Source organism: Coregonus lavaretus (assembly GCF_964263955.1).
Source record: "Coregonus lavaretus genome assembly, contig: SUPER_35_unloc_5, whole genome shotgun sequence".
Lineage (NCBI taxonomy): Eukaryota > Metazoa > Chordata > Actinopteri > Salmoniformes > Salmonidae > Coregonus > Coregonus lavaretus.
Window position 1 is genome coordinate 1130722 of NW_028167177.1, and position 72089 is coordinate 1202810.

The following is a 72089-nucleotide window of genomic DNA, read 5'->3' on the forward strand; positions in this document are numbered from 1 at the left end:
AGTGTGAGAAGAGGTTCTCCTGCCACCACCATCTGAAGATGCACCTGAAGGTCCACATGGGAGAAAGGCCATTCGCCTGTACGCACTGCGGGAAGAGGTTCTCAGAGAGGAGATACCTTAGGATACACCGGCAGAAAAAGCACACGGTCCATGCACACTGTGTACAAAACATTAGAAACACCTGCTCTTTTCATGACAGACTGACCAGCTGAAAGCTATGATCCCTTATTGATGTCACTTCTTAAATCCACTTCAATCAGTGTAGATGAAAGGAAGGAGACAGGTTAAATAAGGATTTTTAAGTCTTGGGTCTATAGAGTCCCACAGTGGAGGTGTCATAATACCCATAAAACCTAGCGGTCAAACAGGGAAATGGTTCCAACCGTTTCCCCACCATTATTCCCATAGGGGATTTTAGAAACACTTAAAATAAGGGCTGTGTTTCGTGTAGGCTTATCCTGGCGTGACATTTTGATAACTCTGATTCGAAAATGCTAATTAGCATCAAAGTAGACATCATGCAAAACTACAAATCCCAACAAGCTCCTGCATGTCATCTCTAACTGAGACCTTTGCTAACAGGTATTGTGTCAATTTTTTAAGAAATGTAGACAATTTATTCATTACCACAATTAGCTAACATTAGATAGTTAATCCAGAGATTCTTACCTTTGCAAAAATGCATCATACAGGGTTGATTTCTGTATTTTGAAAGTTACATATCTTGATAACTTGATTGCTGACAAGCCAAAACATTTTGGGACTATATCAACAATGGACTAATGAAACAAATACCAAAAGCTCGTTTTTGGGTGGAGTTTTCCTTTAAGGTTAAAGGGATACTTAGGGATTTTAGCAATGAGGCGCTTTATCTACTTACCCAGCATCAGACGAACTCGTGGATACCATTTGTATGTCTCTGTCCAGTATGAAGGAAGTTAGAGGAAGTTTCGCGAGCCAATGCTAACTAGCATTAGCACAATTCCAGTCATTGCGCTAAAGCTAATCTTTAGTAAATATTTATCTGACTTTGATCAGATCGTCCATTGACTATGGGTGCTTTGTATATGGTTCAGCGGCTATTACATTGTTGTTGCACTTTGATGCAAGCGAGGGCACTCAGGATGTGAGATGGTGCCTTTTTAAACTACACCGGTTTCTTGAGAAATGCCACTATCCCTTAGACGAGTTAAGATAGCCCTTGCATACTGGGCAAGACTGAAGGGTAGTACTGTAGATCATCCTACGCTGGCAGTATTGGAAGACTGCTGGGAATATGAACAATGTCAAAAGAGGGAGCCCCAGAGATTGGGAAACGGGTTGCTGAATATGGACTCTGGGACCTTGTAAAAGGGCCATCTGTGGCAGTAGGAAATGTGCCACCGTGGTTTTCTACAAGACCATATGTTGATCTTAGCCTGATCGAAGAAAAGAAACAGTAATTTATCTGTATATTCAACAGAAATGGTTGTGATAATTGTTTGGATTGCAATGGATAGAGGAGGTGCAACCAAGAAGAGTAGTAATATGGTGGGACTCTGCATCAGTTTTATGTAGTTTAAGATCTGGAAAATCAGAACGAGAGGATTTATGGGTAGAAGTAATGACGCTGTTGTTGGGGATACAAAGAAATTGTATTGAAATTCAGTTTAGTTGGATTTCTACTCATACAGGAGTTAATTAAAATGATATAGTAAATATAATAGCAAAGAAAGCAGTGAAATTATATTGTGGATATAAAGCTGCAGTTGGGTAGAGGAGAAATGTAAATATTGATTAGGGAAAATGGGTTATATTGCTGGCAGAGGCAATGGGATGAAAAGTAGTAAGGTGACATTTTTACAAAGAAATCTGTACAGGAGATAGTGTCATGTAATGGGAACAGAGGGGAGGGAGGTTATGTTGTATAGGCTGAGATTAGGCCATACAGGATTTAATTCCTCTTTGAAATTGATAGGTAAACATGGTACTGGAATGTGTGTATGGTAGAGGAAACGGTTGAACATATTATTTTGTGAAATGTAAGAAAGGGAGAGTTTAGTTGATTAGGGTCAGAGAGGTTGGACGGGGATTGGGTGGTAATTTTGAGTGTGGGGTTTGGTGAAGAGAATTATAGTATGGAGGTTTCACACTCCAGTACAGTAGGTGGCGCTGTAAGCACCTTTCGGTTGCGATCCGTCAATACAAATGTAAAGAAGTAGTAAACAGAAGTGAATAGTGACCAAGAGCAATTTCCATGTTAGCGTTTTTGTTTTGTTATTTTGTCATTTATTAACACTCTGGAACTCAAAATGTGATTCATTTTAACTGTAAAACATCACATACTTAACTCGGGTAGTCTTTAATTCGCGTTGGAGACAGGACTTCGTTGATAGATGTTATCTAGGTAACGCTAACTAGTTGCTAACGTTAGCTAACAATGGCTAACGGTATGGTTTTTCACACTCAAATAGCCTCCATCATGGAGGTGCTAGCGAATGCAGCCGTGGCAGAGATCAGTAAACTCGTAGACGACGACTATGCAGTGTTTCGTTTGGAAATGTCTCAAAGCCTAAAAGAAAACAGGGCATTGCGGAGGAAACTACAGCTACTGGAAATGAAGGTGTCACGGGAGCGCGCAGAGAGGACAATACGAGAGCGCGCACTCGCCAGTCGTCCCAGTAGTGTCAAGATTCTCGACAGATACAGAGGAATGGCAAGAGGTACATTTTGCAGAAGGCCTAGGCAGCGTTACCTTATGCGCATGTGTTCAGAATCAGATGTGTTACCCAGAATTTGGTCTTGGTCCGTTTTTGGATAGTATACAATACTTCCCGTGATTACTTAGTTATCTTGCAATATATTTAATCAAATCAAATTTTATTTGTCACATACACGTGTTTAGCAGATGTTATAGCTGGTGTCGCGAAATGCTTGTGCTTCTAGCTCCGACAGTGCAGTAATATCTAACAATTTCACAACATATACCCAATTTACACAAAACTAGTAAGGAATGGAATTTAAGAATATATCCATATATGGACAAGTAATGACAGAGCGGCATGGACTAAGATACAGTAGAATATTATAGAATACTGTATACACATATGATGAACAGTGCAAGATATGTAAACATCATTAAAGTGACTAGTGTTCCATTTCTTAAAGTGGCCAGTGATTTCAATAGGCAGCAGCAGCCTCTAATGTGATAGTAATGGCTATTTAACAGTCTGATGGCCTTGACATAGAAGCTGTTTTTCATTCTCTCGGTCCCAGCTTTGATGCACCTGTACTGACCTCGCCTTCTGGATGATAGCGGGGTGAACAGGCAGTGGCTCGGGTGGTTGATGTCCTTGATGATCTTTTTGGCCTTCCTGTGACATCGGGAGCTGTAGGTGTTTTGGAGGGTGGGTAGTTTGCCCCCGGTAATGCGTTCGGCAGACCGCACCACCCTCTGGAGAGCCCTGCAGTTACGGGCGGTGCAGTTGCTGTACCAGGCGGTGATACAGCCCGACAGGATGCTCTCAATTGTGCATCTGTAAAAGTTTGTGAGGGTTTTAGGTGCCGAGCCGAATTTCTTCAGCCTCCTGAGGTTGAAGAGGCTCTGTTGCGCCTTCTTCACCACACTGTCTGCATGGGTGGACCATTTCAGTTTGTCGGTGATGTGTACGCCAAGGAACTTGAAGCTTTCCACCTTCTCCACTGTGGTCCCGTCAATGTGGATAGGGGGGTGCACCCTCTGCTGTTTCCTGAAGTCCACGATCATCTCCTTTGTTTTGTTGAGGTTGAGTGAGAGGTTATTTTCCTGGCACCACACTCCCAGAGCCCTCACCTCCTCCCTGTAGGCGGTCTCGTCATTATTTTAACAGGCAGGTCAATTAAGATGAAAATATTATTGCACAAAGACACGATGGCCATTTTTCGAAATACCCATACTTGCGTTCAAAATAGTAGGGTGTTAGGGGTCAAAATGAAACTCTGGTTCTGGTGTTTTACTTTGTATTCGATGTTATAGATAAGCTTCTCGGGGGATAGGACTTATCATTGCTAAAATATCTTATTTTCCAAGTGATCGGAAAAGGTCCAAAAGGTTGCGGACTGGTCAAGGTTAATCCCTAGTCCAGGGGTGTCAAACTCTTTCCATGGAAGGCCTGCTTTTTTTATTAGTATTTTATTTATTTTTGTGGGGGGTTCCTTTCAGTTAAGCCCTAGACAACCAGGTGTGGGGAATTCCTTACTAGTTAGGAACCTTAATTAGTCAATGAATTACAAGGGAGGAACGAAAACCCACAGACACTTGGCACTCCGTGGAATGAGTTTGACACCTGTGCCCTAGTCAATAATGGCACCAAATCACCTGTCTGGATTCTTAATTTCAACACGTTTTGTCCAATATCTTAAGACCGGGTTGTCATATTGTGATGACATTTTCAGGACTGATGTAGAACAGAGTTAATAAAAAAAAATTAGTAAAAAGTATGAAATTAAACAGCAATATTATGCAAATGTTTCACTTAATATGCAAATTAGCCAGTACGGGATACATCATTTACAGTAACATAAGACCAATAAGTTAGGGTGGTTATGAAACAAATCTTCATGCTTTATGCAAAACTGAGAGTTTGTAAGAATTTGAAACAATTATGAAATTCCAATGCAACTTTATATACTACTTTATGCAAATTAGGTAAGTACAGCATGTTAAGCCCGTTTATTTAAAGTAAAGTGGTCATATTGTTAACATACACTGAGTGTACAAAACATTATGAACACCTGCTCTTTCCATGACATATTATTAACAGTAAATGGATTGTGTATGTGTGCCATTCAGAGGGTGAATGGGCAAGATGAAATATTTAGGTGCCTTTGAACAGGGTATGGTAGTAGGTGCAAGGCGCACCGGTTTGTGTCATTTTTAGACATGGTTAACAACTTCCACATTCATGTTTTCAAATGATTTATTATGTATTTTGAAGACCAGATTATTTACATTTACAGTGGGGGAAAAAAGTATTTAGTCAGCCACCAATTGTGCAAGTTCTCCCACTTAAAAAGATGAGAGAGGCCTGTAATTTTCATCATAGGTACACGTCAACTATGACAGACAAATTGAGATTTATTTTCCAGAAAATCACATTTGTAGGATTTTTAATGAATTTATTTGCAAATTATGGTGGAAAATAAGTATTTGGTCACCTACAAACAAGCAAGATTTCTGGCTCTCACAGACCTGTAACTTCTTCTTTAAGAGGCTCCTCTGTCCTCCACTCGTTACCTGTATTAATGGCACCTGTTTGAACTTGTTATCAGTATAAAAGACACCTGTCCACAACCTCAAACAGTCACACTCCAAACTCCACTATGGCCAAGACCAGAGAGCTGTCAAAGGACACCAGAAACAAAATTGTAGACCTGCACCAGGCTGGGAAGACTGAATCTGCAATAGGTAAGCAGCTTGGTTTGAAGAAATCAACTGTGGGAGCAATTATTAGGAAATGGAAGACATACAAGACCACTGATAATCTCCCTCGATCTGGGGCTCCACGCAAGATCTCACCCCGTGGGGTCAAAATGATCACAAGAACGGTGAGCAAAAATCCAAGAACCACACGGGGGGACCTAGTGAATGACCTGCAGAGAGCTGGGACCAAAGTTACAAAGCCTACCATCAGTAACACACTACGCCGCCAGGGACTCAAATCCTGCAGTGCCAGACGTGTCCCCCTGCTTAAGCCAGTACATGTCCAGGCCCGTCTGAAGTTTGCTAGAGTGCATTTGGATGATCCAGAAGAGGATTGGGAGAATGTCATATGGACAGATGAAACCAAAATATAACTTTTTGGTAAAAACTCAACTCGTCGTGTTTGGAGGACGAGAATGCTGAGTTGCATCCAAAGAACACCATACCTACTGTGAAGCATGGGGGTGGAAACATCATGCTTTGGGGCTGTTTTTCTGCAAAGGGACCAGGACGACTGATCTGTGTAAAGGAAAGAATGAATGGGGCCATGTATCGTGAGATTTTGAGTGAAAACCTCCTTCCATCAGCAAGGGCATTGAAGATGAAACGTGGCTGGGTCTTTCAGCATGACAATGATCCCAAACACACCGCCCGGGCAACGAAGGAGTGGCTTCGTAAGAAGCATTTCAAGGTCCTGGAGTGGCCTAGCCAGTCTCTAGATCTCAACCCCATATAAAATCTTTGGAGGGAGTTGAAAATCCGTGTTGCCCAGCGACAGCCCCAAAACATCACTGCTCTAGAGGAGATCTGCATGGAGGAATGGGCCAAAATACCAGCAACAGTGTGTGAAAACCTTGTGAAGACTTACAGAAAACGTTTGACCTGTGTCATTGCCAACAAAGGGTATATAACAAAGTATTGAGAAACTTTTGTTATTGACCAAATACTTATTTTCCACTATAATTTGCAAATACATTCATTAAAAATCCTACAATGTGATTTTCTGGATTTTTTTTCCTCATTTTGTCTGTCATAGTTGACGTGTACCTATGATGAAAATTACAGGCCTCTCTCATCTTTTTAAGTGGGAGAACTTGCACAATTGGTGGCTGACTAAATACTTTTTTCCCCCACTGTACGTAGTAAAGTGTCGGTCCCATGTTTCATGAGCTGAAATAAAAGATCCCCGAAATTTTCCACACAGACAAAACGCTTATTTCTCTCAAATGTTGTGCACAAATTTGTTTACATCCCTATTAGTGAACGTTTCTCCATGGCCAATATAATCCATCCACCTGACAGGTGTGGCATATCAATAAGCTGATTAAACAGCATGATCATTACATAGGTACACCTTGTGCTGGGGACATGTTGCGTTTATATTTTTGTTCAGTATAGAATTCTCGCATAGCGTCCATTGTTTGTCGCATAACCTAACATCCTATAAATAGTAGGCATTTTAGGTAGGCAAAAATAGCTGATAATCAAATATGGGATGTGCTACCAAAATGAACGAATGGCGGAGAACAGCGCAATTGCGCATTAGATGACGCATTCTCAGTATGGATGAGCCTAGTGTATTGGTATTTGTTGCTTAGGGCATTAATTTTTACTAAACAGTACGTTCTAAATAGTATATAGTATGATTAGTACACAGAATGCAGTTTAAGTAAGAAGTAGGCAAGCCAGATTTCGTACACGGCCAGTACCATATTCTAACCATATTCTTGATTTACTGAATTCCTATTGTCATACTCAATTAAAAGAATGTGATGCATAGAACATAATCTATCAATCAATAAATGGTATATCAAGAAGTTATAAGAAGTGTTACCTTGCATCCTTGCCAATTCTAGACAGTGACAATAGTGTACAACATAGCGTTGAGCATTTACAGTACCTAACCTAACCATGTCTTTACCCCCAATCACTCTTTCAGGTGAAGGACATCTCACTGGAGGCCACAGGAGCTTTGAGAAGCCAGTGGAACCCAATGCGTGGAGAGATGACCAACCCATAACGATAGATGAGGGTATTGAAACCTCAACCCAGCATGTTATTGTGATAGAGGTTAGTGTCATAGTGTAACACTAGAAATTACAGTACATAAAATATGTCCCGTTTATTTCAGAAAGGGTCCACTCAGCTATTAAAATCTAATCAAATAACATTTTATTTGTCACATGCGCCTAATACAACGGGTGTAGACTTTACCATGAAAGTAGTAACACGAGGAATACAATATACTAGAATGGAGCTATATACAGGGAGTACCAGATCAGTGTGCAGGTACGAGATATTTGAGGTACAGTATGTACACTATCAGTCAAAAGTTTGGACACACCTGCTTATTCAAGGGTTTTTCTTTATTTGTACTATTCTTTACTTTGTAGAATAATAGTGAAGACATCAAACTGTGAAATAACACATATGGAATCATGTAGTAACCAAAAAAAGTGTTCAACAAATCAAAATATATGTTATATTTGAGATTCTTCAAATAGCCACCCTTTGCCTTGATGACAGCTTTGCACACTCTTGGTATTCTCTCAACCAGCTTCATGAGGTAGTCAAATGGAATGCATTTCATATAACAGGTGTGCCTTGTTAAAAGTTAATTTGTGGAATTTCTTTCCTTCTTAATGCGTTTGAGCCAATCAGTTGTGTTGTGACAAGGTAGGTGGGGTATACAGAAGATAGCCCTATTTGGTAAAAGACCATGTCCAGATTATGGCAAGAACAGCTCAAATAAGCAAAGCGAAATGACAGTCCATTACTTTAAGACATGAAGGTAAGTCAATACGGAACATTTCAAGAACTTTGAATGTTTCTTCAAGTGCAGTCGCAAAAACCATCAAGCGCTATGATGAAACTGGCTCTTATGAGGACCGCCTCATTAGAGTTACCAGCCTCAGAAATTGCAGCCCAAATAAATGCTTCACAGAGTTCAAGTCACAGACACATCTCAACATCAACTGTTCAGAGGGGACTGTGTGAATCAGGCCTTCATGGTCGAATTGCTGCAAAGAAACCACTACTAAAGGACACCAATAAGAAGAAGAGACCTGCTTGGGCCAATAAACACGAGCAATGGACATTAGACCGGTGGAAATGTGTCCTTTGGTCTGGAGTCCAAATTGAAGATTTCTGGTTCCAACCGCCGTGTCTTTGTGAGACGCGGTGTGGGTGAACGGATGATCTCTGCATGTGTAGTTCCCACCGTAAAGCATGGAGGAGGAGGTGTTATGGTGTGGGGGTGCTTTGCTGGTGACACTGTCTGTGATTTATTTAGAATTCAAGGCACACTTAACCAGCATGGCTACCACAGCACTCTGCAGCGATACACCATCCCATCTGGTTTGGCATTAGTGGGACTATCATTTGTTTTTCAACAGGACAATGACCCAACACACCTCCAGGCTGTGTACAGTGAGGGAAAAAAGTATTTGATCCCCTGCTGATTTTGTACATTTGCCCACTGACAAAGAAATGATCAGTCTATAATTTTAATGGTAGATTTATTTGAGCAGTGAGGGACAGAATAAATAAATAAAATCCAGAAAAACGCATGTCAAAAATGTTATAAATTGATTTGCATTTTAATGAGGGAAATAATAATTTGACCCCCTCTCAATCAGAAAGATTTCTGGCTCCCAGGTGTATTTTCTACAGGTAACGAGCTGAGATTACTCTTAAAGGGAGTGCTCCTCTCAGCTTGTTACCTGTATAAAAGACACCTGTCGACAGAAGCAATCAATCAATCAGATTCCAAACTCTCCACCATGGCCAAGACCAAAGAGCTCTCCAATGATCTCAGGGACAAGATTGTAGACCTACACAAGGCTGGAATGGGCTACAAGACCATCGCCAAGCAGCTTGGTGAGAAGGTGACAACAGTTGGTGCGATTATTTGCAAATGGAAGAAACACAAAATAACTGTCAATCTCCCTCGGCCTAGGGCTCCATGCAATATCTCACCACGGGGAGTTGCAATGATCATGAGAACGGTGAGGAATCAGCCCAGAACTACACAGGAGGATCTTGTCAATGATCTCAAAGCAGCTGGGACCATAGTCACCAAGAAAACAATTGGTAACACAGTACGCCTTGAAGGACTGAAATCCTGCAGCACCCGCAAGGTCCCCCTGTTCAAGAAAGCACATATACAGGCCCGTCTGAAGTTTGCCAATGAACATCTGAATGATTCAGAGGAGAACTGGGTGAAAGTGTTGTGGTCAGATGAGACAAAAATCAAGCTCTTTTGCATCAACTCAACTCGCTGTGTTTGGAGGAGGAGGAATGCTGCCTATGACCCCAAGAACACCATCCCCACCGTCAAACATGGAGGTGGAAACATTATGCTTTGGGGGTGTTTTTCTGCTAAGGGGACAGGACAACTTCTGCTAAGGTGACAGGGAGAACCTCCTTCCCTCAGCCATGGCATTGAAAATGGGTCGTGGATGGGTATTCCAGCATGACAATGACTCAAAACACACGACCAAGGCAACAAAGGAGTGGCTCAAGAAGAAGCACATTAAGGTCCTGGAGTGGCCTAGCCAGTCTCCAGACCTTAATCCCATTGAAAATCTGTGGAGGGAGCTGAAGGTTCGAGTTGCCAAACGTCAGCCTCGAAACCTTTGCCACCAAGTACTAAGTAATGTTTTGCAGAGGGGTCAAATACTTATTTCCCTCATTAAAATGCAAAACATTTATAACATTTTTGACATGAGTTTTTCTGTTGTTATTCTGTCTCTCACTGTTCAAATAAATCTACCATTAAAATTATAGACTGATCATGTCTTTGTCAGTGGGCAAACGTACAAAATCAGCAGGGGATCAAATACTTTTTTCCCTCACTGTAAGGGCTATTTAACCAAGAAGGAGAGTGATGGAGTGCTGCATCATATGACCTGGCCTCCACAATCCCCCGACCTCAACCCAATTGAGATGGTTAGGGATGAGTCGGACGGCGGAGTGAAGGAAAAGCAGCCAACAAGTGCTCAGTGTCATGACTCTCCCTGGGTGAGGATCAAAGGCCTCACATCAGCTTGGCAAATGGCCGACAACAACCAGACCCTCTTACCCACAGGGGGGCTGTGCCGGTCTTGACACCTTAATACTGCCATAAATTAGAGATAGGAGAATCTATCTCTGGCATTCTAGTATGGTGAAAGGAATGCCTTCGTTTCAGAGACTTTTTGCCGCCCAAAAACGTCAACATCCAACAATGAACATTGGGACAATATATTTCAACATCCAAATGTTGGGAATGATGAGAAATGGAATATGGAAAATTAATGTCTATTTTGTGATGGTATAAAGGCGTTATAACAAAAACATTGTGACTTGAAGAGCTTTTACACTGTATATCAGGTTGACGTCCTTTACGTTGTGTAGAAAATATCAAGGAGGAAGACAATGTTTTCGTGAAGATAGAAATTTGATTTTAGCTTTCTAACAAGATCATAGTGATGATAATACTTTTGCCTCGTAACTAGCCACACCCGAGGGAGCTCAGCGAGCGTGTCAGAATGACGGAAACGCCCCTCTTTACCAGAGTGCATAAAAGATAGAGTTAAGAATGATCAGATCAGACCAGAAGTACTCAAGCTGCAGCTTTTGTCTATATTGGTCCCGACCCTGAAAATCAACACGAGGTGAAGACGACAAAGTTCCCTCCACTAACAATCAATGTTACGACTGAGTAGCTGTTCTAGGTACTGTATCTAAGAAGTTGAATTTAAGTGGGACCATCCTGTTACTCTCTTCAAACCATTGTCTACTACACTGCTCTCATCACCCCACAGGGGATCATCGACACGGCTGATTAGCCGTCCTCGGAAGACCACTTCCAGAACGAGTGAAAGTAAACAGACAACTAAGAAGGACATTGTGACCTCTTGTGGACAATCTGAGCCTTACATCTAAAAGGGCATCCGAAAGAAAAGGCCCAATCGACCCCTTCCCACGAAGGCCTGGGTCCAACAGAGATACACGACGAAGACCTCCAACACGTGAATACATGTATTGCTTTTCTTCCCAAACGGGTGGCAGTTCGGGGCAAAGTATTAGGATTACTGTGAGTTTAGGTCCATGTGTATCCAAGTGTTTTCTCTCTCTCTCTCTTTTTAACTCGCCATCTTTTGTAACAAGTGTCATATTGTGTGAGTCCGCTAGGGACCCGTTTTCATTGTATTAAGTTTCTAATCCCTACCTATACCGTGTACGTGTTTGTATCTTGTGTTATCATTTTTAATTAGTTAGTAAATCAATAATTAAATAAATGTGTGTAGTAGGAATGATCAGCAAGACCCGGGTTCGTGCAGACTTAGAGCCTACGACTTTCAGAATGAGACTGATATGAGGTAAATGATTAATAAATGACTGTTAAATGATGAGATATCTAGATATCTTTAGAGTTAATTTGGGAAACGGTAACTTGTTAAACAACTTTTCCCGTGGTGCCCCAAATTCCTAATGAGTTAATTGTTACATGATTCATTTAATCTAGTAACAATTAAACATAGTAGTTAATTATTCGATAAATAATAGTAATCACGATAATGAAAGTCACGTCACGACATCAGCATATGTGGGAACTCCTTCAAGACTGTTGGAAAAGCATTCCAGGTGAAGCTGGTTGAGAGAATGCCAAGAGTGTGCAAAGCTGTCATCAAGGCAAAGGGTGGCTATTTGAAGAATCTCAAATATAAAATATATTTTGATTTGTTTAACACTTTTTTGGTTACTACATGATTCCATATGTGTTATTTCAGTTTTGATTTCTTCACTATTATTCTATAATGTAGAAAATAGTACAAATAATGAAAAACCTTGGAATGAGTAGGTGTGTCCAAACTTTTGACTGGGACTGTACATGAAGTTAGGGTAAAGTGACCAGGCATCAGGATAGATGATAATAATAGGAGTAAAATAAAGAACAGAGTAGCAGCAGCATATGATAAGTGTAAAATGTTGTGTGTTTGTGTTGTGTCGGTAACTCGGTATTTGCGTGTGTGTAAAAGTGTGTGTTTTGTGTTGTGTCGCGGTAACTGTGTGTGCGCACGTATGTAGTGAATGTGTGTGTTTTTTTTGTGAGAGTGTCAGTTTAGTTTGAGTGTGTGTATATACTGTGGGGTCTGAAATTATTGACACCCTTGATAAAGATTAGCAATAATGACTGTATTAAAAAAATAAATAATACTGAGCTATAATGAATGCCACGAAAACTAACTGCAAATGCCTCCAACAAGTGTGTAGAGCTTGATGTAGTCATTGTGTGCTAGGAATATGGGACTAAATACTAAACTTTTGACTACTTCATTGATAAGAATCTGTAGGGGTGTCAATTTTGACTCCTACCTTTTTGAGAAAAACAAATATTACTTGTTAAACAATGTCTTTTTCTGAGCAATTGTATTAGTATAAAATAATATAACTTCCCAATTTTTTTAGCATACAATATAGCTCAGTATTTGAAATATTTATTTTAAACTGTCATTATTGCTCAATAATTTCTGACCCCACTGTATACTTTTGAGTGTGCATAGAGTCAGTGCAAGATAGTCTGATTAAGTTAATTAACTATTTAGCACTCTTATGGCTATTTAGCAGTCTTGTGGCTTGGGGGTAGAAGCTACAGTATCTCGGAGCCTGTTGGTCCGAGAGCCGACGCTCTGGTACCGTTTACAGACCGTTTTTTGGGCCTTGTTCTGACACTGCCTGATATAGAGGTCCTGGATGGCAGGGAGCACAGCCCCAGTGATGTACTGGGCTGTCCACACCACCCTCTGTAGCTCTTTGCGGTCAAGGGCAGTGTATTTGCCATACCAAGCGGTGATGCAGCCAGTCAAGATGCTCTCGATGGTGCAGCTGTATCTTTTTGAGGATCCGAGGGCCCATGCCAAATCCTTTTTGCCTCCTGAGGGGGAAGATGCTCTGTCGTGCCCTCTTCACATCTGTGTGGGTGTGTATGGGCCATGTTAAACCTTAGTGACGTGGACGCCAAGGAATTTGAAGCTCTCAACCCGCTCCACTATAGCCCATTGATGTGAGTGGGGGGCGTGCTCTACCCTCTTTCTCCTGTAGCCCACTATCAGCTCCTTGGTTTTACTGACGCAGAGGGAGAGTTTGTTGTCCTAGCACCACACTGCTAGGTCTCTGACCTCCTTGTAGGCTGTCTCATCACCGTCAGTGATCAGGCCTACCACCGTCGTGTCGTCAGCAAACTTGATGATGGTGTTGGAGTCGTGAACAGGGAGTACAGGAGGGGACTAAGCAAACACCCCTGAGTGGCCCCCATGTTGAGGGTCAGCGTGGCAGAGGTGTTGTTGCCTACCCTCACCACCTGGGGCTGGCCCGTCAGGAAGTCCAGGATCCAGATGCAGAGCAAGGTGTTCAGTTCCAGGTAGAGGTCTTCACGGATCCACCTGTACCTGAATACCCAAGCGGGTCCGGATCCAGAATTCTAAATATTGTCACTGGTCTGGGTCGGATCTGAAATGATTGTCACGGGTCTCGGGTATGTGTAATTTTAACGATCCGAACGCGACTGCTGCGGTAGAGAGAGAGAGAGAGAGAGAGAAATGTATGCATCTGCTCTTTGCTTTTCACAAAAGTGGCGCGTTTAACTTGTTGTTGGCCAAACACAAGTAATCAAAGCGCCAATAGGCTACAGTCATAGTCTCTCTGTGTGGGGCAAAAGTTATGAGTTATCTAATCAATAGGATAGGCTACAAGGATAGGCTACAACGATCAAGAGCCAACTTAGGTAGACTGCTAATTTATATTCTGAATGGAGTTGTTTTTGTTTGTAACTGTAGGATGAGAAAGCACATGCAGCCTAGCTAGCTAGCTTAACTAGCTTCTCCCGTTTTGATGCAGTCAAGACAGGTAGCCACTACGTAATCATATTGGATGATAAATGATGACATTGTTATACTATTCAACTCATGTACTGATAATAACCTCCTTTCTTCTTGTGTCAGTCTGCAGATGCAGAGGCTGCAGGTCCTGCAGGATTGTCTCTGGTCAAGCAGGAGAGGACTGAAGGAGAGGAGGACCCACGACACAGCAGAGACATCCAGACTGGAGCAGCGGCTGCAGTGGCACCTCCTGTAGTTACGGAGGACCTCACCACCGCCGCCGTGCCCCATCCCAGGACCCGACACAGCATCACGGAGGTCAGTGGAGCGCCGAATGCCGTCGTCAAGTCAGAGAGCGACACCAAGACTTTAACTGTAACGCACAGGCTATTACCCACAGCATCTGACCACAGATCAGACCCAGAGAGACTGGGGATGGGGCTGGGGCGACTCGGCTCTCCTCCTGCTCCCGGCTCAGAGTATTTACTTTACGGTAACCCGAGGACGGTTCATTCCCATCGGGACTCAGGTGGCACGTTAGAGACTGGCAATGATCTGTCTTGTTCTTACACTACAGAGATGGACCCTGGCAACATTCCCTTGGGTTTAGAGGCACAGACTGATCTGTCTAGGGCGGACTGGAACCAGTACAGTAGTAGTGTATACTCTGAAGGGTGCCTAGATAAGAAAGGGGAGGTTATAGTGGTAGATGAGGTGAAAGTGGAGGGCGATGCTCCTCTGACATGGAATGTAGACGAGACTCACTTAGGAGAAGGACACTCACAAAGCAGAGATTTCTTAGATTACAGGGGAATCTTAGAGACAAATCATATTGTCGCCACCCATTCCCCTTTACATGCTTTCAGGGATCGCGACCCAGTGCCCACATCAATGGCACCTTCCGATTCACATGGCTGTGTCCTTTTCGATCAGGTATTGAACTCAAAGGACCAAAGGGCCAAGGCATGGGGAGGGGGACCAACATCAGGCAATAGTAAAGAGAAGCGGTTCGTCTGCATGTTCTGCAACAAAGGCTTCAGCTGCCCCCAGAAGGTGGAGATCCACCAGAGGGTCCACACAGGGGTGAAACCCTTCGGCTGCCCCCAGTGTGAGAAGAGGTTCTCCCAGTCTGGTGACCTGAAGAGGCACCAGAGGGTCCACACAGGGGAGAAACCCTTCAGCTGCCCCCAGTGTGAGAAGAGGTTCTCCCTGGCTGGCAACCTGAAGATGCACCTGAAGGTCCACAAGGGAGAGAGACCGTTCGCTTGTACACACTGTGGGAAAAGGTTCTCAGAGAGGAGCTACCTCAGAATACACCAGCAGAAAAAACATTCTACTCTATAACATAGAAAACAACCGTTCCACTCGATAGCTTCTGACGTTTAGATCAAACCCTGCATAAAGAAAAATATATTTTTTTATTGTCAGCAAAAAAGATCCACAGATGCATTTGGAATAACGAGAGTCACAGATTTCAGTGTTGAATATTCCTGTGTAGAATATTGCATCCATTCATTGTGTGATATATAAGGCATATACACTGAGTGTACAAAACATTAGGAACAACTTCCTAATATTGAGTTGCACCCCCTTTTGCCCTCAGAACAGCCTCAATTCGTCTTGCCCATTGACCCTCTGAATGGCACACATACACAATCCATGTCTCAATTGTCTCAAGGCTTAAAAATCCTTCTTTAACCTGTCTCCTCCCCTTCATCTACACTGATTGAAGTGGATTTAACAAGTGACATCAATAAAGGATCATAGCTTTCACCTGGAGTCACCTGGTCAGTCTGTCAAGGAAAGAGTGGGTATTCCTAATGTTTTTTACTCAGTGTATAAGCCTAAAAAGACTGTTACATATTGTGTTTGTACAATGCTATATGATGTTCACAAATGTCTGTTTCATTACTACCATTCAACTACTTAAGTTTTTACCCCAATATACTTTTAATGAGAAAATGAATGGAGTTGATCAAGTTCCTATAGAGTTTTAGTTGAGACATTACATTTACATTTTATTCATTTAGCAGATGCTCTTATCCAGAACGACTTAAAATTAGTGCATTCATCTTAAGATGGCTGGGTGAGAACCACATATCAAAGTTGTAGCAATTCAGGGCTTGACATTAAGGGGGAATTGCAGCCGTTGATTTGGCCTCGTTTTTTTGGCTCGCTCCTCAAGAAATGCTGTCGGCCATGACAGAAGCCAATCGCGAGTTGGCTTGGGGGTGTGGTTTGATGTGGTTGTTTCTTTGGTGTGTCCTTGCCACCACCAAGACACACCCATCTGTCAGAACCTTGCCTGCAGCTATTTCCTCCTCTCAATCACAACAAACAAACCTCCTGCTTGTTGAGTTCAATAACTACAGGCAGATGTATGGTGAGATGCCGGAGGAAGCTTTGAATAGGTCAGTAGCCTACAGTGTAAAAACAACAAGAATGCGATTGCTAAATTTATGTAAGTATTCTAAACGAAATATTTTGTATAACTTTCAAATGTAGTAACAGGTCCATGTAGAATAAACAACCCTTTACATAATACCATAGAAGCAGTGTTCTGTTAATATAACAATGTGAACCTTTCATATTTTATTGTCATTCCCAGCCAATACAGATACTCTGCCTATCGGCATTTGTCTGGTGGTATTGGGGCTACCATGGCAAACATGTCAGTGGTCATACCTTCCTGTGTGGTGTCCTGTATACAACAGGAGTTCCCTGATCCTGGTGCAGAATACACAGGGTTCCTCCCTCCCCATATTGACTGATACCATTTAATTCAATAAAAAAAGACAATACAAGTAAAAGTTGTCTAGTAACATCTTTATGCTGAATGCCAGGTCTCTCTCCATTCAGAGACGTCAGTATCAAGCCTGTCTGTTGGACTCCATCACATCATCTTGCAAGTCTCCAAGTGCTGGCTCCATAGCTGCATCTGTGAACACATACACAGTCACTGTTCTATTACCAATGGCAGTTAGGATAGGTGATATCTGACACACAAACATATACTATGTTGAAGTTTGAACAGGTCAGACTAAACCTACCTAATTCTGGTCTACCCATCGACAATCGTTGGTGAGCAAGCAAGAGGTGAGACTGGAGGTAAGGTCTTTGCCAGCGTAGATCAGCTCCTGGGCCCTCAAAGATATTGGTCGGTCACATACAAACACACACAGAGCACTGATTACATTATCAATGGTGGTTATGATTAGCATGGTGGAACCAACCTGATTGCTGATTTCACCTTTCTATTTCACTTCAGATAACATGATATGTGAAATAGAATGGTAAACGCAACGATCAGGCTGGTTCCACCAGGCCAGGTTATGATGGTGAATTGGGGAAAAAAATCTCTAAACTGTTTTGACCTTTGACCAGGTCAAATTTGACCAACCTGATTCAAGCGTCCTCCCTGTTCCATTTATAGGAATTCTCACAGCGAGGACATGTCTGTGTGATGCTGAGGGTCCCCTTGCTGGTCTTCTCTATGTTGCATGTTCGGCTGCAAACTGGACATTTCTCTAACTGCAGCAGGCAATCCTCATTAACAATGGACTTCCTCATGGTGTTGGCTGGGAGGGCCTGTGACAGGGTGATACAATAGACAGCCAAGTGGTGAATTGCATTTTGTTATAAAGAAAGGAGAAAGCTTTTGATAATGCACTTCACAACCAAAATGATCTACTACTTGTATCTGCTTGACTGGGTAATTAACCTACTAGTTTATCAAACCGGGTATTTTTTTTGGACAACTTTTCACATAACACACATTACCATTGTTGATGAAGCCGTCTGTGTCACCAGGGTAGTAACTCGGGTCAAGCTAATCGTCACTAGTTACCACAGCCACAAAGTCAGAAACCCAGCCTATTTCTACAATTTAATGTTTCCGACTCATATCGATACCACATAGGCCGTTTTCAATGGGATTAGTTGCTTTTTAGGGGCAGTTGCTCTTTAACGCTTGTCTTCGTCTGGGACAAGTAAAATAAATAGTCGGACAAGAAGAATATAGATTTAAGTTCTCCAAATGGACAAGTACTGACTGTACGGACTGGAACGAATTGCAAAAATCTCTGAAGCTGGAGACTCTTATCTCCCTCACTAACTTTAAGCATCAGTTGTCAGAGCACCTTACCGATCACTGCACCTGTACACAGCCCATCTGAAATTAGCCCACCCAACTACCTCATCCCTATATTGTTATTTATTTTTGCTCATTTGCACCCCAGTATCTCTATTTGCACATCATCTCTTGCACATCTATCATTCCAGTGTTAAGACTAATTGTAATTATTTTGCACTATAGCCTATTTATTGCCTTACCTCCATAACTTGCTACATTTGCACACACTGTATATATATTTTCTGTTGTATTTTTGACTTTATGTTTTGTTTTACCCCATATGTAACTCTGTTGTTGTTGTTTTTATCGCACTGCTTTGCTTTATCTTGGCCAGGTCGCAGTTGTAAATGAGAACTTGTTCTCAACTGGCTTACCTGGTTAAATAAAGGTGAAATAAATAAAAAATAAAAAAGTTTAAAAAATCACAATATCAAACAACTACTCCGATCAGAATTGGATCAGAGCTGAATGTCTTGAGCCAATAAGTATTTAACTCCAAGCCTAAATAGGAGTAAAAATTTTGCTAAAGTCACATAAGTTGCATGTGCAATAATAGAGTTCAACATGATTTTGAAATGATACCTCATCTCTGTACCCCACACATACAATCATTAGTAAGGTCCCTCAGTTGAGCAGTGAATTTCAAACACTGATTCAACCACAAAGACCAGGGAGGTTTTCCAATGCCTCGCAAAGAAGGGCTCCTATTGGTAGATGGGTAAAAAAATAAAAAATAAAGCAGACATTGAATATCCCTTTGAGCATGGTGAAGTTATTAATTACACTTTGGATGGTGTATCAATACACCCAGTCACTACAAAGATACAGGCGTCCTTCCTAACTCAGTTGCCGGAGTGGAAGGAAACCGCTCAGGGATTTCACCATGAGGCCACTGGTGACTTTAAAACAGTTACAGAGTTTAATGGCTGTGATAGGAGAAAACTGAGGATGGATTAACAACATTGTAGTTACTCCACAATACTAACCTAATTGACAGAGTGAAAAGAAGGAAGCCTGTACAGAATAAAAATATTCCAAATCATGCATCCTGTTTGCAACAAGGCAAAGCAATTAACTTTTTGTCCTGAATACAGTGTTATGTTTGAGGCAAATCCAATACAACACATTACTGAGTACCACTCTCCATATATTTCAAGCATAGTGGTGGCTGCATCATGTTATGTGAATGCTTGTAATCATTAAGGATTAGGGAGTTTTTCAGGATAAAAAATAAACGGAATGGAGCTAAGCACAGACAAAATCCTAGAGGAAAACCTGGTTGTCTGCTTTCCACCAGCCACTGGGAGATGAATTCACCTTTCAGCAGGACAATAACCTAAAACACAAGGCCAAATCTACACTGGAGTTGCTTACCAAGAAGACAGTGAATGTTTCTCTGTGGCCGAGTTACTGTAGTTTTGACTTAACTCTATTTGAAAATCTATGGCAAGACCTGAAAATGGTTGTCTAGCAAAGATTAACAACCGATTTGACAGAGCTTAAAGAACTTTGAAAAGAATAATGGGCAAGTGTTGCAAAATTCCGGTGTGGAAAGCTCTTAGAGACTTACCCAGAAAGACTCGGCTATAGTCGCTGCCAAAGGTGATTCTAACATGTATTGACTCGGGTGTGAATACTTCTGTAAATGAGATATTTCTGTATTTCATTTTCAATACATTTTGCAAAAATGTCTAAGAACATGTTTTCACTTTGTCATAATGGCATATGGTGTGTAGATGTGTGAGACTAAATCTATTGAATCCATTTTGAATTCAGGCTGTAACACAACAAAATGTGGAATAAGTCAAGGGGTATGAATACTTTCTGAAGGCACTGTATCTCTTGATCTGTTTGACATGGTTAGTGATACACCCAGCAGTCATACGAGACAGAACTTACCAAGAAGTCACCAAGCTCTCTCTCTCGCAAGCCTGATTGATCTCTCTCGCAAGACTGATTGACGAGGTCGTGTGGAGGGCTCAGTCCTTTTTCTTTCACTTTCTTTTTTATTTCTATTTTAACGGTGGAGGACTAAAACAATGTGGATCTGGGCCGTGGGATTCATTTAAGATATTCTTTGAAGAGGCGGGGTTTTAGATGTTTTTGAAAGATGAGCATGGACTCTGCTGTCCTAGCTTCAGGGGGAAGCTGGTTCCAACAATGGGGTGCCAGGACAGAGAAGAGTTTTGACTGGGCTGAGTGGGAGCTGACCCCCCGTAGGGGTGGGACGGCCAAGAGACCAGAGGTGGCGGAGTACTCGATTTGGGGTGTAGGGTTTGAGCATAGCCTGAAGGTAGGGAGGGGCAGTTCCCCTTGCTGCTCTGTAGGCAAGTACCATGGTCTTGTAGTGGATGCAAGCTTCGACTGGAAGCCAGTGGAGTGTGCAGAGGAGCGGGGTGACATGGGAGAACTTGGGAAGTTTGAACACCAGGCAGGCTGCGGCGTTCTAGATTAGTTGCAGGGTTTTGATGGCACAAGCAGGGAGCCCAGCCAACAGAGAGTTGCAGTCGTGTAAACGTGAGATTACAACAGCCTGGATTAGGACCTGCGCAGTTTCCTGTGTAAGGACGGGTCATACTCTACAGATGTTGTAGAGCATGAACCTGCAGGAGCGAGTTATTGCTTTGATATTCTTTGCACTCTGAGAGGGGGACACCGTGGAGTTGTCAACCGTGATGGAGAGGTCTTGGAGCGGTCAGGCCTTCCCCGGGAGGATTAGCAGCTCGTCTTGTCGAGGTTGAGCTTGAGGTGGTGGGCCAACATCCAAGCTGAGATGTCTGCCAGGCACGCAGAGATACATATGTACAGTGAGGGAAAAAAGTATTTGATCCCCTGCTGATTTTGTACGTTTGCCCACTGACAAAGAAATTATCAGTCTATAATTTTAATGGTAGGTTTATTTGAACAGTGAGAGACAGAATAACAACAAAAAAATCCAGAAAAACGCATGTTAAAAATGTTATAAATTGATTTGCATTTTAATGAGGGAAATAAGTATTTGACCCCCTCTCAATCAGAAAGATTTCTGGCTCCCAGGTGTCTTTTATACAGGTAACGAGCTGAGATTAGGAGCACACTCTTAAAGGGAGTGCTCCTAATCTCAGTTTGTTACCTGTATAAAAGACACCTGTCCACAGAAGCAATCAATCAATCAGATTCCAAACTCTCCACCATGGCCAAGACCAAAGAGCTCTCCAAGGATGTCAGGGACAAGATTGTAGACCTACACAAGGCTGGAATGGGCTACAAGACCATCGCCAAGCAGCTTGGTGAGAAGGTGACAACAGTTGGTGCGATTATTCGCAAATGGAAGAAACACAAAAGAACTGTCAATCTCCCTCGGCCTGGGGCTCCATGCAAGATCTCACCTCGTGGAGTTGCAACGATCATGAGAACGGTGAGGAATCAGCCCAGAACTACACGGGAGGATCTTGTCAATGATCTCAAGGCAGCTGGGACCATAGTCACCAAGAAAACAATTGGTAACACACTACGCCGTGAAGGACTGAAATCCTGCAGCGCCCGCAAGGTCCCCCTGCTCAAGAAAGCACATATACAGGCCAGTCTGAAGTTTGCCAATGAACATCTGAATGATTCAGAGGAGAACTGGGTGAAAGTGCTGTGGTCAGATGAGACCAAAATCGAGCTCTTTGGCATCAACTCAACTCGCCGTATTTGGAGGAGGAGGAATGCTGCCTATGACCCCAAGAACACCATCCCCACTGTCAAACATGGAGGTGGAAACATTATGCTTTGGGGGTGTTTTTCTGCTAAGGGGACAGGACAACTTCACCGCATCAAAGGGACGATGGACGGGGCCATGTACCGTCAAATCATGGGTGAGAACCTCCTTCCCTCAGCCAGGGCATTGAAAATGAGTCGTGGATGGGTATTCCAGCATGACAGTGACCCAAAACACACGGCCAAGGCAACAAAGGAGTGGCTCAAGAAGAAGCACATTAAGGTCCTGGAGTGGCCTAGCCAGTCTCCAGACCTTAATCCCATAGAAAATCTGTGGAGGGAGTTGCCATACGTCAGCCTCGAAACCTTAATGACTTGGAGAAGATCTGCAAAGAGGAGTGGAACAGAATCCCTCCTGAGATGTGTGCAAACCTGGTGGCCAACTACAAGAAACGTCTGACCTCTGTGATTGCCAACAAGGGTTTTGCCACCAAGTACTAAGATATGTTTTGCAGAGGGGTCAAATACTTATTTCCCTCTTTAAAAAGCAAATCAATTTATAACATTTTTGACATGCGTTTTTCTGGATTTTTTTGTTGTTATTCTGTCTCTCACTGTTCAAATAAACCTACCATTAAAATTATAGACTGATCATGTCTTTGTCAGTGGGAAAACGTACAAAATCAGCAGGGGATCAAATACTTTTTTCCCTCACTGTATGTGTGGTTTTCATATGGTGTATTTAACACTTGTTTATGTGTAATAAACACAAAATGGGACTTTTCATTCTAAGACTTTCATTGACTATTTTGTATACACCACATCTGATCTCACCCTATTCTGCATACACCAGACAGCACTTTATAACCAATATACACACACACTAACAAACACCTACTACTCCTGGCCAAAATAGTTTAGTCAGGTTTGTCTGATGATGACTTTTGACGTATCATAGCTGACTTATTTTTACCCACAACATCATATTTATGTCCACCATGATGGGTTTAACAACAATGACGTCATTCTGTAACTACAGCATAGGACTCAAACATAGTGGGGAAGGGTAAACACTCCATGTTGAAAGTGTGTTTATTATCTGTGTGTACGTACCTGAGGGGGTGTATGTCTGTGTAATCTATATCACCTCTCTCTTCCAGGAGGAGGAGGGTCCAGAGGTGCTGCTGGTGAAGGAGGAGGGGTGTGAGGAGGGTCTGGGGAACCCTGAGGGGACCATGGTCATGGAGAACAACCAGACTACACCTCCTCCTGAACCCACAGAGGAACCAGCTGAGCAACACAGGACCACACACAGTCTCACTGAGGTGAGCCCACTGTGAACTACTGTCTGAATGGTATTAGGTCAGGGTCCGGATCCACAAAGCCTCTCAGAGTAGGAGTGCTGATCTAGGATCAGTTTAGCCTTTTAGATCATAATGAATAAAACTATATAGACAGGTGAGGATCTGATCCTTGACCAGCACTCTTACTATGAGGCGCTTTGTGGATACGGCCCCAGGTCTTGATTCATTTTGTCTTAAGTGTGGGACCATGCCTTTGAATGCTCAAACCTTTAAAAAATGTCAAGTAATCAAATTAATTAGCACGTTTGCGTAGTATCAAATCAACTAACAAGTTTGCATAGTACTCATAGCAATCCCTCATTGCCCAATCAGAAGATGCTCCATAGCAGGGTGCTCATATCAGAACATCCTCTAACTCTGTATCTCTTACAGTCAGTAGACATGGAGGATGGGAAGCTTGATCTGCTGCTAGTCAAAGAGGAGACAATAGAAGACGGACCAGAGAGCATTGACCTGCTGAGTGGACTAAAGATGGGGGAGCAAGGTAAGGGAGAAATACATATAGCCTATATACAGTAATAGATCTTCAATGGGAATAGTGATGCACCTGGCTATTGTTTTTTCTTCATTCATAAAATGAAATCAATACAACTTGTGTTTACATACTAAAACACACATTATAATGTATGAACTTGACCAGGTAATTGACAAAAAAAAACTCAATTTATGTAGAGTTATCTGCCATATTTTTAGTCTATTTTCTAACCTCTTCCTCTAGGTGGTTGGCTGGAGGCTAACAGAGGAGACTGGGCAGCCATCTTGGATCCCCAGACCCAGACTGGTGCAGCCAAGGGCCCAGGGGATATCATCACTGAGCAGGCCAGGACCAGAGGCGACATAGTGGAGGTCAGTGGATGGGACAGCATCGTCAACTCTGGGCTGGGGAACAACACTGTTAACCACAACCAGAAACAGACAGTCGAACACAAAACACCAACCGAATTTAGTCTCCATGACAACAGACTGGCTGAGACCAAAGCGAGGCATAGATTTGGTCTGCGGGGACAGGGCGGTGTCGGTATGTGGCGGGAGAGAACAGACACAGACTCGGCTAGCGATTCTCCGTCCTTCTCCTATAGTTGTGATTTATGGCGCCTCAGGTTAACCCCCGAACAGGTGCTGCCTTCAGCCTGCCTTCTATAGGATCTATCAACTGGAACATGGACCCTGCGACAACACAGACGCTCCCTGGTTAGGCTGCCAACTGTACCAGGCCAGTTTTTCACACTCGCCCAACCTGAAGAGGCACCTGGGAGTCCACACAGGAGAAACCCTTAGGCTGCCCCAGTGTGAGGAAAGGTTTTCCCATCAGCTGAAGATGTACCTGAAGAGAGGCTGTTCGCTTGTGGGCGGGAAGAGGTTCTCAAAGGAGCTACACAATATATACAAAAGTGTGTGGACATCCCATCAAATGAGTGGTTTCTATTTCAGCCACACCCGTTGCTGACAGGTGTATAAAATCGAGCACACAGCCATGCAATCTCCATAGACAAACATTGGCAGTAGAATGGCCTTACTGAAGAGCTCAGTGACTTTCAACGTGGCGCCGTCATAGGATGCCACCTTTCCAACAAGTCAGTTCGTCAAATTTCTGCCCTGCTAGAGCTGTCCTGGTCAACTGTAACTGCTGTTATTGTGATGTGGAAAAGTCTAGGAGCAACAACTGCTCAGCCGCTAAGTGGTAGGCCACACAAGCTCACAGAACAGGGCCGCCGAGTGCTGAAGCGCGTAGCGCGTAAAAATCGTCTGTCCTCAGTTGCAACACTCACTACCGAGTTCCAAAACTGCCTCTGGAAGCAACGTCAGCAAAATAACTGTTCCATCGAGAGCTTCATGAAATGGGTTTCCATGGCCGAGCAGCCGCACACAAGCCTAAGTTAACCATGCGCAATGCCAAGTGTCGGCTGGAGTCGTGTAAAGCTCGCCGCCATTGGACTATGGAGCAGTGGAAACGCGTTCTCTGGAGTGATGAATCACACTTTACCATCTGGCAGTCAAACTGACAAATCTGGGTTTGGCAGATGCCAGGAGAACGCTACTTTCCCCAATGCATAGTGCCAACTGTAAAGTTTGGTGAGGGAAGAAAAATGGTCTGGGGCTGTTTTTCATGGTTCGGGCTAGGCCCCTTAGTTCCAGTGAAGGAAAATCTTAACGCTACAGCATACAATTACATTCTAGACATTGTGGCAACAGTTTGGGGCCCTTTCCTGTTTCAGCATGACATTACCCCCGTGCACAAAGCGAGGTCCATACAGAAATGGTTTGTCGAGATCAGTGTGGAAGAATTTGACTGGCCTGCACAGAGCCCTGATCTCAACCCCATCTAACATCTTTGGGATGAATTGGAACGCCGACTGTGAGCCAGGCCTACTCGCCCAACATTAGTGCCCGACCTCACTAATGCTCGTGGCTGAATAGTCCCGTGTAGCTCAGTTGGTAGAGCATGGCGCTTGCAACGCCAGGGTTGTAGGTTCGTTTCCCACGGGGGACCAGTATGAAAAAATGCATGCACTCACTAACTGTAAGTCGCTCTGGATAAGAGCGTCTGCTAAATGACTAAAATGTAAATGTATGAATGGAAGCAAGTCCCTGCAGCAATGTTCCAACATCTAGTGGAAAGCCTTCCCAGAAGAGTGGAGGCTGTTTTAGCAACAAAGGGGGGACAAACTCCATATTAATGCCCATGATTTTGGAATGAGATGTTCGATGAGCAGGTGTCCACGTACTTTTTGTAATGTAGTGTACCTCAGGATACACCAGCAGAAAATGCACACGGCCCATGTATAGAGGATAGTGACATGTAATGTAGTACTAGTTAGTTTGTAGTTAATTCTGTTGGTTTTGGATGTAGTAGGGAACTGGTTGAGGTGAACTGAGGAAAGAATGAGTATGATGAGGCAGAGTAGATGATATGGTGGTGGTTGGTGGCATGGTGTCTGTAAAAAAATGTCACTGATGGAAAGGTTGGTACAGGTGTTTTATAGTGAGATAAGGATGGTGCCTTAATTCATGTTTACTTGACATGAAGTGGGGAAGCTGTGTGTAATGTAATGTTGAACCTTTTCCAAAGTATTCTAAAATTAATTTTATCAAAATGTGGGTACCAGGTTTACAGAAAAGGTAAAGTGTTACCATAGTGAGAAAAGTTATTCTACTTGTCAAATGTATTGTTTTGTGCAATAAAAACTCTACTTCACTTTATGTGCGTTTATGAACATTTTGTTGAAATTAAATACAAAATTGACTCTGTGCTGACTGACTTGGTTATTTTTGTATCATTGCAGGGACGAACCAAAACATTATACTTAATTCTTGAATCAACGCATATAGACTTTATAATGAACTCCAATGGCTCCATATTGTTAGGTACTTGAATCAGTGTTAGAGACGGACTTGACTGTGGTTAACGTTTGATAATTATCATGTCATGTTTCTGTGTGTACAGCAAATAGTTTATTTTATAAACCTTTATATGCTCTTCTGTACAATTTGTGTTTACAGTCTGCAGTCCATGAGGACCTGCTGATATCTGGTGTTGCTGGCAGGATAGACTGGCCCTCTGAGGTGGCTGGTCACAAGCCCTGGCTCCTGATCAGGACCCTGAATCAGGAGCCGACGCTCTTCCTTCCCGAGTCGGAACCGGGACCGAACCGCGAGGGACCGAGACTCCACCAACACACAGAACACAACCAGTGGACAGGTAGACTGAACAACCTCAGTCCTGGTGGTCATCAGAAAGACAGAGGTTCCAGTCAGGGATCCAGTCTGCAGCCCAGACCCTTCTCTTCACAGTCTCAGTGCAGGGATGAAGCAGGGCCTGGGGCTGATAGAGAGAGACCCTCCTGTTCCTATGATACAAACACCACAGTATCCATAAAGAACGGAGCAGGTCATCCTGGGCTTCAGCTTTCACAGAGAGTGGTGGGAGACCCCCCTGGTGGTAGTCTAGCAGCAAGTATGTCTTCTCCTTCAGGGTCTTGTCTAATGCCTGGTGATTGGGTTCATAGAAGTCCTGGGTCTGGACCTGGGTCTAGCCTTCCTCAGCTACCTCATAGTTACCCCACCAATACAGACAGGGTCAGGATGAGTGTTCACCACAAGAGGTACCTAGCCTATAACACAGCACACAATCCCAACAACACCCAAACAATGGCTAGAGGTCAAGGAGGGAGCTCAGAGACTAACCACCTGAGGGTGGTGGCTCCTGCTTCTTCCTACTCTGGTGTCATTGGGTCACAACATGGGAGACCGAGCGTTAGCACGGACGCAGACAAGCCATACGCCTGCCCCACGTGTGGGAAGCGCTTTGCTAAGGCGACCTATATGAAGAAGCACCAGACCATTCACATCAAGGAGAGGCCCTTCAAGTGTAAACTGTGTTACAAGAGCTTCTCATTCCTGAGTTACCTTATCAGACATAGGAGTGTCCACAACAAGGATAAATCGTAGCAGTGTGTCTTGAGATGTACACAAGGGATATCTAGAAACGATTATTTAGCTATAATATTATAGTTATCATGTGAAATAACCTGGAGTTTTGGGGGGGAGGATTACTAAGTCCCTCAGTTGAGCATCTGTGCACGCTCACATTCTCACATGATACAGACTTGTTGTTTGGTGTGCTGGCATAGCCAAAACACTGTCACTATATTTCCCCTCTGAATTAGGTTTTGCCTATGGTCTATTCAGGACAAATATTACCCTGGTCTTGTGACTGGGGTGAAATATTAATGATCAAACGAATGTGCACCTGTACTTCATATTCCTGACTGACTGGTCTCTACAAACTGGGGAGTGTATGTCCTTTTAACTTCTGTTTAGGAGGGTAATTAACCACATACCTCTCATTAACCCTTTGTTAACTTGTCATTTGAAATGGGCTTGTGTTAATACCTGTTTTTAGAGACAGTAAACCTAGGCTAGAACAATGACTGTTTTAATATTTACCTTACTGAGGTGATGGAATAAAGCCATTCTATTATTTTCTACTCTATTCTTGCTAACACACTGTTCTTTCTAAACAAATCTGCTCTGCGCTTGAAAGATACTGTAGTTATAATATTTTTTATTAGGATCCCCATTAGCCGACACCAATGGCGAATGCTAGTCTTACTGGGGTCTGACATTACAGACGAGACTATTTACATACATTTAAAAACATTAACATGTAGTGTGTGTGCATCTATCAGTTACACACACAGCAGTACATCCACACAACAAGTAGGTCACATGGGGGAGAGGCGTTGTGCCATGAGGTGTTGCTTTATTTGTTTTTTGAAAACCATGTTTGCTGTTCACTTGTGCTATATGAGATTGAAGGGAGTTCCATGCAATCATGACTCTGTATAGTACTGTACGTTTCATTTTACATTACATTTTAGTCATTTAGCAGACGCTCTTATCCAGAGCGACTTACAGGAGCAATTAGGGTTAAGTGCCTTGCTCAAGGGCACATCGACAGATTTTTCACCTAGTCGGCTCGGGGATTAGAACCAGCGACCTTTCGATTACTGGCACAACGCTCTCAACCACTAAACTATCTGCCGTTTCCTTGAATTTATTCTGGATCTGGGGACTGTGAAAAAAAAAACTGCTGGTATGTCTGGTGGGGTAAGTGTGTGTCAGTGCTGTGTGTAAATTAGCTTTGCAAACTGGGAGCAACATTATATCCTTCGCGTCCGACTCTTTATAGAAAAAATCTTCGTCCAGTTCGAGGAGAGTAATCGCTGTTCTGATATCCAGAAGCTCTTTTCGGTCATACGCACAAAACTGAGTGCCCAGTGACCGAAAAGAGCTTCTGGATATCAGAACAGCGATTACTCTCCTCGAACTGGACGAGGATTTTTTCTATAAAGAGTCGGTAGCATCAACATTATGTACAAAATAAGTTACAAACAATGCGAAAAAACCACCAAATAGCACAATTGGAATTGTGTACAGATCCTTGCAATATGGGGCTGTGCATTATCATGCTGAAACATGAGGTGATGGCGGCGGATGAATGGCACCACAACGGGCCTCAGGATCTCATCACGGTATCTCGATAAAATGCAATTGTGTTTGTTGCCCGTAGCATATGCCTGGCCATACCATAACCCCACCGCCACCACTGGGCACTCAGTTCACAACGTTGACATCAGCAAACCGCTCGCCCACATGACGCCATACACGCTGTCTGCCATCTGCATGGTACAGTTGAAACCGGGATTAATCTGTGAAGAGCACACTTCTCCAGCGTGCCAGTGGCCATCAAAGGTGAGCATTTGCCCACTGAAGTCGGTTACGACGCCGAACTGCAGTCAGGTCAAGACCCTGGCGAGGACGAGGAGCACGCAGATGAGCTTCCCTGAGACGGTTTCTGTCAGTTTTTGCAGAAATTCTTTGGTTGTGCAAACCCACAGTTTCATCAGCTGTCTGGGTGGCTGGTCTCAGACGATCCCACAGGTGAAGAAGCCAGATGAGGAGGTGCTGGGCTGGCGTGGTTACACGTGGTCTGCGTTTGTAAGGCCGGTTAGATGTACTGCCAAATTCTCAAAAACGATGTTGGAGGTGGCTTATGGTAGTGAAATGAACATTAAATTCTCTGGCAACAGCTCTGGTGGACATTCCTGCAGTCAGCATGCCAATTACACGCTCCTTCAAAACTTGAGACATCTGTGGCATTGTGTTGTTTGACAAAACTGCACATTTTAGAGTGGCCTTTTATTGTCCCAAGCACAAGGTGCACCTGTGTAATAATCATGCTGTTTAATCAGCTTCTTGATATGCCACACTTGGTAGGTGGGTGGATTATCTTGGCAAAGGAGAAATTATCACTAACAGGGATGTAAACAGATTTTGGCACAACATTTGAGAGAAATAAGCTTTTTGTGCGTAGTGAACATTTATGGGATCTTTTATTTCAGCTCATGAAACACTTTATATGTTGCGTTTATATTTTTGTTCAATATATATGATTTTGTTCAACTGAAACTGGATACTTACATTCTGTTTTGGATTTGAATTTGTTTGTTTTTAAAACATAATTGAATTAAAAAATACAAGTATGTTTAAAAAAATACATTTGTTTGATTTCATTTATTTTATATTTTTTTGGTTGTTTGTATGAATATCCCCCCCACATCAGTTCAGTTTTTTTGGAATCCTGTTTCTATCCCACACAGTAGGTGGCCTACTAAATTAAGTGCTGGTCGTGCGTTCAGATTTCCATCACCTGAAGCATGCACACAATATGAAAATACATGTTGAGAGGCATGCATACTTGCTGAGGTCGTGCACGTGTTTACATGGTTTTGCGCATGCTTCAGGTGCTAGAAATCTGAAAGCACTACCAGCGCTTTGAGCAAAAATGGTGGGGGAAAAAATGTACCGTTTTTACATGCATGCCTGCAAAACCACAACACTAAACAATAAATTAATTGCACTATAACGGTGACAAACGATGCACACAAACTTTTAGGGCCTACATAAAGCTGTCCCAACAGCAGAGTCCCAACACCTTACCACTGCTACACCTGGCTATCAGCAGAGCCTTGTCTGGCAGCGAAACAGTTCATTCAGCCTCATTTACTGACTTTAAAAAAACATAGCTGATATGGCTAACATGCTTAAACAAATGTGGTTTCTATTGACAATTGAGATGTACAAACTATGGCATAAGGGGACGACAAGCGGATAAGAGGCAATCCGTAATTTCGATTAAGACATTAATGAGCGAGCTAGGACGGACGTAGTCAATTTAACTATTTGTTCAGCACGTTTGAAATGTACATCGATAGAATTCAGAACATGGGCCGTTCTTACTATATTCTCCCTGTACACCAAGTCAGAACTGTAGGATAAATAAAGGGGGAATATAAGCAGACAATGAAAGCTCTTACAATATTCGATTATTAAATTTCTCTAAAATTATGATGGGAAAAGGAACCAAATTATTAGGGTGAGGCACATGGGCTACTAACAGCTTACTACACAACATACACTTAGTATTACTTTCTTAGCTACATTATACATATCTCCCTGGCATATTACATCATTTATGCAGCAGCATACAAGACATTTTTGGACTCACCTTGTTGTGCTCACTTGAAAAGGAAGGTGGCGTAGCGGTGCAAATTTTGTCATCAAACTTTCTCATCAAAGTCTGGCATTCTCTGGATTTATGGTGCTTTCAAGACAACTGGGAACTGTGAAAAAAACAAGGTTGAATCATGATGACGTTACTGATCTTCAGGTCGTAGCTCTAGAAAGATCCCAGAGTTCCCGACTTGCAATTCTGAGTTGGATGACCGTTCAAAATGTATTTTCCCAGTTGGAGCTCGTTTTTTTTTCAGAGTTCCCAGTTATCTTGAACTCACTGAGGTCTGAGATTTCCCAGTTCAGAGTTTCCAGTTGTTTTGAGTGTGGCAGAAGTCATGCTGGATTGACGGCATGGCCAATGTTGAATGTTTATTATGGTGATTGCTTTGCAATGCTTGCAGTTAGCCACTGATTCCTTCCAAACCACTCATTGTTTGAATTTACGATTTCCAACTTGTTGTGTAATGTTTATGTTCAGAGGCCGATGAGCACTGATACGTTTTACCTATAATTTATCTTAATTATTTTGCTTCATATGACAAGGATTGAAAAGGATTTGCCAGCAGATTGTCGACTTGATTCATGATGATGACTGCTAGCTTGCTAGTATGATGTTGAAAGTATGATGTTGACATGATGAGTCCAATCACTCTACTGTAGATATAATGTAATTTGACGTCATTTTATCTGTGACCAATGACCTTGAGCCTTCTTGGATGGGCACTTCTAATGTAACTCTATGACGGCACCCAAGGGGCTTGAATTTTCACGCTCTACCCTTAGATTTTGCGGTGACGTAGTGTCCCCATGAGTGACAGAACACTGAGCCAATCATGGCACAACTAGAGAACATTACTAACCCCTACACTTCATATTATCCGCTGGCTGCCCCACCATCACAGAAAGCAAAAAAGAGAGTATGCAGCTTGATTAAATATATATATTTTTTTACATTGTTTGCAAACTTATATGTGACACGTATTAATGCCCAAATGTTTTTGCTAAACAGGTGGGGCACAAAACAGGTGGGGCTCTTCCTAATACTGAGTTGCACCCCCCCATTCTTGATACACACGGGAAACTGTTGAACGTGAAAACCCAGCAGCTTTGCAGTTCTTGACACAAACCAGTGCGCCTGGCACCTACTACCATACCCCGTTCAAATGCACTTAAATATTTTGTCTTGCCCGTTCACCCTCTGAATGGCACACATACACAATACATGTCTCAATTGTCTCAAGGCTTAAAAATCCTTCTTTAACCTGTTTCATTCCCTTCATCTATGCTTGAAGTGGATTTAACAAGTGACATCAATAAGGGATCATAGCTTTTACCTGGATTCACCTGGTCAGTCTGTCATGGAAAGAGCAGGTGTTCTTAATGTTTTGTACACTCAGTGTATGGGGGAGGTGTCGATGTATATGTTCAGAGCCAAATTCCTGTGAAGCTCAGAGCAGATCTCATGTCAAAGGTTGTTGAGGTGTTGTGGTTGCACGTTCACTTGCCACATCTAAAGCCTATTCTTTTGGGGTGCTGCTATCGACCACCAAGTGCTAGCAGTCTGTATCTGGATAATGTGTTTGAAATGCTTGATAGTGTATGTAATGTTAACAGAGAGGTCTATTTTCTGGGTGAACTGGGTCATCGAGTCCGCTCAAGAAGAAACTGCTCACTGTAAACAGTGCCTGTAATCTGGTTCAGGTTATTAATCAACCTACCAGGGTGTTTACAAACAGTACAGGAACTATATCATCCACATATATTAATCATATTTTTACTAACACTGCAGAACTGTGTTCTAAAGGTGTATCCACACCCATTGGATGTAGTGACCACATACAGTGGCTGTATCCAGAAAAGCCAAAGTTCCAAAAGCTGGGCCTAAAATAGTGTATAAACATTTTGTAGTGATTCCTATGTTGAAGATCTAAAGATTGGCTGGTCTGTTGTGTAATGTAATGTGTGTAATGAGGAGCATCCAGATGCTGCACTTCATGCATTTATGAAATTGCTTCTTCCAGTTATTGATAAGCATGCACCTATTAAGAAACTGACCTTTAGAACTGCTAAAGTGTCATGGATTGACAAGGAACTGAAAAACTGTATGGTTGTTAGAGATGAAGCAAAAAGAGTAGCTAATAAGTCTGGTTGCACATCTGATTGGCAAACTTACTGTAAATTGAGAAATGATGTGACTAAACTGAACAAAAAGAAGAAGAAACTTATGAAACTAAGATAAATTATATAAAATATGATGGAAAAAATACTAATTCAAGTCCTTTATTGAATCAGATGGCTCATTCGTCACAAAACTCTTTGATGTGACCATTTACTTAAATGACTACTTAATAATAATAAATAATATAATATGCCATTTAGCAGACGCTTTTATCCAAAGCGACTTACAGTCATGCGTGCATACATTTTTTGTGTATGGGTGGTCCCGGGGATCGAACCCACTACCTTGGCGTTACAAGCGCCGTGCTCTACCAGCTGAGCTACAGAGGACCACATTAGCACGCATGACTGTAAGTCACTTAATACTTAATACTTAATTGGCAAAGTGGACAAATGAAATGCCAACAACCATCTGTGAGCCATCACATGCATAATAAACCTAATTATGAAAGAAAAGCAATGTAAATGTAAATGTTGTAAAGTTAGCGTGTACAAATTATTGCTGGCAATGAATAATGAGGAACCACTGGAATTGACAACTTAGATGGAAAGCTACTGAGGATGGTAGAGGAATATGTTGCCGCTCCTATTTGTCATATCTTCAATCTGAGCTACCCAAGAATAGTAAAGCACTCTTTACTGGTTCTAACAGCTGACCAATCAGTCTACTGCTGGCTCTTAGCAAAATTTTGAATAAAACATTTTTTGACCAGGTACAATGTTATTTCTCTATGAACACATTAACAACAGACTTTCAGCATGACTATCGAGAAGGCCTCTCAACATGTACTGCACTGAAAACAACACATACCTCACATAACAATGACAATTTCTCTCAAACAGTGGCATATGGGCTTTTTAGGTGAGCAATGATTCCGCCCTTTGATAAGCAGTGCCCGCTTTTGTCAACGGCAGGGGTGCAAAATATTTTGCTTGTCTATTCCCAGCGCGCCTCTCCAAGTTGCTGTTGGAGAAACGCATCTCTGCAGCGCTCCACCAACGTTCAGTCAAAGAAATGATCTAACATAAATCATGTAGCAGATATAGGACATGGTAGAAAAAGTATGTTGCCTTTTCTGAAGCCTACAGGCTGGAGATAAAATGTATGACAATGTAATGAGACGGACACTTTTTACATCATGCAGGTTTCTCCGATCAACTAGCCTAACCTAAATGGCACTCAATTAAAATAAAAAAAATTGCTAACATGTTAACTAAGCAACATATCCTAAAAACAGGACAGGTCAAAGTAAAATTGACATTATGTAATGGACTATCACAACTGTTGTCCAGGAGTTTCACCCCATTGTCATGATCAGTATAAGTAAACATGAATTAAGGCATTATCATTTCCTCATTATAAACGCCAGCATCAAACAACAGGACAAGAACTCTCCTGAGTGGCGCAGTAGTCTAAGGCACTGCAGTGCTTGAGGCGCCACTACAGACCCGGGTTCGATCCCAGGCTGTGTCACAGCCGGCCATGACCGGGAGACATGAGGCGGCGCACAATTGCCCAGCGTCGTCCGGGTTAGGGGAGGGTTTGGCCGGCCTGGATTTCCTTGTCCCATCGCGCTCTAGCGACTCCTTGTGGCGGGCCGGGCACCTGCAAGCTGACTCATTCACCAGCTGGATAGTGTTTCCTCAGACACATTGGTGCAGCTGGCTTCCGTGTCAAGAAGCAGTACGGCTTGGCAGGGTCGTGTTTCGGTGGACGCATGGCTCTCGACCTTCACCTCTCCCGAGTCCGTAGGGGAGTTGCAGCGAAGGGACAAGACTGTAACTACCAATTGGGGAGAAAATGAGGTAAAAGTACTAAAGAAAAACAGGACACGGTTGTCCCTTTCATCAGTGAAGCATATTTGCATACACCAACCATCATCATATAATCTACTACAGGGGTAGGCAACTAGAATCAGCCGTGGGCTGATTTTTGTCAGGGGATGGAAAATAATTATAATTTCTACACTGCAAATTGACCAAAACTAAGCGCAAAGAGACTGTATTTGAAAAGAAAGAGAATGTCATACCTTGATTACATTGAGACACTTTTTATTCATTTGTGGGAATACTTTCAGCTGAATTCCTGGTGATTTTAGTCTTTTTTCTGACCAAAAACAAAAATCCCCCAAATCCTGTTGCTGACCCCTGATCTTCTCTGTCTCATCATACTCATTCTTTCTTCAGTTCACCTCATCCAGTTCCCTACTACGTCCAAAACCAACAGAATTAGTAATAACTAGTACTATATTACATGTCACTACACATTTTCTGTTGGTGTATCCTGAGGTAACTCCTCTCTGAGAACCTCTTCCCGCAGTTTGAACCTCTCTCCTGTGTGGACTTTCAGGTGCATCTTCATATGGTGCTGGCGGGAGAACCTCTTCTCACACTGGAGGCAGCTGTAGGGTTTCTCCCCTGTGTGGACCATCTTGTGCCTCTTCAGGTTGGACAAGTCTGAAAAACTGGCCTGGCACAGGTGGCAGTCGAATGGTTTCTCCCCTGTGTGCATCCTCTGATGGATCACCACCTGTTTGGGCAAACGGAAGGTTTTCCCACAGAATGAACACGGAAATCGTTTCTCTTTGGCGCCGCCACCTTTACTGATTCCGTCTCTACTACTGTCATTTGTCAATGGGCTTGTGTAGCCATTTAATGTTGAGGCACTGACATTGTCTGAGGTCTGGTTTAACCTTAGGAGAGTCTGAGGAGGATGAAGGCCAGGGAGTGTCTGTGTTGTCGCAGGGTCCATGTTCCAGTTGACAGATCCTATAGAAGGCAGGCTGAAGGCAGCACCTGTTAGGGGGTTAACCTGAGGCGCCATCAGTCTCTCTGAATCACAACTATAGGAGCAGGATGGAGCATCTCTAGCCGAGTCGGTGTCTGTTTTCTCCAGCCGCAAACCGACACCTACCCGTCCTCGCAGACAAAATCTACGCCTCGCCCTGGTCTCAGCCAGTCTGTTGTCACGGAGACTAAGTTCGGTTGTTGTTTTGTGTTCGACAGTCTGTTTCTGGTTGTGGTTAACAGTGTTGTTCTCCAGCCCAGAGTTGAAGATGCTGTCCCATCCACTGACCTCCACTATGTCACCTCTGTCCCTGGCCTGCTCAGTGATGTCATCCCCCGGGTCATTGGCTGCACCCGTCTGGGTCTGGGAATCCAAGATGGCCGCCCAGTCTCCTCTGTCATCCTCCAGCCAACCACCTGCAAGAAGAAAAAATAGATCTTAAAAACATGGCAGAGAAAACTCTACATATGAAGTTTGAGTCAATTACTTAGTCAAGTTCATACATTATAATGTGTGTGTTTTGGTTGTAAACATAAGTTGTACTGATTTAATTTTATGAATGGAGAAAATATAATAGCCAGGCGCATCACTATTCCCATTGAAGACCTATTACTCTATGTAGGCTATACAGTGAGGGAAAAAAGTATTTGACCCCCTCTCAATCAGAAAGATTTCTGGCTCCCAGGTGTATTTTCTACAGGTAACGAGTTGAGATTACTCTTAAAGGGAGTGCTCCTAATCTCAACTTGTTACCTGTATAAAAGACACCTGTCCACAGAAGCAATCAATCAGATTCCAAACACTCCACCATGGCCAAGACCACAGAGCTCTCCAAGGATGTCAGGGACAAGATTGTAGACCTACACAAGGCTGGAATGGGATACAAGACCATCGCCAAGCAGCTTGGTGAGAAGGTGACAACAGTTGGTGCGATTATTCGCAAATGGAAGAAACACAAAATAACTGTCAATTTCCCTTGGCCTGGGGCTCCATGCAAGATCTCACCTCGTGGAGTTGCAATGATCATGAGAACGGTGAGGAATCAGCCCAGAACTACACGGGAGGATCTTGTCAATGATCTCAAGGCAGCTGGGACCATAGTCACCAAGAAAACAATTAGTAACACACTACGCCGTGAAGGACTGAAATCCTGCAGCGCCCGCAAGGTCCCCCTGCTCAAGAAAGCACATATACAGGCCCGTCTGAAGTTTGCCAATGAACATCTGAATGATTCAGAGGAGAACTGGGTGAAAGTGTTGTGGTCAGATGAGACCAAAATGGAGCTCTTTGGCATCAACTCAACTCGCCGTGTTTGGAGGAGGAGGAATGCTGCCTATGACCCCAAGAACACATTTACATTTAAATGTTTGTCATTTAGCAGACGCTCTTATCCAGAGCGACTTACAGTTAGTGAGTGCATACATTTTTCATACTGGCCCCCCGTGCTTTGGGGATGTTTTTCTGCTAAGGGGACAGGACAACTTCACAGCATCAAAGGGACGATGGACGGGGCCATGTACCGTCAAATCTTGGGTGAGAACCTCCTTGCCTCAGCCAGGGCATTGAAAATGGGTCGTGGATGGGTATTCCAGCATGACAATGACCCAAAACACACGGCCAAGGCAACAAAGGAGTGGCTCAAGAAGGAGCACATTAAGGTCCTGGAGTGGCCTAGCCAGTCTCCAGACCTTAATCCCATAGAAAATCTGTGGAGGGAGCTAAAGGTTCGAGTTGCCAAACGTCAGCATCGAAACCTTAATGACTTGGAGAAGATCTGCAAAGAAGAGTGGGACAAAATCCCTGCTGAGATGTGTGCAAACCTGGTGGCCAACTACAAGAAACGTCTGACCTCTGCGATTGCCAACAAGGGTTTTGCCACCAAGTACTAAGTCATGTTTTGCAGAGGGGTCAAATACTTATTTCCCTCATTAAAATGCAAATCAATTTATAACATTTTTGACATGCGTTTTTCTGGATTTTGTTGTTGTTATTCTGTCTCTCACTGTTCAAATAAACCTACCATTTAAAATTATAGACTGATCATTTCTTTGTCAGTGGGCAAACGTACAAAATCAGCAGGGGATCAAATACTTTTTTCCCTCACTGTATGTATTTCTCCCTTACCTTGCTCCCTCGTCTTTAGTCCACTCAGCAGATCAATGCTCTCTGGTCCGTCTTCTATTGTCTCCTCTTTGACCAGCAGCATATCAGGCTTCCCATCCTCCATGTCTACTGACTGTAGGGGATACAGAGTGAGAGGATGTTGGATCAAGAAATCTGATATGAGCACCCTGCTATGGGGCATCTTCTTATTGGACAATGATTGATTGCTATGAGTTTATTTGATACTATGCAAACGTGCTAGTTGATTTGATTACTTGACACTCTTTATTGGTTTGATAATTCAAAGGAAATCAGTCAATTGAAATAAATTCATTCGGCCCTAATCTATGGATTTCACATGACTGGGAATACAGATATGCATCTGTTGGTCACAGATACCTTTTAAAAATGGTAGGGGCGTAGATCAGAAAGCCAGTCAGTATCTGGTGTGACCATTTGCCTCATGCAGCGTGACACATCTCCTTTGCATAGAGTTGATCAGGCTGTTGAGTGTGGCCTGTGGAATGTTGTCTTTAAAGGCCCACTCCTCTTTAAAGGCTGTGCGAAGTTGCTGGATATTGGCGGGAACTGGAACACGCTGTTTTATACGTCAATCGAGAGCATCCCAAACATGCTCTATGGGTGACATGTCTGGTGAGTATGCAGTCCATGGAAGAACTGGGACATTTTCAGCTTCCAGGAATTGTGTACAGATCCTTGTGACATGTGGCTGTGCATTATCATGTTGAAACATAAGGTGATGGCGGCGGATGAATGGCACCACAATGGGCCTCAGGATCTCATCACGGGATCTCTGTGCATTCAAATTGCCATCGATAAAATGCAATTGTCTTCGTTGTCTGTAGCTTAGGCCTGCCCATACTATAACCCCACCGCCACCATGGGGCACGCTGTTCACAATGATGACATCAGCAAACAGCTCGCCCACATGACGCCATACACATGGTCTGCAGTTGTGACGCCGGTTGGACATACTGCCAAATTCTCTAAAATGACGTTGGAGGAGGCTTATGGTGGAGAAATTAACATTCAATTCTCTGGCAACAGCTCTGGTGGACATTCCTGCAGTCAGCATGCCAACTGCACACTCCCTCAAAACTTTAGACATCTGTGGCATTGTGTTGTTTGACAATGCTGCACATTTTAGAGTGGCCTTTCATTGTCCCCAGCACAAGGTGCACCTGTGTAATGATCATGCTGTTTAATCAGCTTCTTGATATGCCACACCTGTCAGGCGGATGGATTATCTTGGCAAAGGAGAAATGCTCACTAACAGGGATGTAAACTAATTTGTGCACAACATTTGAGAGAAATAAGCTTTTTGTGCGTATAGAACATTTCTGGGATCTTTTAAGTCAGCTCATGAAACATGGGACAAACAATTTACATGTTGCTTTTATATTGTTCATTATAGATCTATATGCAACAGTAGGCTATATTTTGCGCTTTTGACAATGACTTTACATGAGGCCTAAGTCACATGATATGCCTAAATACTTATAACCTCTAGGCTAATAAATATTCACATTTTTCTTTCGATTATTCCATTAAACTACATCATGTTATGAGTTGGGCAATTGATCAATAAGCAATTGACAGCATCTAGGGCCTACGAGTTTGGTGATTAACGACAGACCTTTCAAACGTTTTATGCAACATAATCAGCAAGTGAGTTAATGCCTAGCCTACTGTGCCAAAAGTGATTTAGTTAGTTGTTGAACGGGTGTCAAGTGTGTTGATATGACGGTAATCAAAATTCGACTTAACAACCATACTGTATGATTCAGTACAACATCTCCCGAGTGGCGCAGTGGTCTAAGGCACTGCATCACAGTGCTAGCTGTGCCACTAGAGATCCTGGTTCGAATCCAGGCTCTGTCGTAGCCGGCCGCGACCGCAAGTTGTAGAAACATCTCAAGGATGATCAATGGAAACAGGATGCACCTGAGCTCAATTTCGAGTCTCATAGCAAAGTGTCTGAATACTTATGTAAATAAGGTATTTCTGGTTTTTAGTTTGAATAAATTAGCTAAAATTTCTAAAAACCTGTTTTCGCTTTGTCATTATGGAGTATTGTGTGTTGATTGATGAGGAATTTATTTATTTAATCCATTTTACAATAAGGCTGTAACGTAACAAAATGTGGAAAATACTTTCCAAATGCACTGTAGCAGCAAAGGGGGGACCAACTCCATATTAATGCCCATGATTTTGGAATGAGATGTCCACATACTTTTGGTCATGTAGTGTATCTGTTGACTAGGTGGGACTCTTATGACTAAAGAGGCTTCATGCATAGCTTTTATTTTTACCCATTAGAGTAGGAGTAAAATGTCTGTAGTCTCAGCACTTACGACCAATTTTCTACTCACAAGACATCTCAGAGTAAGAGTACTGATCTAGGAACCCCACGTGTCTGTATAGTCTTATCCATTATGATCTAAAAGGCTAAACTGATCCTAGATCAGCACTCCTACTCTGAGAGGCTTTGTGGATCCGGGCCCTGACCTAATACCATACAGACAGTAGTTCACAGTGGGCTCACCTCAGTGAGACTGTGTGTGGTCCTGTGCTGCTCAGCTGGTTCCTCTGTGGGTTCAGGAGGAGGTGTAGTCTGGTTGTCCTCCATGACCATGGTCCCCTCAGGGTTCTCCAGACCCTCCTCACACCCCTCCACCTTCACCAGCAGCACCTCTGGACCCTCCTTTTCCTGGAAGAGACAGGTGATACAGATTACACAGACATACACTCCCTCAGGTACGTACACACAGATAATAAACACACTTTCAACATGGAGTGTTTACCCATCCCCACTACATTTGAGTCCTATACTGTAGTTACAGAATTATGTAATTGTTGTTAAACTCATCATGGTGGACATAAATATGATGTTGTGGGTAAATATGAGTCACCTATGATAAGTCAAAAGTAATCATCAGACAAACCTGACTAAACTATTTTGACGTGTACAATAGGGGTTTGTTAGTGTGTGGGTATGTGTAGGTATATTTAGTAAGCGGTGTTGGGTGTATGCAGAATAGGGTGAGATCAGATGTGATGTATACTAAAGAGAATCTCAATGAAAGTCTTGGAATGAAAAGTACCATTTTGTGTTTATTAAAACATAAACAAGTTTAAATACTCTATATGAAAACACGTCTCAACTAGAAATCTGTATGAACTTGATAAACTGCATTCATTTTGTCATTAAAAAAAGTGTCTTGGGGATAAAATTAAGTAGTTGAATGGAAGTAATGAAATATGCATTTGAGAACATCATATAGCCTAAATAGTACAAATACAATATGTAACAGACTTTTTAGGCTTATAGATGCCTTATATATCACACAATGCCTGGATGCAATATTCTACCCAGGAATATTCAACACTGAAATCTGTTACTCTCGTTATTCCAAATACATCTGTGGATTTTTTCTGCTGACAACAATGAAAATGTTTATTTGTCTTTAATGGTTTGATCTAAACATCAGAAACTACTGAGTTGAATGGTTTTTTCTGCTGGTGTATCCTGAGGTAGCTCCATTCTGGGAACCTCTTGACGCAGTGTGTACAGGCGAACGGCCTCTCTCCCTTGTGGACCTTCAGGTGCATCTTCAGATGGTGCTGGTTGGAGAACCTCTTCTCACACTGGGGGCCACTGTAGGATTTCTCCCTTGTGTGGACCCTCTGGTGCCTCTTCAGGTTACCAGCCTGGGCAAAGTGCATGTGACACTGTATACAGCTGAATGGTTTCACCGCTGTGTGGAACCACTGGTGGAAGCACCTTCTGGAGGCAGCTGAAGCCTTTGTTACAAAATATGCAGAGGAACCATTTTTTTTTTTACTATCGCCCGATGTGGCTCCCCCTCCCTGAACCTGGGCTCTAGCCCTGTCATTTGAGTTCAATACCTGATCGAAAAGGACGCGGCCGTGTGAATCGAAATGCCCCATTGGCATGGACACTGGGTCGCGATCCCTGAACGCATGTAAAGGGGAGTGGGTCTCGACATTGGGATTTGTCTCTAAGCTTTCCATTAAATCTCTGTCCTGTGAGAGTCCGTCTCCTAGGTAACTATCTGTATTCCATGTGGAAGGAATGTCGCCCTCCACTTTCACAGTCACTACATCTATGACCAGACCCTCCCCTTTCTTATCTACGCACCCTTCAGAGTATACACTACTACTCTACCGGTTCCAGTCACCTATAGACAGATCTGTCTGTGTCTCTAAACCCAAGGGCATGTTGCCAGGGTCCATCTCTGTAGCTTAAGAACAAGACAGATCATCAACGCCAGTGTATAACGCATCACCATCTACACGGGATTGAACAGTCCTTTGGCTCTGGTGAAATACGGGTAAATACTCTGAGCCAGGAGCAGGAAGACAGCCTAGTGTACCCAGCCCCAGTCTCTCTGGGTCTGATCTGTGGTCAGATCCTGTGTGTAAAAGCCTGTGTGTTACAGTTAAAGTCTCTGACATTAGGATGGCGTGCGGCGTGACACTGACCTCCGAGATGCTGTGTCGTGGGTCCTCTTCTACAGTCCTCTCCTGCTTGACCAGGGACGATCCTCCAGGACTTTCAGCCTCTGCATCCTGACACAAGAAGAGGGGAGGTTATTACCGGTACATGAGTAGAATTGGATAACAATGTCATAAGGAAGTCTCACAAGCTCCCCTATGGCAGATAAATGAGGATGTACATGTAAGTAAGTGAATAGCTGAGGGGAGCCTTTCTGAAATAAACTAGCCACATATGATGTACTGTAATTTTGATGTAATACTATTACACTAACCTCTATCACGATAACGTACTGGGTTGAGGTTGCAGTCCCCTCATTAACAGTGATTGGTTGGTCATCTCTCCATGTATTGTGTCCTGCTGGCTTTACAAAGCTCCTGTGGCCTCCAGTGAGATGTCCTTCACCTGAGAGAATGATTGGGGATAAAGAGGTGGTTAGGTTAGGTACTGTCAAAGCTGAACGCTATATTGTACACTATTGACAGTTTTGACACTGTCTAGAATTGGCCAGGATGTAAGGTAACACTTTGCATAACTTCTTGATATACTATTTATAGATCGATTGATTCTATTCCATGCATCATATTGTTTTCAATGAATAAATAATAGTAAATGCAGTAAATCAAGAATCTGTTTAGAATATGATATTGTGTCTTTGTGCAATATAGTTACGTAATCAGGGGAATTATTGCATACTATCCAAAAACGGACCAAGACCCAATTCTGGTTAACACACCTAGTCACACATGTGCAGAGGGGAACGGGGCGATAGTCCCCGCTGAAAAATGTACCTCTTTCCATTCCTTTGTATCGGTCGAGGATCTTGACACTACTGGGACGACTGGCGAGGACGCGCTCCCGTGACACCTTCAGTTCCAGTAGCTGTAGTTTCCTCCGCAATGCCCTGTTTTCTTTCTGACTTTGAGTTATTTCCAAACGAAACACTGCATAGTCGTCGTCTACGAGTTTACAGACCTCTGCCACGGCTGTATTCGCTAGTACCTCCATAATGGAGGCTATTTGAGTGTGAAAAACCATGGCCATTGTTAGCTAACGTTAGCAGCTAGCAAGCTAGCGTTACCTAGATAACATCTATCAACCAAGTCCTGTCTCCAACGCGAAGTAAAGACTACCTGGCGTAAGTATGTGATGCTGAGCAGTTAAATTAGTAATATTTTGAGTTCCATTGTGTTAATAAATGTCTAAATAAAAACGCTAATGAGAAAATTGTTGTTAGTCATGTTTACGTCCGTACCTCTTTTGTTTTTAAATGGCGGTTGGCAACCAAAAAGGTGCATTACCGCCACCAACTGGACTGGAGTGAGAGTCCATTACACGTGATACAAAAAATGGGAAAAGGAAAGAAAATGGCCCAACCAACTAACCCTACATTTATAGAGCCCCACAGTGGAGGCAACGTTTTGTATAACTATCCCAAGATAGACGAGAACCTGCCGTTTCCAATTGGAGCAAATTAATAATAGTGGGCAGGACAAGCACAAGCTAGTGAGATCCTATTGGCGTGTTCTAGCATTTATTTGCATATATCCGTTAGGGACTGCCTACTCTGAAGTGCGCTAGTGCAATAACTCAACTCGCCCTTGCACTCCTAAACAACGCAATTTTTTGAAACTTTGGCAAAGGGTAAAGTATACAAAATGCAGTCCACTCTTTTTGTTACAGATTCTAGTTTTGGAAACAGAAAACTGGATGGAGATCAAATGTTTAATAGATGAGAAAATTAGCAGAAAAATCAATCTTGCTCCATCTTCTCCCACTGCTGGCCACTGGGCTTCCTCTCATCACCATATTTGGTAGTGAGTGGAAATGCCAAGCGGATGCTTCACATTTATACATCCGGTGAAATATCTGTCGTGGCGGTGTCATAATACCCCTAAAACCTAGCGGTCAAACAGGGACATGGTTCCAATCATTTTTCCACCATTCATTTTTCCCATAAGGGATTTTAGAAACACTTAAAAAAGGGCTGTGTTTCATGTAGCCTTACTCTGGTGTGATGTTTTGATAACCGTGTAAATCTCTCTCGGACAAGGTGACTTTTATCAATATATTCTGCTCTATTTACTCTCAGATTCAAAAGCTTATTAGCATCAAAGTAGACATCATGCAAGACTACAAATCCCTGCAAGCTCCTGCACATCATATCTAGCTGGTACCTTTGCTAACGGATAAATTAAGAAATGTAGCCAATTTATTCATTACTACATTTAGCTAACATTGGATAGTTAATCCAGAGATTCTTACCTTTGCCTCGATTCGGCAGTCTCGTCCAGATCATCATGGAATTTGTAGTTCTTTATGATAGCCACATTAGCAGCCGATTAGCATTTTGTTTGTTGGGTGTAAATACAGGCAAATATATTGATAGAAGTGACCTTGTCCGAGAGAGATTTGCACAGTTATCAAAACATCACGCCAGGGTAAGCCTACACGAAACACAGCCCTTATTTTAATTGTTTCTAAAATCCCTTATGGGAAAAATGAATGGTGGAAAAATGATTAGAACCATTTCCCTGTTTGATCGTTTGGTTTTATGGGTATTATGACTCATACTGTGGTACTCTATTATAATAATAATATAATATGCCATTTAGCAGACGCTTTTATCCAAAGCGACTTACAGTCATGCGTGCATACATTTTTGCGTATGGGTGGTCCCGGGGATCGAACCCACTACCTTGGCATTACAAGCGCCGTGCTCTACCAGCTGAGCTACACAGTGGTACTCTATTGGCTGTATTCCAAAATTCTCACTTGTGTTCTCCCATTCTTTCAAGGGTGATCTTCCAAGAACACCTGAGAGAGCATACTGTCTAGTATGGAAGAATGCAGAGCGCAAAAAATCAGCTACATTTTAAATGTACTTAGACGTGATGTCTAACCTTAACAGGAAACCGCATCATCAGGCAGCCGGCGTCAACAAAGCTAGCTTTTATGCTAGCTAGCTACGTATTTTTACATTGTTGCCAATGTAAGAGCGTGAACAACTAGTGCCGGCAATTCAGTGAACAACTATCCCAGAATGGAAATATTTAATACGAATAACAACAGAATCGATTTTCTCAGTACCTGTTAGTGTTAGTGAATTAAGCTGACACCAACCAGAATAATTTTATGTGGGGTCCTCCTCTCGCAAATTGCTTGGTCTGCTGCTACATCATTGTGGACGTATGACAGGTAAGCTTACTTTCATTGTAGAGGCTGAAGCTAAAACAATTGAAATAGTGAAATAAGATATTTTGCTCACTGTTTAAAAATGATGAATAGCCAGAATAGTGGTGTTTCACTGTGAAGCTATAATATTGCATTCCATTAGGACTAGCTGGTATTTTATTTCCAGTTAGCAGGTTTGCATTGTGATAAATTCATACACCTATAACACCCATGGATATTATTAAATTACACTGATGTTTAAGATAGCTTGGTTTTATATTCACCTTATGCATTGATAACTAATATTGATAGCTAGAGGATGTAATACAACTAGATTAGAAGGCCTAGGCTACTTCATCCTAATGTAAGTTAAATGCATTGGATACAAAACAAACACTGGCATTTTATAAAGGAGAACATGTCCAATTTAATTATATGCATGCAAATCAAACAGGAATATATATTAAATTAAATGAATACCCCATTGTAATATTATTAATGCATTTCTCTCTCCTTGCAGGGGATTAGACAAATGAACTGCAGCCCCCAGATGCCCAAGCCTCAAAACTAGAACAGTGGGACATCAAGACTTGTCATTTTAAAGAAATATCAACCCATATTGGTTTTCCTCTGTCTATTCATGAATGCTTAGAACACAGTCCATTGTACAAAATAAGTTTCAAGTTTTATTAGTACAAATGGTCCAACGAAATGGTTACTTGCAGGTTCCTTCTCGACAATTCAATAAGAAATAATAAAATATAATACAAACATAAAGTAAATGGCTCAGTAGAATAGAAGTAACGTTTTAGCATCCCCAAATGAGGCACATCAAGGAGATGAACATTCAAAAGCTTGTTCAGTACATGAGGGCACATTTTGTAATAACAGCCACATGTTTTTTGTACACATGACAGGAGTTTACAGGTTTTTGTTCCAACCTTTCACTAACACCTCGTTCAACTAATTGTGGTCTAAATAGTAGACCATCAATAGTTGAACATGGTGTTTGTGCTGGTCAGGAATAAAAACTTGCACACCGTGCAGTACCCTGGGGAAGAAATCACCCACGTCTGTATTTTAGAATGAGCTTCATATGTTACGAATTGCATCAGTATTGAAAATAAAAACAGGAAATACCAACCATATACAGTGCATTCGGAAAGTATTCAGACCCCTTCACTTTTTCCACGTTGTTACGTTACAGCCTTATTCTAAAATTGATTAAATCGTTTTTTTCCCTCATCAATCTACACATAAATACCCCATAATGACAAAGCAAAAACAGTAAAAAAAATAATAATCTATGGCAAGACCTGAAAATGATCAACAACTATTTTGACAGAGCTTAAAGAAATATGAAAAGAATAATGTGCAAATGTTGCACAATATAAGTGTGGAAAGCTCTTAGAGACTTACCCAGAAAGACTCACAGATGTAATCACTGCCAACAGTGCTTATACAAAGTATTGACTCAGGGGTGTGAATACTTATGTAAATGAGATATCTGTATTTAATTTTCAATAAATGCGCACACATTTCTTAAAAACATGTTTTCACTTTGTCATTATGGGGTATTGTGTGTAGATGGGTGGGACATTTTTTTGAATTCAGGCTGTAACACAAAATGTGGAATAAGTCAAGGGGTATGAAGAATACTTTCTGAAGGCACTGTACCTCTCGTGGTGAACGCCAATCCTGACCCTGTCTGTATTCGTGGGGTAACATTGAGGTAACTTTTTTTGTTGACAAGATAAAGTTAGGCATGACATGCAAACAACAAATGCTGAGCCTTCATATTCATGCTTAACGGACCAAATAATGAAAGACAAGCACTGTAGTTTTGAGTTCAGCAAAGTGGGTGTGGAAGAGGTGAAAAAATGTTGCTATCTATAAATAAGGACAAGCCACCTGGTACCGTCAACCTGGATGGTAAATTGCTGAGGTTAGTAGTAGAATACATTGCGACTCCTGTTTGCCACGTCTTCAATTTAAGCCTAGAAGACAGTGTGTGCCCTCAGGCCTGGAGGGAGGTAAAGGTCATTCCGCTGCCCAAGAATAGCAGAGCACCCTTTAATGGTTCAAACAGCCGACCACTGTTACCAGTGCTTAGCAAGCTTTTAGATTAAAAAAAACCCCAAATACTAAGTTATTTTACAGAAAACAAATTGACAACAGACTTTCAGCATGTTTATGAGGAAGGGCACTCAAATGCTCGGCACTGACACAAATGACTGATGAAATTGATAGTAAGAAGATTGTGGGAGCTGTTTTGTTAGACTTCAGTGCAGCTTTTGCTATTATTGATCATAACCTATTTCTGAAAAAACGTAGGTGTTATGGATTTGCATCCTCTCTCTTATCATGGATTGAGAGTTACCTATCTAATGGAACACAGACGGGTTTCTTTAATGGCAACCACTCTAATGCAAATTTGGTTGAGTGTGGTGTACCGCAGGGCAGTCGGCTTGGGCCATTATTGTTTTCACTAATAACCTTCCAATGACCTTGAATAAAGCCTGTGTGTCTATGTACGCTGACGACTCAAGAGTATAAACGTCGGCTACGAAGGTAAAATAAATAACTGACACCCTTAACATAGAGCTCCAGACAGTTTTAGAATGGGTGACTAGCAATTGGCTAGTGCTAAATATCACAAAAAGTAAAAGCATTGCTTTTTGGGACAAGTCACTCACTCAATGCTAAACCTAATTTAGATATATTATTGAATAATTTGGCGATTGAACAAGTTGAGGAGAATAAACTACAGGGTGTAACCCTAGATCGCAAATTGTCATGGTTAAAACATATAGACTCAATGGTTGTCCATAAAATGGGAAGAGGTCTGTCCATGATAAGGCATTGCTCTGCTTTCTTGACATCTCAGTCAACCAGACAGGTCCTAGTTTTGTCGCACCTGGACTACTGCCCAGTTGTGTGGTCATGTGCAGCAGAGAGGGACATAGATAAATTCCAGTTGGTCGAGAACAGAACAGCACGTATTGCACATAGATGTACACTGTCGTGAATGAGCCTAGTCAGTATGACCTGGTTACTCCTCCAGTCTCCAGTCATAGCTATGGTAACACTGAGGCAAGGAAGATGAAGAAAAAGCACAGGAAGAGGCCTCAACCACAGGCAGCTGGGGAGCAGCGAAACCCAGACAGAGAGAAAATGACAGGTGTGGGTAGACTGTATGCAGATGTTCCTCTGCCGGAGGTTCATCTTATATGGCGACACCCCTGTCAGATCTTGGCCCTGGGATGGAGTTGGTAGAGTTGCCTGATGGCACCTGGGCCATGAAGCAGATGACACCACGGATTGTCGTCACCTACGAAGGAACCAATGTGTTACCTGACTCTGTGTAGACATCACATGTAAAGGAGAAAATGTTTTATGTAATTTTGCTTAAATGTCACGTGTAAGGGGGAGGATGTTTTGTGTGGCTGTAGTCAAAGTAGGCATGGATTTGGCAATTAAAGGGTATAAATCCCAATGTAAAAGAAAGGGAGCTGAGCGGAGATTCTGGGGAAGACTGATCAGGAGCTGATTGATGTATTAGAAGTCAGAAGACCTTTGGGGTAAGGTAAGTGTGGTGTTATTTGCATATTGCATCCTGATTGGCCATATGCTAATGAGGGCCTGTGGGAATGTAGGGGTTCATGAGGAAAGCATCTCTCTCTCATGTGGCTTGTAATGTGAAGCAACGTGAAGTTAGCAATAAATGTGCCTTCATAAAGATACACTGTTAGTAGTTATTTTACTCACGTACAGACAAGTTTGATTACACGACAGTAAGAACAGAACTTTGATTTAGGGTTAAGTGCCTTGGATTATCTTGGCAAAGGAGAAATTATCACTAACAGGGATGTAAACACATTTTGGCACAACATTTGAGAGAAATAAGCTTTTTGTGCGTATTGAACATTAATGGGATCTTTTATTTCAGCTCATGAAACACTTTATATGTTGCGTTTATATTTTTGTTCAGTATATATGATTTTGTTCAACTGAAACTGGATACTTACATTCTGTTTTGGATTTGAATTTGTTTGTTTTTTAAAACATAATTGAATTAAAAAATACAAGTATGTTTAAAAAATACATTTGTTTGATTTCATTTATTTTATATATTTTTGGTTGTTTGTATGAATATCCCCCCCACATCAGTTCAGTTTTTTTGGAATCCTGTTTCTATCCCACACAGTAGGTGGCCTACTAAATTAAGTGCTGGTCGTGCGTTCAGATTTCTATCACCTGAAGCATGCACACAAGATGAAAATACATGTTGAGAGGCATGCATACTTGCTGAGGTCGTGCACGTGTTTACATGGTTTTGCGCATGCTTCAGGTGCTAGAAATCTGAACGCAGTACCAGCGCTTTGAGCAAAAATGGTGGGGGAAAAAAATTACCGTTTTTACATGCATGCCTGCAAAACCACAACACTAAACAATAAATTAATTGCACTATAACGGTGACAAACGATGCCCACAAACTTTTAGGGCCTACATAAAGCTGTCCCAACAGCAGAGTCCCAACACCTTACCACTGCTACACCTGGCTATCAGCGGAGCCTTGTCTGGCAGCGAAACAGTTCATTCAGCCTCATTTACTGACTTTAAAAAAACATAGCTGATATGGCTAACATGCTTAAACAAATGTGGTTTCTATTGACAATTGAGATGTATAAACTATGGCATAAGGGGACGACAAGCGGATGAGAGGCAATCCGTAATTTCGATTAAGACATTAATGAGCGATCTAGGACGGACGTAGTCAATTTAACTATTTGTTCAGCACGTTTGAAATGTACAGCGATAGAATTCAGAACATGGGCCGTTCTTACTATATTCTCCCTGTACACCAAGTCAGAACTGTAGGATAAATAAAGGGGGAATATAAGCAGACAATGAAAGCTCTTACAATATTCGATTATTACATTTCTCTAAAATTATGATGGGAAAAGGGACCAAATTATTAGGGTGAGGCACATGGGCTACTAACAGCTTACTACACAACATACACGTAGTATTACTTTCTTAGCTACAGTATACATATCTCCCTGGCATATTACATAATTTATGCAGCAGCATACAAGACATTTTTGGACTCACCTTGTTGTGCTCACTTGAAAAGGAAGGTGGCGTAGCGGTGCAAATTTTGTCATCAAACTTTCTCATCAAAGTCTGGCATTCTCTGGATTTATGGTGCTTTCAAGACAACTGGGAACTCTGAAAAAAACAAGGTTGAATCATGATGACGTCACTGATCTTCAGGTCGTAGCTCTAGAAAGATCCCAGAGTTCCCGACTTGCAATTCCGAGTTGGATGACCGTTCAAAATGTATTTTCCCAGTTGGAGCTCGTTTTTTTTCAGAGTTCCCAGTTATCTTGAACTCACTGAGGTCTGAGATTTCCCAGTTCAGAGTTTCCAGTTGTTTTGAGTGTGGCAGAAGTCATGCTGGATTGACGGCATGGCCAATATTGAATGTTTATCCTTTTAAGCTTGGAAAAGAGACCCTTAAACCCAGACTTGGACCACACACCCACTCCACTGAATAGCAGGCTAGTGATTGCTTTGCAATGCTTGCAGTTAGCCACTGATTCCTTCCAAACCACTCACTGTTGAATTTACGATTTCCAACTTGTTGTGTAATGTTTATGTCCAGTGGCCGATGAGCACTGATACGTTTTACCTATAATTTATCTTAATTATTTTGCTTCATATGACAAGGATTGAAAAGGATTTGCCAGCAGACTGTCGACTTGATTCATGATGATGACTGCTAGCTTGCTAGTATGATGTTGAAAGTATGATGTTGAAATGATGAGTCCAATCACTCTACTGTAGATATAATGTAATTTGACGTCATTTTATCTGTGACCAATGACCTTGAGCCTTCTTGGATGGGCACTTCTAGTGTAACTCTATGACGGCACCCAAGGGGCTTGAATTTTCACGCTCTACCCTTAGATTTTGCGGTGACGTAGTGTCCCCATGAGTGACAGAACACTGAGCCAATCATGGCACAACTAGAGAACATTACCAACCCCTACACTTCATATTATCTGCTGGCTGCCCCACCACCACAGAAAGCAAAAAAGAGAGTATGCAGCTTTATTAAATATATATATTTTTTTGAATTGTTTGCAAACTGATATGTGACACGTATTAATGCCCAAATGTTTTTGCTAAACAGGTGGGGCACAAAACAGGTGGGGCTCTTCCTAATACTGAGTTGCACCCCCCCATTCTTGATACACACGGGAAACTGTTGAACGTGAAAAACCCAGCAGCTTTACAGTTCTTGACACAAACCAGTGCGCCTGGCACCTACTACCATACCCCGTTCAAATGCACTTAAATATTTTGTCTTGCCTGTTCACCCTCTGAATGGCACACATACACAATCCATGTCTCAATTGTCTCAAGGCTTAAAAATCCTTCTTTAACCTGTTTCATTCCCTTCATCTATGCTTGATGTGGATTTAACAAGTGACATCAATAAGGGATCATAGCTTTTACCTGGATTCACCTGGTCAGTCTGTCATGGAAAGAGCAGGTGATCTTAATGTTTTGTACACTCAGTGTATGGGGGAGGTGTCGATGTATATGTTCAGAGCCAAATTCCTGTGAAGCTCAGAGCAGATCTCATGTCAAAGGTTGTTGAGGTGTTGTGGTTGCACGTTCACTTGCCACATCTAAAGCCTATTCTTTTGGGGTGCTGCTATCGACCACCAAGTGCTAGCAGTCTGTATCTGGATAATGTGTTTGAAAAGCTTGATAGTGTATGTAATGTTAACAGAGAGGTCTATTTTCTGGGTGACCTGGGTCATCGAGTCCGCTCAAGAAGATGTAGCTCAGTTGGTAGAGCATGGCGTTTGCAACGCCAGGGTTGTGGGTTCGATTCCCACGGGGGCCAGTATGAAAAATAAAAAATTAATAATGTATGCACTCACTAACTGTAAGTCGCTCTGGATAAGAGCGTCTGCTAAATGACAAAAAAAAAAAAAAAAAAAAAAAGAAGAAACTGCTCACTGTAAACAGTGCCTGTAATCTGGTTCAGGTTATTAATCAACCTACCAGGGTGTTTACAAACAGTACAGGAACTATATCATCCACGTGTATTAATCATCTTTTTTACTAACGCTGCAGAACTGTGTTCTAAAGGTGTATCCACACCCATTGGATGTAGTGACCACAGACAGTGGCTGTATCCAGAAAAGCCAAAGTTCCAAAAGCTGGGCCTAAAATAGTGTATAAACATTTTGTAGTGATTCCTATGTTGAAGATCTAAAGATTGGCTGGTCTGTTGTGTCATGTAATGTGTGTAATGAGGAGCATCCAGATGCTGCACTTCATGCATTTATGAAATTGCTTCTTCCAGTTATTGATAAGCATGCACCTATTAAGAAACTGACCTTTAGAACTGCTAAAGTGTCATGGATTGACAAGGAACTGAAAAACTGTATGGTTGTTAGAGATGAAGCAAAAATAGTAGCTAATAAGTCTGGTTGCACATCTGATTGGCAAACTTACTGTAAATTGAGAAATGATGTGACTAAACTGAACAAAAAGAAGAAGAAACGTATGAAACTAAGATAAATTATATAAAATATGATGGAAAAAATACTAATTCAAGTCCTTTATTGAATCAGATGGCTCATTCGTCACAAAACTCTTTGATGTGACCATTTACTTAAATGACTACTTAATTGGCAAAGTGGACAAATGAAATGCCAACAACCATCTGTGAGCCATCACATGCATAAGAAACCTAATTATGAAAGAAAAGCAATGTAAATGTAAATGTTGTAAAGTTAGCGTGTACAAATTATTGCTGGCAATGAATAATGAGGAACCACTGGAATTGACAACTTAGATGGAAAGCTACTGAGGATGGTAGAGGAATATGTTGCCGCTCCTATTTGTCATATCTTCAATCTGAGCTACCCAAGAATGGTAAAGCACTCTTTACTGGTTCTAACAGCTGACCAATCAGTCTACTGCTGGCTCTTAGCAAAATTTTGAATAAATTTTTTTTTGACCAGGTACAATGTTATTTCTCTATGAACACATTAACAACAGACTTTCAGCATGACTATCGAGAAGGCCACTCAACATGTACTGCACTGAAAACAACACATACCTCACATAACAATGACAATTTCTCTCAAACAGTGGCATATGGGCTTTTTAGGTGAGCAATGATTCTGCCCTTTGATAAGCAGTGCCCGCTTTTGTCAACGGCAGGGGTGCAAAATATTTTGCTTGTCCATTCCCAGCGCGCCTCTCCAAGTTGCTGTTGGAGAAACGCATCTCTGCAGCGCTCCACCAACGTTCAGTCAAAGAAATGATCTAACATAAATCATGTAGCAGATATAGGACATGGTAGAAAAAGTATGTTGCCTTTTCTGAAGCCTACAGGCTGGAGATAAAATGTATGACAATGTAATGAGACGGACACTTTTTACATCATGCAGGTTTCTCCGATCAACTAGCCTAACCTAAATGGCACTCAATTCAAATAAAAAAAATAGCTAACATGTTAACTAAGCAACATATCCTAAAAACAGGACAGGTCAAAGTAAAATTGACATTATGTAATGGACTATCACAACTGTTGTCCAGGAGTTTCACCCCATTGTCATGATCAGTATAAGTAAACATGAATTAAGGCATTATCATTTCCTCATTATAAACGCCAGCATCAAACAACAGGACAAGAACTCTCCTGAGTGGCGCAGTAGTCTAAGGCACTGCAGTGCTTAAGGCGTCACTACAGACCCGGGTTCGATCCCAGGCTGTGTCACAGCCGGCCGTGACCGGGAGACATGAGGCGGCGCACAATTGCCCAGCGTCGTCCGGGTTAGGGGAGGGTTTGGCCGGCCTGAATTTCCTTGTCCCATCGCACTCTAGCGACTCCTTGTGGCGGGCCGGGCACGTGCAAGCTGACGCAGTCACCAGCTGGATGGTGTTTCCTCAGACACATTGGTGCGGCTGGCTTCCGTGTTAAGTGAGCAGTGTGTCAAGAAGCAGTACGGCTTGGCAGGGTCGTGTTTCGGTGGACGCATGGCTCTCGACCTTCACCTCTCTCGAGTCCGTAGGGGAGTTGCAGCGAAGGGACAAGACTGTAACTACCAATTGGGGAGAAAATGAGGTAAAAGTACTAAAGAAAAACAGGACACGGTTGTCCCTTTCATCAGTGAAGCATATTTGCATACACCAACCATCATCATATTATCTACTACAGGGGTAGGCAACTAGATTCAGCCGTGGGCTGATTTTTGTCAGGGGATGGAAAATAATTATAATTTCTACACTGCAAATTGACCAAAACTAAGCGCAAAGAGACTATTTGAAAAGAAAGAGAATGTCATACCTTGATTACATTGAGACACTTTTTATTTATTTGTGGGAATATTTTCAGCTCAATTCCTGGTGATTTTAGTCTTTTTTTGACCAAAAACAAAAATCCCCCAAATCCTGTTGCTGACCCCTCATCTTCTCTGTCTCATCATACTCATTCTTTCTTCCGTTCACCTCATCCAGTTCCCTACTACATCCAAAACCAACAGAATTAGTACTAACTAGTACTATATTACATGTCACTACACATTTTCTGCTGGTGCATCCTGAGGCATCTCCTCTCTGAGAACCTCTTCCCGCAGTGCGTACAGGCAAACGGCCTCTCTCCCGTGTGGACTTTCAGGTGCATCTTCATATGGTGCTGGCGGGAGAACCTCTTCTCACACTGGGGGCAGCTGTAGGGTTTCTCCCCTGTGTGGACCCTCTGGTGCCTCTTCAGGTTGGACGAGTCTGAAAAACTGGCCCGGCACAGGTGGCAGCCGAATGGTTTCTCCCCTGTGTGCATCCTCTGATGCATCTCCACCTGTTTGGGCAAACGGAAGGCTTTCCCACAGAATGAACACGGAAAGCGTTTCTCTTTGGCGCCGCCACCTTTACTGATTCCGTCTCTACTACTGTCATTTGTCAATGGGCTTGTGTAGCCATTTAATGTTGAGGCACTGACATTGTCTGAGGTCTGGTTTAACCTTAGGAGAGTGTGAGGAGGATGAAGGCCAGGGAGTGTCTGTGTTGTCGCAGGGTCCATGTTCCAGTTGATAGATCCTATAGAAGGCAGGCTGAAGGCAGCACCTGTTAGGGGGTTAACCTGAGGCGCCATCAGTCTGTCTGAATCACAACTATAGGAGCAGGACGGAGCATCTCTAGCCGAGTCGGTGTCTGTTTTCTCCAGCCGCATACCGACACCTACCCGTCCTCGCAGACTAAATCTACGCCTCGCCCTGGTCTCAGCCAGTCTGTTGTCATGGAGACTAAGTTCGGTTGTTGTTTTGTGTTCGACAGTCTGTTTCTGGTTGTGGTTAACAGTGTTGTTCTCCAGCCCAGAGTTGAAGATGCTGTCCCATCCACTGACCTCCACTATGTCACCTCTGTCCCTGGCCTGCTCAGTGATGTCATCCCCCGGGTCATTGGCTGCACCTGTCTGGGTCTGGGAATCCAAGATGGCCCCCCAGTCTCCTCTGTCATCCTCCAGCCAACCACCTGCAAGAAGAGGTTAGAAAATAGATCTTAAAAACATGGCAGAGAAAACTCTACATATGAAGTTTGAGTCAATTACTTAGTCAAGTTCATACATTATAATGTGTGTGTTTTGGTTGTAAACATAAGTTGTACTGATTTAATTTTATGAATGGAGAAAATATAATTGCCAGGCGCATCACTATTCCCATTGAAGACCTATTACTCTATGTAGGCTATACAGTGAGGGAAAAAAGTATTTGATCCCCTGCTGATTTTGTACGTTTTCCCACTAACAAAGAAATGATCAGTCTATAATTTTAATGGTAGGTTTATTTGAACAGTGAGAGACAGAATAACAACAAAGAAATCCAGAAAAACGCATGTCAAAAATTTTATAAATTGATTTGCATTTTAATGAGGGAAATAAGTATTTGACCCCCTCTCAATCAGAAAGATTTCTGGCTCCCAGGTGTATTTTCTACAGGTAACGAGTTGAGATTATTCTTAAAGGGAGTGCTCCTAATCTCAATTTGTTACCTGTATAAAAGACACCTGTCCACAGAAGCAATCAATCAGATTCCAAACTCTCCACCATGGCCAAGACCAAAGAGCTCTCCAAGGATGTCAGGGACAAGATTGTAGACCTACACAAGGCTGGAATGGGATACAAGACCATCGCCAAGCAGCTTGGTGAGAAGGTGACAACAGTTGGTGCGATTATTCGCAAATGGAAGAAACACAAAATAACTGTCAATCTCCCTTGGCCTGGGGCTCCATGCAAGATCTCACCTCGTGGAGTTGCAATGATCATGAGAACGGTGAGGAATCAGCCCAGAACTACACGGGAGGATATTGTCAATGATCTCAAGGCAGCTGGGACCATAGTCACCAAGAAAACAATTGGTAACACACTACGCCGTGAAGGACTGAAATCCTGCAGCGCCCGCAAGGTCCCCCTGCTCAAGAAAGCACATATACAGGCCCGTCTGAAGTTTGCCAATGAACATCTGAATGATTCAGAGGAGAACTGGGTGAAAGTGCTGTGGTCAGATGAGACCAAAATTGAGCTCTTTGGCAACTCGCCGTATTTGGAGGAGGAGGAATGCTGCCTATGACCCCAAGAACACCATCCCCACTGTCAAACATGGAGGTGGAAACATTATGCTTTGGGGGTGTTTTTCTGCTAAGGGGACAGGACAACTTCACCGCATCAAAGGGACGATGGACGGGGCTATGTACCGTCAAATCTTGGGTGAGAACCTCCTTCCCTCAGCCAGGGCATTGAAAATTAGTCGTGGATGGGTATTCCAGCATGACAGTGACCCAAAACACACAGCCAAGGCAACAAAGGAGTGGCTCAAGAAGAAGCACATTAAGGTCCTGGAGTGGCCTAGCCAGTCTCCAGACCTTAATCCCATAGAAAATCTGTGGAGGGAGCTGAAGGTTCGAGTTGCCAAACGTCAGCATCGAAACCTTAATGACTTGGAGAAGATCTGCAAAGAGGAGTGGGACAAAATCCCTCCTGAGATGTGTGCAAACCTGGTGGCCAACTACAAGAAATGTCTGACCTCTGTGATTGCCAACAAGGGTTTTGCCACCAAGTACTAAGTCATGTTTTGCAGAGGGGTCAAATACTTCTTTCCCTCATTAAAATGCAAATCAATTTATAACATTTTTGAAATGCGTTTTTCTGGATTTTGTTGCTGTTATTCTGTCTCTCACTGTTCAAATAAACCTACCATTTAAAATTATAGACTGATCATTTCTTTGTCAGTGGGCAAATGTACAAAATCAGCAGGGGATCAAATACTTTTTTCGCTCACTGTATGCATTTCTCCCTTACCTTGCTCCCCCGTCTTTAGTCCACTCAGCAGATCAATGCTCTCTGGTCCGTCTTCTATTGTCTCCTCTTTGACCAGCAGCAGATCAGGCTTCCCATCCTCCATGTCTACTGACTGTAAGGGATACAGAGTGGGAGGATGTTGGATCAAGAAATCTGATATGAGCACCCTGCTATGGGGCATCTTCTTATTGGACAATGATTGATTGCTATGAGTTGATTTGATACTATGCAAACGTGCTAGTTGATTTGATTACTTGACACTCTTTATTGATTTGATAATTCAAAGGAAATCAGTCAATTGAAATAAATTAATTAGGCCCTAATCTATGGATTTCACATGACTGGGAATACAGATATGCATCTGTTGGTCACAGATACCTTTAAAAAAAGGTAGGGGCGTAGATCAGAAAGCCAGTCAGTATCTGGTGTGACCATTTGCCTCATGCAGCGTGACACATCTCCTTTGCATAGAGTTGATCAGGCTGTTGAGTGTGGCCTGTGGAATGTTGTCCCACTCCTCTTTAAAGGCTGTGCGAAGTTGTTGGATATTGGCGGGAACTGGAACACGCTGTTTTATACGTCGATCGAGAGCATCCCAAACATGCTCTATGGGTGACATGTCTGGTGAGTATGCAGTCCATGGAAGAACTGGGACATTTTCAGCTTCCAGGAATTGTGTACAGATCCTTGTGACATGTGGCTGTGCATTATCATGTTGAAACATAAAGTGATGGCGGCGGATGAATGGCACCACAATGGGCCTCAGGATCTCATCACGGGATCTCTGTGCATTCAAATTGCCATCGATAAAATGCAATTGTCTTCGTTGTCCGTAGCTTAGGCCTGCCCATACTATAACCCCACCGCCACCATGGGGCACGCTGTTCACAATGATGACATCAGCAAACAGCTCGCCCACATGACGCCATACACATGGTCTGCGGTTGTGACGCCGGTTGGACATACTGCCAAATTCTCTAAAATGACGTTGGAGGAGGCTTATGGTGGAGAAATTAACATTCAATTCTCTGGCAACAGCTCTGGTGGACATTCCTGCAGTCAGCATGCCAACTGCACACTCCCTCAAAACTTTAGACATCTGTGGCATTGTGTTGTTTGACAATGCTGCACATTTTAGAGTGGCCTTTTATTGTCCCCAGCACAAGGTGCACCTGTGTAATGATCATGCTGTTTAATCAGCTTCTTGATATGCCACACCTGTCAGGTGGATGGATTATCTTGGCAAATGAGAAATGCTCACTAACAGGGATGTAAACTAATTTGTGCACAACATTTGAGAGAAATAAGCTTTTTGTGCGTATAGAACATTTCTGGGATCTTTTAAGTTAACAAACAATTTACATGTTGCTTTTATATTGTTCATTATAGATCTACATGCAACAGTAGGCTATATTTTGCGCTTTTGACAATGACTTTACATGAGGCCTAAGTCACATGATATGCCTAAATACTTATAACCTCTAGGCTAATAAATAATCAAATTTTTCTTTCGATTATTCCATTAAACTACATCATGTTATGAGTTGGGAAATTGATCTATAAGCAATTGACAGCATCTAGGGCCTACGCGTTTGGTGATTAATGATAGACCTTTCAAACGTTTTATGCAACATAATCAGCAAGTGAGTTAATGCCTAGCCTTCTGTGCCAAAAGTGATTTAGTTAGTTGTTGAACGGGTGTCAAGTGTGTTGATATGACGGTAATCAAAATTCGACTTAACAACCATACTGTATGATTCAGTACAACATCTCCCAAGTGCCGCAGTGGTCTAAGGCACTGCATCGCAGTGCTAGCTGTGCCACTAGAGATCCTGGTTCGAATCCAGTCTCTGTCGTAGCCGGCCGCGACCGCAAGTTGTAGAAACATCTCAAGGATGATCAATGGAAACAGGATGCACCTGAGCTCAATTTCGAGTCTCATAGCAAAGTGTCTGAATACTTATGTAAATAAGGTATTTCTGGTTTTTATTTTTAATAAATTAGCTAACATTTCTAAAAACCTGTTTTCGCTTTGTCATTATGGAGTATTGTGTGTAGATTGATGAGGATTTTATTTATTTAATCCATTTTACAATAAGGCTGTAACGTAACAAAATGTGGAAAATACTTTCCAAATGCACTGTAGCAGCAAAGGGGGGACCAACTCCATATTAATGCCCATGATTTTGGAATGAGATGTCCACATACTTTTGGTCATGTAGTGTATCTTTTGACTAGGTGTGACTCTTATGACTAAAGAGGCTTCATGCATAGCTTTTATTTTTACCCATTAGAGTAGGAGTAAAATGTCTGTAGTCTCAGCACTTACGACCAATTTTCTACTCACAAGACATCTCAGAGTAAGAGTACTGATCTAGGAACCCCACGTGTCTGTATAGTCTTATCCATTATGATCTAAAAGGCTAAACTGATCCTAGATCAGCACTCCTACTCTGAGAGGCTTTGTGGATACGGACCCTGACCTAATACCATTCAGACAGTAGTTCACAGTGGGCTCACCTCAGTGAGACTGTGTGTGGTCCTGTGCTGCTCAGCTGGTTCCTCTGTGGGTTCAGGAGGAGGTGTAGTCTGGTTGTCCTCCATGACCATGGTCCCCTCAGGGTTCCCCAGACCCTCCTCACACCCCTCCTCCTTCACCAGCAGCACCTCTGGACCCTCCTTTTCCTGGAAGAGACAGGTGATACAGATTACACAGACATACACTCCCTCAGGTACGTACACACAGATAATAAACACACTTTCAACATGGAGTGTTTACCCATCCCCACTACATTTGAGTCCTATACTGTAGTTACAGAATTATGTAATTGTTGTTAAACTCATCATGGTGGACATAAATATGATGTTGTGGGTAAATATGAGTCACCTATGATAAGTCAAAAGTAATCATCAGATAAACCTGACTAAACTATTTTGACGTGTACAATAGGTGTTTGTTAGTGTGTGGGTATGTGTAGGTATATTTAGTAAGCGGTGTTGGGTGTATGCAGAATAGGGTGAGATCAGATGTGATGTATACTAAAGAGAGTCTCAATGAAAGTCTTGGAATGAAAAGTACCATTTTTGTTTATTAAAACATAAACAAGTTAAAATACTCTATATGAAAAAACGTCTCAACTAGAAATCTGTATGAACTTGATAAACTGCATTCATTTTGTCATTAAAAAAGTGTCTTGGGGATAAAATTAAGTAGTTGAATGGAAGTAATGAAATATGCATTTGAGAACATCATATAGCCTAAATAGTACAAACACAATATGTAACAGACTTTTTAGGCTTATAGATGCCTTATATATCACACAATGCCTGGATGCAATATTCTACCCAGGAATATTCAACACTGAAATCTGTTACTCTCGTTATTCCAAATGCATCTGTGGATTTTTTCTGCTGACAACAATGAAAATGTTTATTTGTCTGTAATGGTTTGATCTAAACATCAGAAACTACTGAGTGGAATGGTTTTTTCTGCTGGTGTATCCTGAGGTAGCTCCATTCTGGGAACCTCTTGACGCAGTGTGTACAGGCGAACGGCCTCTCTCCCTTGTGGACCTTCAGGTGCATCTTTAGATGGTGCTGGTTGGAGAACCTCTTCTCACACTGGGGGCCACTGTAGGATTTCTCCCCTGTGTGGACCCTCTGGTGCCTCTTCAGGTTGCCAGACTGGGCAAAGTGCATGTGACACTGTGTACAGCTGAATAGTTTCACCGCTGTGTGGAACCACTGGTGGAAGCACCTTCTGGAGGCAGCTGAAGCCTTTGTTACAAAATATGCAGAGGAACCTTTTTTTTTTTACTATCGCCCGATGTGGCTCCCCCTCCCTGAACCTGGGCTCTAGCCCTGTCATTTGAGTTCAATACCTGATCGAAAAGGACGCGGCCGTGTGAATCGAAATGCCCCATCGGCATGGACACTGGGTCGTGATCCCTGAACGCATGTAAAGGGGAGTGGGTCTCGACATTGGGATTTGTCTCTAAGCTTTCCATTAAATCTCTGTCCTGTGAGAGTCCGTCTCCTAGGTGAATATCTGTATTCCATGTGGAAGGAATGTCGCCCTCCACTTTCACAGTCACTACATCTACGACCAGACCCTCCCCTTTCTTATCTACGCACCCTTCAGAGTATACACTACTACTGTACCGGTTCCAGTCACCTATAGACAGATCTGTCTGTGTCTCTAAACCCAAGGGCATGTTGCCAGGGTCCATCTCTGTAGCTTAAGAACAAGACAGATCATCAACGCCAGTGTATAACGCATCACCATCTACACGGGATTGAACAGTCCTTTGGCTCTGGTGAAATACGGGTAAATACTCTGAGCCAGGAGCAGGAAGACAGCCTAGTGTACCCAGCCCCAGTCTCTCTGGGTCTGATCTGTGGTCAGATCCTGTGTGTAAAAGCCTGTGTGTTACAGTTAAAGTCTCTGACATTAGGATGGCGTTCGGCGTGCCACTGACCTCCGAGATGCTGTGTCGTGGGTCCTCTTCTACAGTCCTCTCCTGCTTGACCAGGGACGATCCTCCAGGACTTTCAGCCTCTGCATCCTGACACAAGAATAGAGGTTATTACCGGTACATGAGTAGAATTGGATAACAATGTCATAAGGAAGTCTCACAAGCTCCCCTATGGCAGATAAACGAGGATGTACATGTAAGTAAGTGAATAGCTGAGGGGAGCCTTTCTGAAATAAACAGGCCACATTTGATGTACTGTAATTTTGATGTAATACTATTACACTAACCTCTATCACGATAACGTGCTGGGTTGAGGTTCCAGTCCCCTCATTAACAGTGATTGGTTGGTCATCTCTCCATGTATTGTGTCCTGCTGGCTTTACAAAGCTCCTGTGGCCTCCAGTGAGATGTCCTTCACCTGAGAGAGTGATTGGGGGAAAAGAGGTGGTTAGGTTAGGTACTGTCAAAGCTGAACGCTATATTGTACACTATTGACAGTTTTGACACTGTCTAGAATTGGCCAGGATGTAAGATAACACTTTGCATAACTTCTTGATATACTATTTATAGATCGATTGATTCTATTCCATGCATCATATTGTTTTCAATGAATAAATAATAGTAAATGCAGTAAATCAAGAATCTGTTTAGAATATGATATTGTGTCTTTGTGCAATATAGTTATGTAATCAGGGGAATTATTGCATACTATCCAAAAATGGACCAAGACCCAATTCTGGTTAACACACCTAGTCACACATGTGCAGAGGGGAACGGGGCGATAGGCCCCGCTGAAAAATGTACCTCTTTCCATTCCTCTGTTTTGGTCGAGGATCTTGACACTACTGGGACGACTGGCGAGTGCGCGCTCTCGCGTTGTCCTCTCTGCGCGCTCCCGTGACACCTTCAGTTCCAGTAGCTGTAGTTTCCTCCGCAATGCCCTGTTTTCTTTCTGGCTTTGAGTTATTTCCAAACGAAACACTGCATAGTCGTCGTCTACGAGTTTACAGACCTCTGCCACGGCTGTATTCGCTAGCACCTCCATAATGGAGGCTATTTGAGTGTGAAAAACCATGGCCATTGTTAGTTAACGTTAGCAGCTAGCAAGCTAGCGTTACCTAGATAACATATATCAACCAAGTCCTGTCTCCAACGCGAAGTAAAGACTACCTGGCGTAAATATGTGATGCTGAGCAGTTAAATTAGTAATATTTTGAGTTCCATTGTGTTAATAAATGTCTCAATAAAAACGCTAATGAGAAAATTGTTCTTAGTCATGTTTACGTCCGTACCTCTTTTGTTTTTAAATGGCGGTTGGCAACCAAAAAGGTGCATTACCGCCACCAACTGGACTGGAGTGAGAGTCCATTACACGTGATACAAAAAAATGGGAAAAGGAAAGAAAATGGCCCAACCAACTAACCCTACATTTATAGAGCCCCACAGTGGAGGCAACGTTTTGTATAACTATCCCAAGATAGACGAGAACCTGCCGTTTCCAATTGGAGCAAATGAATAATAGTGGGCAGGACAAGCACAAGCTAGTGAGATCCTATTGGCGTGTTCTAGCATTTATTTGCATATATCCGTTAGGGACTGCCTACTCTGAAGTGCGCTAGTGCAATAACTCAACTCGCCCTTGCACTCCTAAACAACGCAATTTTTAGAAACTTTGGCAAAGGGTAAAGTATACAAAATGCAGTCCACTCTTTTTGTTACAGATTCTAGTTTTGGAAACAGAAAACTGGATGGAGATCAAATGTTTAATAGATGAGAAAATTAGCAGAAAAATCAATATTGCTCCATCTTCTCCCACTGCTGGCCACTGGGCTTCCTCTCATCACCATATTTGGTAGTGAGTGGAAATGCCAAGCGGATGCTTCACATTTATACATCCGGTGAAATATCTGTCTCATTGTTCTATCTGTCGTGGCGGTGTCATAATACCCCTAAAACCTAGCGGTCAAACAGGGACATGGTTCCAATCATTTTTCCACCATTCATTTTTCCCATAAGGGATTTTAGAAACACTTAAAAAAGGGCTGTGTTTCATGTAGCCTTACTCTGGTGTGATGTTTTGATAACCGTGTAAATCTCTCTCGGACAAGGTGACTTTTATCAATATATTCTGCTCTATTTACTCTCAGATTCAAAAGCTTATTAGCATCAAAGTAGACATAATGCAAGACTACAAATCCCTGCAAGCTCATGCACATCATATCTAGCTGGTACCTTTGCTAACGGATAAATTAAGAAATGTAGCCAATTTATTCATTACTACATTTAGCTAACATTGGATAGTTAATCCAGAGATTCTTACCTTTGCCTCGATTCGGCAGTCTCGTCCAGATCATCATGGAATTTGTAGTTCTTTATGATAGCCACATTAGCAGCCGATTAGCATTTTGTTTGTTGGGTGTAAATACAGGCAAATATATTGATAGAAGTCACCTTGTCCGAGAGAGATTTGCACAGTTATCAAAACATCACGCCAGGGTAAGCCTACACGAAACACAGCCCTTATTTTAAGTGTTTCTAAAATCCCTTATGGGAAAAATGAAATGTGGAAAAATGATTAGAACCATTTCCCTGTTTGACCGTTTGGTTTTATGGGTATTATGACTCATACTGTGGTACTCTATTATAATAATAATATAATATGCCATTTAGTAGACGCTTTTATCCAAAGCGACTTAAAGTCATGCGTGCATACATTTTTGCGTATGGGTGGTCCCGGGGATCGAACCCACTACCTTGGCGTTACAAGCGCTGTGCTCTACCAGCTGAGCTACAGAGGACCACACAGTGGTACTCTATTGGCTGTATTCCAAAATTCTCACTTGTGTTCTCCCATTCTTTCAAGGGTGATCTTCCAAGAACACCTGAGAGAGCATACTGTCTAGTATGGGAGAATGCAGAGCGCAAAAAATCAGCTACATTTAAAATGTACTTAGATGTGATGTCTAACCTTAACAGGAAACCGCATCATCAGGCAGCCGGCGTCAACAAAGCTAGCTTTTATGCTAGCTAGCTTCGTATTTTTACATTGTTGCCAATGTAAGAGCGTGAGCAACTAGTGCCGGCAATTCAGTGAACAACTATCCCAGAATGGAAATATTTAATACGAATAACAACAGAATCGATTTTCTCAGTACCTGTTAGTGTTAGTGAATTAAGCTGACACCAACCAGAATAATTTTATGTGGGGTCCTCCTCTCGCAAATTGCTTGGTCTGCTGCTACATCGTTGTGGACGTATGACAGGTAAGCTTACTTTCATTGTAGAGGCTGAAGCTAAAAAAATTGAAATAGGGAAATAAGATATTTTGCTCACTGTTTAAAAATGATGAATAGCCAGAATAGTGGTGTTTCACTGTGAAGCTATAATATTGCATTGCATTAGGACTAGCTGGTATTTTATTTCCAGTTAGCAGGTTTTCATTGTGATAAATTCATACAACTATAACACCCATGGATATTATTAAATTACACTGATGTTTAAGATAGCTTGGTTTTATATTCACCTTATGCATTGATAACTAATATTGATAGCTAGAGGATGTCATACAACTAGATTAGAAGGCCTAGGCTACTTCATCCTAATGTAAATTAAATGCATTGGATACAAAACAAACACTGGCATTTTATAAAGGAGAACATGTCCAATTTAATTGTATGCATGCAAATCAAACAGGAATATATATTAAATTAAATGAATACCCCATTGTAATATTATTAATGCATTTCTCTCTCCTTGCAGGGGATTAGACAAATGAACTGCAGCCCCCAGTAGCCCAAGCCTCAAAACTAGAACAGTGGGACATCAACACTTGTCATTTAAAAGAAATATTAACCCATATTGGTCTGTTCATGAATGCTTAGAACACAGTCCATTGTACAAAATAAGTTTCAAGTTTTATTAGTACAAATGGTCCAACGAAATGGTTACTTGCAGGTTCCTTCTCGACAATTCAACAACAATAAGAAATAATAAAATATAATACAAACATAAAGTAAATGGCTCAGTAGAATAGAAGTAACGTTTTAGCATCCCCAAATGAGGCACATCAAGGAGATGAACATTCAAAAGCTTGTTCAGTACATGAGGGCACATTTTGTAATAACAGCCACAGGTTTTTTGTACACATGACAGGAGTTTACAGGTTTTTGTTCCAACCTTTCACTAACACCTCGTTCAACTAATTGTGGTCTAAATAGTAGACCATCAATAGTTGAACATGGTGTTTGTGCTGGTCAGGAATAAAAACTTGCACACCGTGCAGTACCCTGGGGAAGAAATCACCCACGTCTGTATTTTAGAATGAGCTTCATATGTTACGAATTGCATCAGTATTGAAAATAAAAACCGGAAATACCAACCATATACAGTACATTCGGAAAGTATTCAGACCCCTTCACTTTTTCCACGTTGGTACGTTACAGCCTTATTCTAAAATTGATTAAATAGTTTTTTCCCCTCATCAATCTACACATAAATACCCCATAATGACAAAGCAAAAACAGTAAAAAAAAAAAAAAACTATGGCAAGACCTGAAAATGATCAACAACTATTTTGACAGAGCTTAAAGAAATATGAAAAGAATAATGTGCAAATGTTGCACAATATAAGTGTGGAAAGCTCTTAGAGACTTACCCAGAAAGACTCAGATGTAATCACTGCCAACAGTGGTTATACAAAGTATTGACTCAGGGGTGTGAATACTTATGTAAATGAGATATCTGTATTTAATTTTCAATAAATGCACACACATTTCTTAAAAACATGTTTTCACTTTGTCATTATGGGGTATTGTGTGTAGATGGGTGGGACATTTTTTTAAATTCAGGCTGTACCACAAAATGTGGAATAAGTCAAGGGGTATGAAGAATACTTTCTGAAGGCACTGTACCTCTCGTGGTGAACGCCAATCCTGACCCTGTCTGTATTCGTGGGGTAACATTGAGGTAACTTTTTTGTTGACAAGATAAAGTTAGGCATGACATGCAAACAACAAATGCTGAGCCTTCATATTCATGCTTAAAGGACCAAATAATGAAAGACAAGCACTGTAGTTTTGAGTTCAGCAAAGTGGGTGTGGAAGAGGTGAAAAAATGTTGCTATCTATAAATAAGGACAAGCCACCTGGTACCGTCAACCTGGATGGTAAATTGCTGAGGTTAGTAGTAGAATACATTGCGACTCCTGTTTGCCACGTCTTCAATTTAAGCCTAGAAGACAGTGTGTGCCCTCAGGCCTGGAGGGAGGTAAAGGTCATTCCGCTGCCCAAGAATAGCAGAGCACCCTTTAATGGTTCAAACAGCCGACCACTGTTACCAGTGCTTAGCAAGCTTTTAGATAAAAAAAACCCCCAAATACTAAGTTATTTTACAGAAAACAAATTAACAACAGACTTTCAGCATGTTTATAAGGAAGGGGACTCATTATGCTCGGCACTGACACAAATGACTGATGAAATTGATAGTAAGAAGATTGTGGGAGCTGTTTTGTTAGACTTCAGTGCAGCTTTTGCTATTATTGATCATAACCTATTTCTGAAAAAACTTAGGTGTTATGGATTTGCATCCTCTACCTTATCATGGATTGAGAGTTACCTATCTAATGGAACACAGACGGGTTTCTTTAATGGCAACCACTCTAATGCAAATTTGGTTGAGTGTGGTGTACCGCAGGGCAGTCGGCTTGGGCCATTATTGTTTTCACTAATAATCTTCCACTGACCTTGAATAAAGCCTGTGTGTCTATGTACGCTGACGACTCAAGAGTATAAACGTCGGCTACAAAGGTAAAATAAATAACTGACACCCTTAACATAGAGCTCCAGACAGTTTTAGAATGGGTGACTAGCAATTGGCTAGTGCTAAATATCACAAAAAGTAAAAGCATTGCTTTTTGGGACAAGTCACTCACTCAATGCTAAACCTAATTTATATATATTATTGAATAATGTGGCGATTGAACAAGTTGAGGATAATAAACTGCAGGGTGTAACCCTAGATCGCAAATTGTCATGGTTAAAACATATAGACTCAATGGTTGTCCATAAAATGGGAAGAGGTTTGTCCATGATAAGGCATTGCTCTGCTTTCTTGACATCTCAGTCAACCAGACAGGTCCTAGTTTTGTCGCACCTGGACTACTGCCCAGTTGTGTGGTCATGTGCGGCAGAGAGGGACATAGATAAATTCCAGTTGGTCGAGAACAGAACAGCACGTATTGCACATACAGTGGGGAAAAAAAGTATTTAGTCAGCCACCACATCATATTTACAGTGTCAGCCACCAATTGTGCAAGTTCTCCCACTTAAAAAGATGAGAGAGGCCTGTAATTTTCATCATAGGTACACGTCAGCTATGACAGACAAATTGAGAAAAAAAATCCAGAAAATCACATTGTAGGATTTTTAATGAATTTATTTGCAAATTATGGTGGAAAATAAGTATTTGGTCACCTACAAACAAGCAAGATTTCTGGCTCTCACAGACCTGTAACTTCTTCTTTAAGAGGCTCCTCTGTCCTCCACTCGTTACCTGTATTAATGGCACCTGTTTGAACTTGTTATCAGTATAAAAGACACCTGTCCACAACCTCAAACAGTCACACTCCAAACTCCACTATGGCCAAGACCAAAGAGCTGTCAAAGGACACCAGAAACAAAATTGTAGACCTGCACCAGGCTGGGAAGACTGAATCTGCAATAGGTAAGCAGCTTGGTTTGAAGAAATCAACTGTGGGAGCAATTATTAGGAAATGGAAGACATACAAGAACACTGATAATCTCCCTCGATCTGGGGCTCCACGCAAGATCTCACCCCGTGGGGTCAAAATGATCACAAGAACGGTGAGCAAAAATCCCAGAACCACACGGGGGGACCTAGTGAATGACCTGCAGAGAGCTGGGACCAAAGTAACAAAGCCTACCATCAGTAACACACTACGCCGCCAGGGACTCAAATCCTGCAGTGCCAGACGTGTCCCCCTGCTTAAGCCAGTACATGTCCAGGCCCGTCTGAAGTTTGCTAGAGTGCATTTGGATGATCCAGAAGAGGATTGGGAGAATGTCATATGGTCAGATGAAACCAAAATAGAACTTTTTGGTAAAAACTCAACTCGTCGTGTTTGGAGGACAAAGAATGCTGAGTTGCATCCAAAGAACACCATACCTACTGTGAATCATGGGGGTGGAAACATCATGCTTTGGGGCAGTTTTTCTGCAAAGGGACCAGGACGACTGATCCGTGTAAAGGAAAGAAGGAATGGGGCCATGTATCGTGAGATTTTGAATGAAAACCTCCTTCCATCAGCAAGGGCATTGAAGATGAAACGTGGCTGGATCTTTCAGCATGACAATGATCCCAAACACACCGCCCGGGCAACGAAGGAGTGGCTTCGTAAGAAGCATTTCAAGGTCCTGGAGTGGCCTAGCCAGTCTCCAGATCTCAACTCCATAGAAAATCTGTGGAGGGAGTTGAAAGTCCGTGTTGCCCAGCGACAGCCCCAAAACATCACTGCTCTAGAGGAGATATGCATGGAGGAATGGGCCAAAATACCAGCAACAGTGTGTGAAAACCTTGTGAAGACTTACAGAAAACGTTTGACCTGTGTCATTGCCAACAAAGGGTATATAACAAAGTATTGAGAAACTTTTGTTATTGACCAAATACTTATTTTCCACCATAATTTGCAAATAAATTCATTAAAAATCCTACAATGTGATATTCTGGATATTTCTTTCTCAATTTGTCTGTCATAGTTGACGTGTACCTATGATGAAAATTACAGGCCTCTCTCATCTTTTTAAGTGGGAGAACTTGCACAATTGGTGGCTGACTAAATACTTTTTTCCCTCACTGTAGATGTACACTGTCGTGAATGAGCCTAGTCAGTATGACCTGGTTACTCCTCCAGTCTCCAGTCAGAGCTATGATAACACTGAGGCAAGGAAGATGAAGAAAAAGCAGATGAAGCACAGGAAGAGGCCTCAACCACAGGCAGCTGGGGAGCAGCGAAACCCAGACAGAGAGGAAATGACAGGTGTGGGTAGACTGTATGCAGATGTTCCTCTGCCGGAGGTTCATCTTATATGGCGACACCCCTGTCAGATCTTGGCCCAGGGATGGAGTTGGTAGAGTTGCCTGATGGCACCTGGGCCATGAAGCAGATGACACCACGGATTGTCGTCACCTACGAAGGAACCAATGTGTTACCTGACTCTGTGTAGACATCACATGTAAAGGAGACAATGTTTTATGTAATTTTGCTTAAATGTCACGTGTAAGGGGGAGGATGTTTTGTGTGGCTGTAGTCAAAGTAGGCATGGATTTGGCAATTAAAGGGTATAAATCCCAATGTAAAAGAAAGGGAGCGGAGCGGAGATTCTGGGGAAGACTGATCAGGAGCTGATTGATGTATTAGAAGTCAGAAGACCTTTGGGGTAAGGTAAGTGTGGTGTTATTTGCATATTGCATCCTGATTGGCCATATGCTAATGAGGGCCTGTGGGAATGTAGGGGGTCATGAGGAAAGCATCTCTCTCATGTGGCTTGTAATGTGAAGCAACGTGAAGTTAGCAATAAATGTGCCTTCATAAAGATACACCGTTAGTAGTTATTTTACTCACGTACAGACAAGTTTGATTACACGACAGTAAGAACAGAACTTGATTGTTATTGTCAGAAGCTTTTGCATTATAACTGCTATATAAAAAACACAAAAGGAGCACTGGGTATCCATAGTTTGTCCCTACTCAGACGAAGTGTCAAACCCCTGCTTTCAGCAAAAAATTAATTTCAAGAAGTTAGTCTTAGCTGAAACCCTATACCCGGGACTTAGCAAGTGAGACTCACCCGTGAGGGTGTTGTCCGG

At 42.3% G+C, this 72089-nt stretch overlaps 3 protein-coding genes across 3 annotated transcripts; 1 reads left to right on the forward strand and 2 right to left on the reverse strand.

Annotated features, from left to right (window-relative positions):
• Nucleotides 1-2197: 2197 nt before the first annotated feature.
• On the forward strand, nucleotides 2198-29078 carry LOC311110425 (uncharacterized protein). The gene is made up of 7 exons (XM_084188971.1): nucleotides 2198-2702; nucleotides 7380-7510; nucleotides 14428-14622; nucleotides 23278-23442; nucleotides 23854-23965; nucleotides 24200-24327; nucleotides 26983-29078. Exons 1-7 carry the CDS (start codon nucleotides 2420-2422, stop codon nucleotides 27928-27930), a joined length of 1962 nt encoding a protein of 653 aa, XP_084045097.1. The 5' UTR covers nucleotides 2198-2419; the 3' UTR covers nucleotides 27931-29078.
• Nucleotides 29079-35775: 6697 nt separating this feature from the next.
• LOC311110429 (uncharacterized protein) lies at nucleotides 35776-44451 on the reverse strand. Its single transcript, XM_084188976.1, has 6 exons — nucleotides 43961-44451; nucleotides 43444-43574; nucleotides 43157-43243; nucleotides 41196-41360; nucleotides 38651-38762; nucleotides 35776-36942 (listed from the first exon to the last, which is right to left on the reverse strand). The coding sequence occupies exons 1-6, from the start codon at nucleotides 44211-44213 to the stop codon at nucleotides 35999-36001; spliced, it is 1692 nt and encodes a 563-aa protein (XP_084045102.1). The 5' UTR covers nucleotides 44214-44451; the 3' UTR covers nucleotides 35776-35998.
• Nucleotides 44452-55732: 11281 nt separating this feature from the next.
• On the reverse strand, nucleotides 55733-64525 carry LOC311110420 (uncharacterized protein). Its single transcript, XM_084188966.1, has 6 exons — nucleotides 64011-64525; nucleotides 63494-63624; nucleotides 63210-63296; nucleotides 61252-61416; nucleotides 58732-58843; nucleotides 55733-56909 (listed from the first exon to the last, which is right to left on the reverse strand). The coding sequence occupies exons 1-6, from the start codon at nucleotides 64285-64287 to the stop codon at nucleotides 55945-55947; spliced, it is 1737 nt and encodes a 578-aa protein (XP_084045092.1). The 5' UTR covers nucleotides 64288-64525; the 3' UTR covers nucleotides 55733-55944.
• Between the last annotated feature and the right edge of the window lie 7564 nt (nucleotides 64526-72089).

What these genes read in the sequence shown, in the direction of transcription:
- LOC311110420 (XM_084188966.1), bottom strand. Translation starts at nt 64,287, where the DNA reads ATGGCCATGGTTTTTCACACTCAAATAGCCTCCATTATGGAGGTGCTA. An exon ending in AGCACGTTATCGTGATAGAG is followed by an intron (nt 63,297 to 63,493) that starts GTTAGTGTAATA and finishes TTCTTGTGTCAG; the next exon opens with GATGCAGAGGCTGAAAGTCC. An exon ending in ACTAAAGACGGGGGAGCAAG is followed by an intron (nt 56,910 to 58,731) that starts GTAAGGGAGAAA and finishes CTCTTCTTGCAG; the next exon opens with GTGGTTGGCTGGAGGATGAC.
- LOC311110429 (XM_084188976.1), bottom strand. Translation starts at nt 44,213, where the DNA reads ATGGCCATGGTTTTTCACACTCAAATAGCCTCCATTATGGAGGTACTA. An exon ending in ATACAAAGGAATGGAAAGAG is followed by an intron (nt 43,575 to 43,960) that starts GTACATTTTTCA and finishes TCATTCTCTCAG; the next exon opens with GTGAAGGACATCTCACTGGA. An exon ending in AGTACGTTATCGTGATAGAG is followed by an intron (nt 43,244 to 43,443) that starts GTTAGTGTAATA and finishes TTCTTGTGTCAG; the next exon opens with GATGCAGAGGCTGAAAGTCC.
- LOC311110425 (XM_084188971.1), top strand. Translation starts at nt 2,420, where the DNA reads ATGGCTAACGGTATGGTTTTTCACACTCAAATAGCCTCCATCATGGAG. An exon ending in ATACAGAGGAATGGCAAGAG is followed by an intron (nt 2,703 to 7,379) that starts GTACATTTTGCA and finishes TCACTCTTTCAG; the next exon opens with GTGAAGGACATCTCACTGGA. An exon ending in CCAGAGGCGACATAGTGGAG is followed by an intron (nt 24,328 to 26,982) that starts GTCAGTGGATGG and finishes TTGTGTTTACAG; the next exon opens with TCTGCAGTCCATGAGGACCT.